The sequence below is a fragment of the Pocillopora damicornis genome, chromosome 8 (assembly GCF_964200805.1).
Source record: "Pocillopora damicornis chromosome 8, jaPocDami1.2, whole genome shotgun sequence".
In the NCBI taxonomy this organism is placed as follows: Eukaryota; Metazoa; Cnidaria; class Anthozoa; order Scleractinia; family Pocilloporidae; genus Pocillopora; species Pocillopora damicornis.
Genome location: NC_142677.1, coordinates 1,887,927 through 1,955,750, shown reverse-complemented (window position 1 = coordinate 1,955,750; position 67,824 = coordinate 1,887,927). Strand labels below are relative to the sequence as shown.

Below are 67,824 nucleotides of genomic sequence, written 5' to 3'. Positions count from 1 at the left end.
GACTTCTTTAGGGGTCAAGACCTCACAGTCAAGAACAACCCCTGCGAACTCATTCTCTTCCATGACCGGAAAGCGAATATTTGCAACAACCCTTTCTCCAAGGATTTTCCTTTTCACAGACCCTTCTACTGCCAGGTTCTTCTTTTCACATTCTCTTCCGGCCCAGCAGTCCACAGCTTTAAATAACTCCACTTCTGTAACATTCAAAGACTCTCTCTCCACTAATTCCTCCAGTAGAGATTTTTCGATTGTTGTGAAAGCATCCGATTTTATAGCTTCGTCTCCATGTTCATCGATCACTTCCCAGCATTCGTCCACCAGATTTTTCTCTTCGTAAGTCTGTGCTGCTGGCAGGACATGAAACACATTTGATGCATCAAGATTCTTCCCTAAGAAATCTGTGCACTGATCAACAAGAGAGGGAAGCATATATTTCTTCGCTAAATACAACACTTGCATGACATTGTCGGCGTCCAAGTTCACTTCATCGCTGTAAATGAAGCGAAACAACTCCAGCAAGCTTGGATACTCGCAGTCAGAGGAGTTGATGGAATTCGTCGTCTCTACTAATTCACCGAAGAACATGGCGTAAAATACTGGGCTACTGATCGCCAACACGAACTTGTGAGCTGGAATCGTCTTCATACTTTCACCCCCGCCCTCAGGGTCTCGCACAATAAACTTCACATCGCTTAAGAGCTCGTTGTTAAACATAAACTTGCATCTTTCCCTGATCGTATACCTCTCTCTCTCGCTCCAATGATCTTTGCTGCCTGTACCGAGAGACATACTTTCTTGTATGCATTCAAACAGAGTCAGATATTGATGAGAACGTTTCGTTCTGTCTGCTGTATAAATTGCGACTAAACAAAAGAAAGTCGCGAGTGAGGCAAAGACATGCGCTCATGGTCACTCGAGTGTGAAATGTATTGCTTTTCATCGCGGGCTCAGACTAAACTCTGTTTCTCTCTGAAAGGGAACTCTGTGCTCTCTGCTTGTCGTCAATGATAAAGTCAAGGTTTTTAACTACAAACGTGCATATCTCTGAAGAATATACCCGAAGAAGTACTGTGGATCACAAACGTGTGAGCAGAAATAGGTTTTATACTTTAACTTCTGCCTTCAGCATCTCGCACGACAACATTGACACTGTCGAAGGGAAAGTTTTTGAATACATTTTTTCAATGAACTCAATCTGTCACACTCTAATGATTTTGCCCAATACATCGACTGACAAACTTACCTCATCGTTTTTTAAACTGAGTCAGTTGAAAAATACCGGTCCGCTTTGTTCATGTATGTTAAATTCAACGTGTATTTGGTAAGCATCTTCTGATTTACTCGTTGAACTTCATGACAAACCTTCGACACAATAGATCGAGTATGTTTATGAACCAAACCAAAACCAAAACATTTCAATAACTCAACGATGTTAGGGAGGGGTAGCTAAGTCACATGTCCAATCTCTTGGGGGCTCTCACGATTCGTCCCTTGCGGGCTCTGGCCCCAGCAAGGTGACGGCGAAAAGAAATTTCCTCACCATCACTTACCTACTCCTCAGAATCATTCATCCGTCATTTTTTTTTTTTAATTTTTTTTTTTTTTAAAGGGAAGGTTCATATTTTTAACGTACGGGATGAAAAGGGTTGACGTAAAAACTGCAGCCGCTAAACACTGAGAGACTTGCTTACATTTGACTCTGGCCCAAACTTCACAGATAAAACCAAGGCAGTTAGAGGAGGTGTGGTTTTCTTCCTATCTCTTTTGCTTGTACGGATTATAAAGTCACTGTTACGCACAATAAATACAGCAAATCGAAATCGTAATAATAGCATAACATGTTCACAAGTATAGTAGTTTATAATAGCAATCCTCGATCTGGCTGTAATCCTTAAAATTTAGTTTAGATTACTGAATATGATTAATAATAATACATTCATTCAATTCAAGAAAATTTTTCATAACCCCTGCCCTGCGAAACTTGTTCATTATTTTATTTGCACATTTCCCGCCTCGAGCTGCTGCTCATTAAGAGTTGTATAACAGAGGAAAATATCAATAGTGACATATTCTACGTCCTCAAAATTGTTGCTGAGATTGGTGCACAGAAATGAAATGAAAACTTTCGCAACCAAGGATAAATCTCATCTGAAGGAATATCCAGAATTTTTTTCTTTTTTTTTTTCATCTGAAAATCTCCATACTAAATACGATTACTGGAACGTTGGCCATTGTTATGAGACAAAACAAGAGCTGCGTCATAGAAGGTGGAGCTATAAATTTCAAGGAGGAACGGAGAAATCGAATGCATTTCTTTATTAAGTGAGGCAATCCGCTCTTTCCAGATTTCTCATAATACACTTTGTGATCCAAAATTTTCAGTTTATACAAGCCTGAGTCTTAATATTTATTGACACATACACGTCTAAGAGGATTTTAAACATCTAAAAAAGAGGCTTGGAAATTGTAAAATTTATGAATTGGCATCCAGAAAAGAATGAGCTGTATTTGAATGAATTAATATATTTCAAGAAAAGCTCTCTAATAATTAAACTGCTATTTATGTCAAAAATGAACCATCTAAATCCTCCGTCCGAGGGAAAAAGTAAGTAAATGAAATAATTCAGTGGGATCTTGTGATAATTGTGGATTGCATTCACACCTAAATTTCAGGGGATGCGCACTTTGTCCCGACTGAAAATGTGCTCCCATAACCAAATTGAATGTCATTTTATGGAGTAGCTTTCTGTAATTCGTTGTACCGATTGCAAGAAGTTTCCTGCAGTAGTCATGATCTCATGCAAAGCGTATTATCATCCTCCTATCCTAGCTCCTGAGGAACAAAGAATCTGAATCTCCCTTCCTAGTTTGTTGGAGGGAAGCTTGATTCTTTTCCTCATATTTCACTGACACCGTTCGCAATACCGGGGTGTCTAAACTTTCTGAAATATCAGAGTTCCACCAGTGCTCAATAATGAGTCAAAGAAAGCTCTCTTGTATAATTTCTTACTTAATCAAAACTATAACAAAATTCTCGAACGCGATTGGTTATCACCCGCCCGATTTGAGCAATAAAAGGACAGTGTACGCGTCATGCTTGTAATTGGACAACGTAATAGGATAGGGGACACGTCATGCCTGTGTAAATGGACAGTGCGCGTTCTGTACGCGCGTTGTTGTGGCCCATTTCGCCGAGTTAACATTGTTTTTTTATGAAAACGTGTAACCGATGTCTAGTTTCTTTCTTAAATTTTGTGATAGTTATGATTAATTGGTATCAGGAATTCGCGTCGTCTAGTTCTGTCTGTAATCATCCTAATGATTAACAAATCGAACTACCGCTTCGCGATCATCCGATTTTGTCAATCGCTAGTATGATTCAGACAGAATTGGACTCCACGCAGTCCTATTACCGCTGGCTATGTGAATGTTGGATGACGAGTCCTGAACAGGATGCAGTCGTTTAAATATTTAGTAGCTAAATCATGTAATGTGTCTCTCCTTGTGTCGGCTATCATTCCATTTTAAATCAAAAGTAGTATACATATACCAGCGTTCTGTTATAAATACTGCAATTTGATTAGCTTAGCCGCTCGCTATCTAATCCGTGATAGATAGCGGGTTAAGTGCGTGGCCTAACAGAGTACAGTTGTAAATAAAAATTTAAACATAAGCCATTTTTTGACAAGGTTTGAACGACTGGTAGATTTATAATGAAACAACTATGTTATTTGGTCTTGATTACTATGTGAGGATATTATTTCCGGCAATGTCTGCGCCAATTATCACGCGATTAAAACCCGGGCGCATAATCGAATTGTTGATCATAGGAATTTCTAAGTAAAGTTATAAGTTACTTAACTATACGCTCACGGCTGTGGCTAAATGAATATATACTTCTTTGCCCTTCTTGAGCTTTGTTTTTCAAACTCACAGGAGGGTTTTTTGGGGCCGAAAATTGCATCTTAATGTCCGGATGCCAAGACAACATCTGTTCATGTACTCTTTTCCAAGCCATGCTAACTCCTTTCGCCAATGACCTCCTTACGATTTGTCTTTTGTTGTTGTTGCACTAAGGGCGATGGCGTTGAAAATTTCCAAACGAAGCCGAGATTCTAAGTGCTACGTATCTGAACCACTAATTATGTCATGTTTAGATTGTGCACACAGCGCATGTCAACGCTTTCGGAATGTCCGTGTTCTGAGGACAGTAAGATTTATTGCACTTGTACGCAACAAACTGTATGAACGGGCCGTTTGTATCAGTGGTATTGGTACCAGGTATACCATCCGCGTCGTAATCGACACAGATGTGCTCCGATCTTGCAATTCCACCCTGTTTTGTCATTAAAACTCCGTGATACATTTTAGACCAGAGTGGGTAACACGTATTGCGTCCCGGAGTGACGAGTGTGGCTGAACGTTTTTCGCGCCTGCACACTGCGCAAGGGACCTGGAACATTTGGAGTTCTCTGAAGTAACTTGGATCGATTTCCCTGAACAACTTGCATTTACTTGGATACTGATTGCAATTTTCCTCATTAAACGGTCTGAAAACGCTCATATTCGTGCCGAATCGAACGGGTGATAAGTAAAGTCCACTTGTCATGTGTCTTGTATCAGTATATTCAAAGCTGTCAGGTAAACACATATATTCTGAACCAACGGCAGGATTGGTTTGTGAATGCAAGGTAGCCACTCTTCCTACACGATAAAACATTTCAATAAATGTTAATACTTTATCTCGGTACCTGGTCTTGAAGACGGACTGGGGCATAGGAAAAGACCATAACTAGAAAAAAAATCAGACGATACTTTTTTTTTTCAGAGTGGACAAGCCGAAGCCTGATGTGTGCGGTTACTATCTTGTACGCAAAAAAACAGACACAAAGGAATATAACCTGAACCTTGTTTTTAGATGTGGAATCCGGCACAAAGAAAACGTCTGCAAATCCAAATTCATGAAAAAACATCATAAAATCTGACATTGTCACAATTTTTTTTTTAATACTGACGTGTTGTAGATGGAGAATTTATGGATAGCATCTTTAACGAAAAATGGACAGAAAAAATGTTCTTTGACCACTCAGAGTGACCAGGATCTAATTTCTCCATACAGTAGGACTCCGAAACAAGAATAAAGGAGATGATTACCACCAGAAGAAGCTCTTAATTTCTTAGCAAATTCTCCTTGTTAGCACCTTAGGAAATGTATGTTGAACAGTATGGAGAATATGCATAATGATGTTTGGGTGTGAACTGTTCATGTCGGTCATTATCAATCAAATCAAGTGTTTGAGTAAGATGACCACAACTGATTATTTTTCGGTAAGAAAAAAAAAAACCTTAAGCTAATAAGCTATTCTGTTCTGATCTCCTGTTTTCCGGACAAAGCATTGATGTGTTAAAGAAAAGGTAGCCATCTATCATTTGTGGAAGTAAGAGGCTTGAAATTGGGGACGATGGGGATTTACATCTGGTTCGGTGAATAAAGCAAACAGAAGAGCCGTTAACTGACCTGAATACACAGTGTATATATCTGATTCGTCATCGCATTTTGACTTTCCCCAGTGAGTGTAGATGGTTGTCCGTTTTCGATTTGAGCCTTTTTGGCTCAACGTCATTTGAGCGTTGAGGTTTTCCACACCTTGGCTGGACTTTCTATAAAGTGTCGGTTTGGTGGAAGGCTTACTTGTTGAAGTAGTTCTATCTCCTTTTCGCTTATTCTTTAAAAGACCTGTTTTGCCTGTTTGAAAACAAAATAGGAGGAGCAATCTTTACTTACTGTCAATCACTTACGTGGCTTATGGTTGCCTCAAAGCGACCAGAGCAGTTTTAAATCGTGGATGGGATACTTGTTCCTCGTAAGGTTACCCCAAGCATTTTGGCGTGTCTTCCCACCAAGTTACTTAACGCAGCCCCCATTTATAGGCCTGATTTAAGGGCAGGGGGTGAGGGTGGGGGTGTAGAAGGGGGGGGAGGGGTCAGTGTGATTGTTGGGTGTGGTATCTTAAATTCAATAGTAAGTCCACACCGCGAAACCTTGATAACCATCCTCAATTTGGCGCAATTTATGCTTGGCTACCTCTCCTTGTCAAATTCCGAACTGCGAACAGTTTTCTTAGAGAGACGTTCGCAGAAAGGTGTGAGTATAACAAAATGTAATTTTCGTATTGGATTTAAGCCTATTAAATTGGTTTTGAGTGAAATTTTCTGAATGAAATTACTGTAATCAGTGAATGAAACATCTCTAAGACTTATCTTACCTCCTGTCCTTGAAGGACATGGCCTTCCTCTTTCGTCAGTATTGTTATCTGACGTAGCGCATTGTAGTCTAAAAAGAATTTCAGAAGAAAGTTATAAAGCGTCGTAAAAAAAAGTTTGTGTTAACTGGAGAATTGACATAGCTTAAAAAAAGAATACTTGGGTTGCTAGGCAATGATTGGAGGTTATCTGATATCCCTGAAACCTTTTTACCTCTGAAAGTGACTAGCAGCTAATTTCTCCTTACAATACCACCGCTGAGTCACACATTAAGTCAGGGGTCAGGAGAATAAAGGAAATGATCACCAACTATTGGAGCTCTTGACTGTGGAATAAATTCTCCTTGCTAGCACCTCAGGAAATGTATAGAGAACAGTATGGAGAATATGCACACTGGTGTTAGGTTGTAAAGGGATATGAGTCCGTTTTGCTATCCTAAAAAAGCTGAAAAGGAAGGCATCAAACTAGTTTGTGGTCAGAGATAGCTAGATCTTGAGCAATAAATTCCTTAAAGTAAAATCTAAGTAAAGAAATGTCTTTGTAGTTGAGCTGCAAGAAAAGTTAAAATACGAAGTTTTTTATTCAATTGTGACAGTTGGAAAGAGCACTGTAGAAAAACGCTTGAGATGACTATGACTGAACTGGATATTAGACATTTTATGAACTGAACAATCTCGGTCAATAGTTGACTCAATAATCAGTCAAAAATTCAGCCAGAGGCTTGATGTAAAAGTGAAAATACTCAGAATGCTCCTTTTGGTTTGCGAAAAACTACAATGAAACTAAAGTTGTGCATTCAAAAGTCACGGAAATTTGAGAAGGATAAAAATCGAATATATTTACTCCCTGCAGGCATTCACGTGTACTTTATGTGAATATATTTTCCTTCGTGGCCCTGTTCTGCACAAGGAGAGAATGATCAACTGTATTTACATATTTTGAAATTTGGAATGTTTTGTTGTAAATTTAGCTTTCAGCACATAGATTTTTCTTAACTTGTGGAAAACTGGTGTAATTGAATTGTCGTTACAATCTATTAAAGCATTTTTCTCTTGTATTGCCAGAAACATCTGGATACAATTTGATGTAGAGAATCTACGTGCATTAAGGCCCACGCAAGAAGACAACAACCCCAGGGTGTGAAATGAAGTTTTTCTCTGATAGCCACTTGGCTCCCAAATTTTTCAAAGTGGTAGCCAATTCGAAAAAAATTGGTCGCCATTTTTAAAGATAAACGAAACCTTTTTTTACGCTGACAGCTTTCTAGAAAGACCCTCCAAAATTAAGTTAGGAAAAAGATCTTTAACATGCTGCAAAGTGGACAGTAGGATGGATGATATACAACGTTCAAGGCGTGTAGTTATCGACCGAGATGCATGTGCAGCGTTTTTGAAACAAACTTAACCAGGAAGTTTGCCGCGGATGTATCTTTTAGTTCACTATATCTCTAGGGAAGGTCCTGATGAAGCATTTTAGTCGCCAATTTGGCGACTAATTTTCAGGATTTGGTCGCCAAAGTGAAAAATTTAGTCGTATTGGCGCCTGTATTAGGCGCAATTTCACGCCCTGCAACTGTGCGAAGAATTTGCAAGCAATATAGAAAATTTACGGGATTATTTGAAGGCGGTCGTTTAGGAGTCTTCCGCTTACAACAGTCTTTAATTCCTTTACAAAGAGCTTCAATTTTATTGAAAATGTTTTCCCTTTGCTCCGTTGTTTGTTCGCTAAACTGGATCATATCCTTGATAATAATTTGAAAAGCCGCAAGAGACTTGACTGAAAATGTTTACATAAAGAGCAACAATCAGACAGATTCATCGGAAAAGACTCCAGACAAAAACTCTCTATTATTTTGTCTTGCAAAAAAAAATAATATAGTAAAATTATATTAATATCCTGAAAAAAGTTTTCATGAAACTAAAGACTAAACAACGGAAATCTACTGAAAAGAAAAAAAACTCGTGGAAGGGTTGTTTTCAAAACCAAATTGACAAAATGGCAGCCAAATAATAAGAAATATACGTGACAAATACGAGTAAGCGATTAACACAGTGGATCTCTAAACCTGACGGTAATTTTTCTATGTAACACACGTTTTTAAGAATTCGATTTTCCTTGGAAAAAAAATTAGAAAAAAACGTTTTCTCGCAAATTACTGGCCTCTTTCCCTAGGGGAGATGTAATCCAAAATTCTAAAAGGAAACGATACACAAAAAAGTCCTATACAAGAACTACACCATTCTTACATTAAGAGCGAATAAGACGGTGGCTCGCTGCTCACGCAGTCGTTAAAATACCTCTAGGATAAAAAACAAATGCAAATTAATCTGTTCCCAAGCTGAGGTGGTCTTCAGATTATTACCACAACCGCTCCAATTTCACACCTAAGACCATTTGGTAGCATTTTAAACGATAAGAAATACTGCCCACTCGTTTTTCAAATTTCGGCTATCACAATATATTAGTTATTCATAAGCCTTAAAGGGATTTTGAAGTTACGGATTGTAAAACACCTGTCCGAGAACATTCTATTTGCTCGATGGACTAAGTGTTACAAATAATCTCCTAACACAATGGGACGTAGTAATTAATTGCTGCGCATTTCCATCAGGATTTCCATTTCTATTCTGACCGAATAAAAATGTCGGTCATTTTACGACCAGCTAAAAGGTTTAATTGAAAATAATAGGTTTTCGAATAATGAAAAAACTCATTAATAACCCTAAAGACTTTTGGTGTATTTTTCCCTTTCTTTCGAGAAAAATAAATCCGTTTTGTTATTTTTTTTCTTCGGAGAAGAATTAAGCAAAAATTCACGAAATCGCTATGGCGTCTTGTGAGCTAAAATACTGTCAACTTCGAATTTTAAAAGCTGTCACTTTACAATTAGACTTGTAAACAGAGTCACACAAAACCGCTGATGAAGTCATAAAAATTTCATTAATGAACAGGTAGCGAGGTGAAATAACAACCACATGGTACTCGGCTATCGCGCCTTACAAGAACGTGACTAAGCGCCCTGAATCTAAAACATGGTGGTTAATGGACATAACCTTCCGCTGTGTGTCGCTGGAACCCTGTTAACTCAGAAAATTGCTCTACCCCGCTGAGAATCAATCAAAACGACTGCTGAATGAAATGATTGCTTTGTGTTGGGGAAGATCGTATAGTTTTCAAACAACCACAAATTCTCGCCAGAAGAATTAAACTTCTTTACGCTCATTACTCAAGGTTCGTTCTGAAAAAAATTGCTCAAGTGAGTTGAAATGTGCGAGTAAGGTTGAACTACTGCCCTAGTCTAACCATTGCGCTGATAACAAAACAGAAGTAATATTGTAGTGGCAAAGTTTGACCGCAGTGCTATGTTAATGTCTAGAACACCCACTGCGAAGAAGAACATTCTTCGATAAACGCTTTTTATTGCAGTAAATTACATGCAAGAAATCCCATTTCTGCCTATTAAAACATGTAACCAAAATGATCAAACGCATCCATACACGGTAGGCTAGATATTGAGCTGTCATCTGCCACAAACACTGCGGAAGTCTTGAAACAGGAATTTTTACAAGCTCAAACATAATTTCAAAATTTCTATCTGTTTTCGAGTTCACAAACGCCACTGTCCTCCAAACAACTCAAGACAATTCTTACCTCATCTCCAGAATCAGAATATTTTCTCGTAGAGATTCGACCATGGATTCAAGCTTTTGGACTCTGGACTTTGCGTTTTCCAAATCAGTGCTAGTTTTTCCTTGCAGAGATGCGAATATTACAATGACGATGACCACAACAAACGCTACAGCACTCCTAACAATCCAGGGATTTTTCAGACTTGTACAACTGGATTGTTCGGCCTTTGGTTTAGGAACCTTAGGCTGATAAACATAAGATCTGTTCGGCGTATTTAGACCGCTGCTGTGAACAAGTAAAGGAACTTTTTTTACGGTGCAATTAGACGATGTTGTCCCTGAATTAGCAGATATATCCTTGGTAAAGGATGCTTTTAACTTCGACTCTTCAGTCTTCATCGTAAACTTCTCAACTCACTTAATCATATCGCGAATAGGTTCTGAACGCCTTCAGTAGTTTATCTCGCCCACATCTGTGTTTGGCGACAAACAACATGGGCTTGCTCTCGTGCACTGAGCGAGAGTGGACTTAAAAATGTCTGAGAAAGATCAATGCCGTCGATAAAAAATGTCCAATTGTGTACTTCATTATCTCAATGCTGAACAAATCAAGATGCAGTCACGCTTGAGATGTCAAATGCACCTGCTTCTAATAAACTTTCTGGCGAATCAAGTGATGTTTCGAGACATTCAAGCATAGAAATGTTGAAATAAGAGCCCGTAGCGCGGAGTCGGCCCTTTAACAACGCGTTTTTCATTCTTCAGTATTCATTTGAAATGTTGCTTGTGGTGCCTCTTTGTGCAAGGACGTCTCAACAATCGATAGAATTGGTAAATAAATGATACGAATTCATTAATGTTTATGTAACTCGTGCCAGCTCAGCGCATGCGTTTTCTCGCTTTTTTTTTTGAACGGGAAGTTATAAAAGATCAACGAAAGGAAGTAACAAGGAATAAATGGACGTATGAAATTGTCTCGGATAGTTTTAGTGAGGGAAGAACCACTGACATATCCATCAAAATTACCAAAATACTAACCATTTTAGGTATAACTCACAAACTGCACAATCGGAGATTTTACCTTAGTTTTCCTACTGTGAGGCCTTCTTACGGAGGTAGATTATTAATTTCCTACTGAAATTTGTAAATTCGATCGCACTGTATTAACATGACAAAAATTGACCTCAGAATGACGACTGACGAATTAATCATCAGGGATGAAGTGTTATTAAAGAAAATGCACGAGGAAAGACTTTGCCGATATCAGACAACAAAGACAGTTTGTGTGTTATCTGAGAAGTTATGTATCAACCTTCATAAAACAATTTCTCAGTTCCACCTTCGATATACCTTTAATACAGAGCAAATTTGTTAAAACGCTAAACCACTCCTCTCTAAATTAGGACGCCGGCTCGGCGGAAAAGTTTTGGATGTTTGCGGTTTTCAGCGTCATCTAAATGCAATAACTCGAGGTTGTAATCTAAAGATGCGGTTTCTCATTTATCTTATCTCTAGCGGGTGGTATTTCAAAAACACGCAATTAATCGTTTCTATGTAGCACGTCACCGAAAACTGGACATTTGCCTCGGTATGGAGAAGAGGCACTGATTGATATTCAGTGTACACTAAGATAATAAGTCACCACTGGCGTAAAGGTAATAACTGCACTGCTTTTAATACTTATAAAGTACGGAAACCGGAGTAATCAGGAATCATTATTTACTCTAAAGAACAGGCTTTCAAAAAAGGTGCCGCTAATTGTTAAAAAGATTCGGCTGGCGACATGAAGAGAAGATTTTAATTAATATCCGCCCCGTTATTTAAAGCCATTAAGGAAAACATAGTCTAACAACTGCAAGATCTCAAAGAGTTCCCCTTTCTTATTTATCCGCCTATTAAAGAGGGCACGCGTTTGAGAAAACATCCTTGTCTGTACTTGCAAAACAGTAAAAGAGATTTTTCAGTGCCAAAGATACATCCACCATTATTTTGATCTGATAAAAACATTCACTGAATCTTCAATTTATAAAACCCAATTAACCACTTGTCGTAAATAATACCGCCGCAAGTAATGGAGCAGAGATTGTCTCGTGGCGACATAGCTCTAAATTTCGTTAGTTACTATACGGCATTCCTATTTAGGAAACAATTAATTCTAAGTTCCTGACCATGCGGTTTTTTGGCATTATCACGCCTGTACCCTAAAATTTGCCTATTTTTCGGGTTCAAAAAAGTCTTACCAAAAAACTTTCCTTCCAAGCCAGATATTATTTCTTTGATTAAAAATTTTTCATTTACGTGTTGAAGGTTTTTTCCCTTTTTTTGCATCGCTTTGTGATGTCAAATCATATGGATTTAGTTGAGACACCAGAAATCTAACAAAAATCTAGAGTCTGTTTAACACAATGAAGTGCCTCTTTTAATTTCCAAACTCCTACCCTCCAAATTTATGTTTTGTATTATTTTATATAAAAATATTGTACAACATCTTTTGTCAAGGGTAGGCAAAAGTAACCTGTTCTTCGCTGATCAGTTTGTAGCGCAGGTTTGTGGCATAAGGCAATGGACATTTGTTTAGAAGAAAATGATGTTGACGAGCAGTCAATTAATGAACTCCCTCGGCCGGAAGCTATCCACTATTGTATACCTCAAGGGATTGAAACCAGTGAAGAAAACACACGTTAACACTTCATAACAGAAAAATTAAACAACCATTATAGATTCCTGAAGGTAAAGGAAACTGAACCTTCTTTCCTGGTTGTGTGTCGTAGATTGTTAGATTTCGCTAGAGTGCCTTCATAAGGACATGAGAGATGTTATGATAAGAGAGACAGTTTTTTAATTTATTATTATTATTATTATTATTATTATATTTTTATATTTTAGCCGGTTTCTTTGTTGAGTTGTTTGTTTTTCAAACGATCTTTCATATCTTCCTAAGCCAAACACTTGACATTCGACACGGAGAAAAAAAGAATTGCAAAAAGTTTTAGGCTTCATACCAGATCGATTTCGAGCCCAAAATACTTTTGGCTTCGTGTTTGCGTTCAAGAGGCCAGCTAACACACCGCTGAGAGTATCCGATATGGCTCCAGGCTCAAGATTGATATATACAATAGCCAACGGACAACGGCCAAACAGACTGGGAAGGAATTTCGGTAGCCATGGCCCGTAGTTGAAATACAAGATAAAATTTTTTTAGTTGAGCGGCTCCAAATCATGAAAAGTTCCTTGTTGTGTTGTAACGTGTAATCTTCGTGGACAGCATCTGGTGTGACATCATTGGAAGCGTTTAAAGATTCAAAAGAATGTTCCAAGAGATGTAGGAGAATAGTGAGAAAAATTCTTGATGAGTTCCGCAAATCACTTTAAGGCAAGCAGACTGAAAAGTCTGCTTTTTGGCCAAATATCTTTCAGAAACGGAAATGACTAACATGGAATATCACGATTTTTCACCCGAAAATCGTTAAGTTTCTAGGAACGAAAGCGGATCTTGTTTGATGAATACAACCTATAAATTTTCCCCGAGTCAAGATTCAAGGTAAGAGCTTTCTTTGAGTATCCGGCTTTCAAAGGTGGTTAAAAAGACGGAAATTTTAAACGATGTAACACAATGACATATATTAACATTTTTTTTTTTTTTACTATCTGTGTGCAAATCTGTCTTAAATTCAAATCTAATGGAATTTTCAGGTGTCACCATTTTTTTCTAATAAAAAATAATCAACTTGATCTCCGGCTAAATTTGATAACAGGCTTAGAAATGTGTTTCAGTTAAAGCATTTCAATTCCCTTTAAAATTAATTGATTTTGTGTGTTTTCTTGATCATCCTTTTAACAAGGTTAAGATTGATCCGTATCGTAACCAAATAATAAATCCCGCTAGCGCTCTTTTGGCACGCGAGAAAAAAACTAAAGCATTTAAAGAAAAAATCCAACTTTAAAAGTCCAACACACAAGGTGTTCTGATATGTATGGAAGACAGATGTTTAAATTAACCAGTACTGGAATGTTGTGATACCCAAAAACATGTTTCGAGCATATGAAATGTTGCAGAAGATCTACAGTTGCCAGACCTCATGCAAAGATTACAATTTTACAGAAACCAGCAACACAGTAAGCGAGATCATTTCCAATAATCTGCAGTAATCTAGTTTTATCTCAACCACAGAAACTAAAATGACACATCGAATATGTTCTGAAAAGGAAATTTCATCGCTTGAAATATATTGCAATCAAAATCGATTTTACATGTCAGCAGGAGCTCAGGTTAAATTTACTTTATTCTCGCACAAGAAGTGCGTTAGCTTTCAACAGCCCACCAGTTTAGCATTTGTCCAGATGATGGGCTCTATTTTCAATGGAAACATTAAACTACAAGTATCTCCAAACAGAGCATAATAAATATCAAACATTCGATTGTCATACCTGCGTTCTAAATGCCTCAATTGTCGTTTCAACCGCTGAATTTCGAGACAAGACGCAGAACGACTCTGTCTCTTCGTTCTGCTATGGACAGCAGACTTTTTACTCCAATCAGCGAGAACAAAATCCAATTTGCTCTCCACTTCGATTAATGACAACTCTACGTCTGTAATGCGTTCGTCAGCCAGTTGAATTTCGCGCAAAATATGCGCAACATTGTGGGAACCCGCTCTGTTAACAAGAATCTGAACTTGGCACATTGCATAGAGCATGAAGAGAACCAGTATTAAAAGTTTCGAGAGGCGGCAGTTACCACACGGCCTTTGTACCGGCCCTCCGTTGTTCCGAGTAGATTCCGAAGTCATTTCTGATCGTCTGAGAATGGTAAAGATCTCATCATAGGGCCGACGTCGTTTGATGTTTAAACCACTTAAGACAAGCCACACAGGTTTCAAACGCAGATCCAGGGTCAAATTGTCTAATTAATGAGGTAAACTAACTTTTCCCTCTTCCTGTTGGCGAGCATACCAGCGATATTTTGAAATGGAGTGTCGCAGTATTTCACCGAAGTTTACTTGTAGATGTTGTTTCACTATACAGATGTAGAGTTCCTTTATATACTGATCGTGAAAAAGTGTTTTAAGGTCAGAAATTTAATACGATGAAACCAGACCCTCCTATAATCTGACGCGAGAATACTAGACATCTGTCATCACTAATATGTTAACAGCTTTCCTCCTTCTAATCCCAGTTCTCTCGTTTTTCTTGCATAGCACTAATTTGCCTTTTCTTAGTATCACCATTAAAATTCGCATTAATACTATCCATACAAATACTGCAACTTGTTTCAGAGGACTTTATAACTACATATGGACAGTTCTCAAGTGATAAAACACTTTGTATTCCTAATTGTTAGTGGTTTACATGCTTGAGTTCGACAGCAATATATAGCTAGGAGAACTAAAATGCTTTGAAGATTTAAAGATTGGCTAACCGCGGAGAATAGGCTCAATTTCTTTCTTTTCAATAAAAAAAAACCGTGAATAAGTGTTATGCCAGATTCCAAGGTGTTTCATTGACGCCGGTAAAGCTATATAGGACAACAGAACAACCATTAAAGAAAGAAAAATCTGAAAGCGAGTGAGGGACGATTATCGACTTATACAAGTGACAGTTGCAGTTCTCAGTAACGGCTTCCCTCTGTCTCTCTGTCGGTTCTTTGTTCTGAATAAACACTTTTCAATTAGTCACTCGAGAAACTGAAGAAAGCGAATTTCAAACGTCTGTGTTTTAAGTTACTAGCCACCACTAATGGTATTGCTAGATTTTTGTTTGAACATCGGTATAATTGAGCCTCCAGAACGTAAGATTTTTGCTGATAAAATGAGATTCAAAGAATTCATTCCAAACTAACCACTACCTTTAATCGGAAATCAACTGTACTCTCTTCTGTCTCCTCGCTAAATATCTCTTATTCGCTACAGTCAAAGACCAGAAAAAGTAAACAATTGAAACAGTTTAAATTATCAAATACAGTGAAGCCTCTTATCATTGTAAAATTCTTGACCCCTATCAATGGAACTTGAGTTATGGTAACGCATTTAGCTTGGCCAAATTTTTTTTCCTGTTCTGTAAACGTTTAAGTTGTCGTACAGAAGTATGTTGATTAAATGGACGATTCGATTAAAGCCTAGAGTTACTGCTCAACCGAATCGTCTATTTTTTTTCTTTCTTGCTTCGATTCATACTTCTTTACTTGTTCCGTGTTTAATTTCGTTCGGCATTACTTTTTTTTTCGAGGGGGAACCGTGATGTTCATAGATATTTCAGAACCTTTTAGACTAATTCCAAGAAGATTTCTTTACTAAAAAGTAAGCACTGTTGTTATCTGTTAATCAAAAGGTCATTTTTTTTCTTATTTTCGATTCAATTTCTAGTGGATTCTAGACAAAACCGATTGATTGGCAAAACCACGGACGATGCATCGCGCTCGGGGTAGAATATTTTAGTTCAAAGTGGATTCTTTTAGTTCAACATGGATTCTTTCAATCTACTAATCTATTTTTGTGTTTGTCAGTAACTGTGCACGTAATTTAGTCTAATTTGGGAAAGGAGGTGTTTCGTAGCCTAGAGCGTTGATAAAACAGATATGGTCGGTATACTTTATGTTATTAATCTGGCGAGTTCAATTAGGTCATGGCATAAACAACACCAAAAAAAGAACAAATAGAACAAAAGAAACAAAGAAAACAAGACTCCAAAACAGATAAACAACAAATCGACTAATAAAATCGAAAGGTTATATTTCATATTTACTTATTTCGTTGATATTACATGTAATGTCTTGACGTTGTTGTCGTTGTCGTTGTTTTTGTTTTTGTTTTTTTTTTCCTTCGTAGTTTATCGTTTTGAGCGATTTTATTACAGGGTATTTTACTTGTGTGTTTGTTAGCGAGATAAGCTTCTCTATTTTTCCTTTCTACCAAATAAATATACTTGTTTGAACTTAGTAAACGTGCTTTCCTGTCCATTAACCAAAAGTGTCATGTTCGATGTTCGTTCCAGCAGTAACCTGAGATATTTGCACTTTTATCGGCCTGGTGTAACAGTGTACATTCCAAGTGATCTCCCAGTCTTACTGAAGACTAATCCAACTAGTCAAAGCCCTAAATTTCGTGCGGGAAAGCGATTTCATAAATCATCCGTACCTACACTAGTGACAAGTAGCATTAAATTGCTTCTGGTTCAGCTTGACTCGCTGACAGCAATCGTTTGGCGGTTTGGCGAGGTTGCCGTTTAAGGGTGGCTCACGCCAATTACATCATTAACTTCCGCCAAAAGTTTCAGTTTTTCTTTTTTTTTTTTTTTTTGCTTAATCGGATTATGGTTCTCGCAAGGTAACGGGACATGAAAGGCAAACACCGGTTTGTTTACACCTTTTACTCTTTTTGGCCAAATTTCTTCTTCTTTTTTTTTTCTTTGACAAGAAGATTAAATTACTTGGCCATGGATCTACTGTTAAAGGGCATAGAAACTGCGTCACGAATACAAGATTTTTTGCATTTTAAAACAGCAGGAGAACAATCAAACCACTACAAAGTAACGAGGGTTGAGGACAAATTACAGATCAGACACAGATTATAGTAATCAGTACTGTGTTAAAAACGTGGGGATATTTGTCACAAGTGCAAAAATGCTTCCTGATAATGAAGAGGTCAAGTGGTTATCGGTTTGTTTTAACAGCTGTGATCCACTCTAGTACACTTGTGATAAGCACTCGAACAGATCTGTTATCAATGCTTGGAAAGGACTTGTGGCGCAATAAGAGGTGAGTTTGGGATGAACAATGATACGAAGGCTCTCCGACTCCAGTCTTTTAACAAATGAAAAATGGTAAATGCTACCAAATAGGGTTATATGCCCTGTTTTCTCCTCTTTTCAGAGCTATATATCATTTCTTGATAACTGCAGTCGGGTTTTTGAGACTGTTGTGTATACTAACGGAATATTACGTGCAGTGCATAGAAGGCGTCATTACTTAAAGCGTTTCTCAAATTTTGCTCCTTTATTACATTAAAAAAAAAGGTTCCGTGTTTCGTGCCTCTTTTCAATAAGAGATCACAGAAGATGTCAAAATGTGGTCGGAAAAATCAGTGACACACAAGATTGCGCCTCGTGTGCAAATTTTTTACCCATACCACGTTTTAAGTCATCATTGATTTATTACTGATAAGACCCGCGGCAACAACATGGAATCTGTTCTTTAAGTAGATTAAGGGATTAAGGTACTCTACTGGATGTTTTCCTCTAAAGGAGCCACGTCAAAGAAGAGTTAGAAGGCCTCAGAAGACGCAAGGTTTCCCGCTAAAAGAGGTATTTTTCTCAGTCTTTTGAAACCGTTTACAATCATTTTTTCCTTTCTTTTTTAACATTTAGTTGCAGCTTTTTTTAAAAAAAAGGGAGGTTTCATATTTGTGGTGGACAAATACGACACTTTGGAGAGGAAATCTGATCCATCCGATGTTCCAAAACTGAATCTTCTCGAGTCAATTTGTTTTAGCAATAAGGCTAACAAAACTACACTTTCCCAAAAGCGAAAAGAAAAGAAGGACAACTTTGTACATTTTCTTGTTACCTATTCATATTGCATGCCTTGTGATTTTCTTTCCCTCTACTTGCTCTTCTTGGGTATTTTGTTCGTCCGCTTTTTCTGTCAATTCTTACCCAGAGTTTCCAAGCTAGCTGCTCTCTTTTCCTTGACAAGAGAGTTTAAAGAAGAAAAAAAGCCTAACAGTTTGAACTTTTGAAAGTATATATTCCTGTAAAGTAACCTCTGGTGTTCCCACCAGCTGTAAACTATAAGGAATCATAAGTATTGCGAAGTACAGGTAATTGAAACTAAGGCAAACCCCAATTTCTTTGCCTTTTCCTCGGCCCCTGTTGAAATCATGAACGCATTTTTGAGGATCAAAAAAGAAAGCAGTGTTTCCTAAGCGAGATACAAGGTAGACTAGAAATGAAAATTTTAGGAATAAATCTAAAGAATCTTCCACCCCCTTGGATGTTCCACTTAATCAAGGAAGACAATTTAATTCATAAATCATTCATACTCTTTTTAGTGACACATGGTATTCTAAGCTAGACTTGCTGACAGTTATTGTTTGGCGGTTTGTATAGACCGCTATTTAAGGGTGTCTGACGCAAAAAAACTTCCTTAATTCCCGAAAACATTTTTTTCTTTGGTCGCGTAATCGCATTACAGTTTTTTGAAAGTATCAAGAATTGAAAGAGAAACAGTTTTTTAAACATTCCATGTCTTTTACCTTCTTTTTTTTTAAAGACCGGAATATTAAATTTACCGGCCTATCTGATCTTTTCGCGAATGCAAGTAGTAATTACCTCACGCATGCAAGATTTTTGGAATTTAAATAAGCAGAAAATCAGCCAAACCAGTACAAAGTAACAAGGACTAAGGATTATTCATAGATAATTGCAATCAGCAATCTCTGCTTAAAACACCACTAGTGCGTCTATCAGTTCCCAATGTTGAAGAGGTCAAGTGATTATCATTTTGTTTCAACAGCTGCGATCAGCTATAATACAGTTAAGACAAGTGCTCGAACACACCAGGTGTCAATGCTCAATATAGAATCGTAGAGCAAAGGGGGCGATGGTGGCATGCAAACTGCCACAGACTCTACGACTTCTTTGTCTAGGGAGGGATGGGTTCTTCTTAAAGGTGAACGCCACAAAAAGAGTATAATTACGTGCATTTCTTCTTTTCAAGTTAAATTTCATTTAGTAATTCAGTGATTGGGCTTGTGCAGAGAGGAGAGGCTCGAGTTATCAATAAATGGTGGGTTTACGGGTACTTTACTTGATGTTTCCCTCTGCAAAACCCTCGTTATAGAAGATTTTGAAGGCTTCTGAGGACACACGGTTCTATTTCGAATGAATGCTTTATGAATTCATTATTACATCATTGTTATAAAAGAGGTACCGATTACGTTCGGTTGAAACCTGATTTACCATCAGGTAAGTTTTTCTTTCAGTATTTAGTAAGACCATCTCTTTTAATGGGGTTCAATACAGAATCTTATCAAGCCAATTTTTAAGCGAGAAGTATACAGTGCGATAACGCGATGAATTCAGTCAAAAAACGCGAAAGCTGAAGGAAAGGAAAAACAAAAATTCGACGGATTTATATTTCCTATTGCACGTCTAAAACGAGAGGAATTGTTTCGTTTTCCCATGTGCGGTGATGGAAAGAACGTGAGCGAAGATAATTCTATGTATGTCATATTGTGTACGTCTTATTTTTGGTGACTATCGGTCGATCGAATCTTGAACAGTTGTGAGAACTTATAGTCGTGCATCATCTCAGGCGCCGTGAGGCCAATCTTAGCGTTGCAATCTCCGCTGTAGCCTCGGTATGCGTGGATAGGGGTAGCATCCAGGAGTTTTGATAGGAGGTCCAAACTTTGAACCAGCCTGGAAAAGCAAGAAACATTTGAAGATGGTAAATTTTAAATACCTCAAGTTGGGTAGCAATGTGCGATCCTTCTGAGGTAAGAAGTTTGATTTAAAACAAGAAGCAAAAATTACTCCTGGTTCTGACGAGATAAGGGGGTTTCCGGGGCCCCGGCCCTTTCCACGGATCTGTTACTTATGACGGATAGTCGTCGTGGATCTGTGTGGAATTCTGGGTAGTCTATGAGGCGTTTTATTGTTTTTTTTTAAATTGATGGTGGGCAAGCAATACCATTCCACATTCTTAAGGATCGACTGTCTCAACTATTGTGAAAAAAGGCTTCATACACCAGCCTGCCTGATGATAATATAAATGATAATTCTTCCTCTTTAACAGATATGCATCGAAAGAAGAATTCATTTAAATGATACAAGGTAAATCGCACATCTTGCGCTACGCAATAAAGAACGTGCACTCACATTGTCAGAAATAGAGGATATGTCGTGTCGTGTTTTGCAAACAAAATGTATACATCTGTCCGTGAATTTGTGCGATAAATGTCACATACCTCAAGAAGAATTTTTCATTAATTGATAAATTCAAATTTTGGAATGAGCATAAATGGCAAGGAAATGGTGTAATCATCGCATTTTTATCTATCAAAACACCACACGACGGCCATTCCTGTGGGCTGCATAGAATGTGTAAGGTCTAAAGTCCTCAAATATACCGCCTCTGATCTACAGAGGTTGAAGATAGCATAACAATTTGACCGTTAAAATTATGCTACACACTTAACAAATACAACATTCATAGCCTTGTAACACGCATTTGATCTAAAAACAAAAAATAAGGGTTCAAGGTCTGAATTATCAACAACATCGGCCTTAGAAAATAAATGTTCAAGGACATTACAATGAACTTTTTCTTAATAAGATGCTCAATTCAGTCTAGACAAGAGACCCCACAACTAAACTTTGTTTCTATAGAGGCTTGTATTTTCGGTGGCATAAGCATCAAAACGAAGTCAGTCAGACGATCGATGAATAAAAATGAGTTAAAATGAATGTGTTCGTTTAAATTTTGTCATGGAAATGTGGGTGAACAAAAACTGATGGCAGACCAATCATCTGATACGGAAATAATTTTTAAGCAGGACCAAGAGATTAAAATCATTTCATAATCTCTTGGCAGGGCCTAAGAGCAATAATTCTGCTCTCTTCAAGAAATTATCGTCAAAAATATGTTCCAAGCACAATTTTAAATCTGGGTCAATAACTACGTGATGCCGATTCGAACCCAGGCCATATTTATCCCACAGCGCCTTCGCCACAGTGTTATTGGATACTAGCGTAAGTTCACCTAATATCAGCCTGATGAGATTCATCTGTCGTGACCGTTGCACCACTTATTTTCCTAATGGTAATTTCTGGCAAAAAATTTCAAACCTATTTATAGTTTCATTAAGCAGACGAGACAGTTCACATGATAAGCGAAGATCTTAATAGGATTGCAGTTTAAGTGAATGGCTATTAAAATTGAGATACAACAGTTAGAGAAAAGCCCCTCCTGCTTAGGGCTAGTGTTAACCCAAGGTCAAGTTAAAATGGTTCCATCTCGCTGTTTAAAAATCCTTCTTCTCTTATCAAAGTCACGCACATGTCAAACCAGTACCATCCAATGACCTTGGATAAACATGGAAACTGACTTGTGGATAACAGGAAGCCGGCTCTTAGAACAAATTACCCAATTAGCAAGTCTGTCGATAAGTAAGCTTTTCTAGTTTAAGAACAAACCGAAAGAAGAAGAAAAAGTGTCCATCGTCGTGCATTTAGTCGATCTGAAAAATAATTCCATTGGGAACAATGGTAAATTAAAGTAGTTTTAATTGATACGTCATCGTGTTAAAATTTTTGGACCACTTGTAAGGGTAGACATCATTTCAAGATGAACATAACCCGATGTTCTCACTTGAGACAAATCGCGGTCGAAGACCCTTTATCATAAAGAGAACAGACAAAAAATTGGAATCGATCCATAAAGGCCAAAACCTTTTTATTACTATTGAGAGTCCTTTCAATCCTTGCTGTCATTCGACGTAGAGAAACTCAAGGAATCGAAGGAAAAACAGCTGCAATCTAGAGTTGCCAGTCTCCGGTTGAACGTCAGAAATGCCAAGTTTGTTGACCCAAAGAATTCAAATCACTTTGGACATGTGATGCATGGACTTTAGCGCTTGCACGGGTGTTTTTGTGGTAATTTTATCGCAACGGAAAAGGCAAAAACAGACGGTGAGCACACCTTCCAAAAATACATACGTGGTAAGGGATAAAAAGTTACATGTTGAAATTTCTGGTTTACGCGCTATTAAAAGGCTAAACAGTTTGGACAAGTCAATCAAGATTAATAGCGAGGGTAAGAGGCTTTAAATGTTAATGTTTTTAAATTCGCTGGCAATGTGACAGTACACGTTGGGCAGATCAGTTAAGAATGTTCTCCTCCGCTGTTACACCAGGTGCGATTTATATTACCAAACAAAAGATAAAAGCCTGTACGAAGGACTACTTTAGGCATGAACGGGCTTTAACAATAGCAGGGCGTATTTGTATTCTATTACCACTACACTACGACTATTGACTGTTGTTTTGTAATTGAAATTTCAGCAGGGGCTATGGTTCCGCTTCGGTTGTCGTGTCATTTGCATGACTGAATGTAAATTCTCGGTCTTCGGAGTTTATCGACGTGACGTTTATGCGGAATGCATACTTCGCACACAAAGAAGTAAACAGTTTACAAAGGAACTCGAGACAAAACTCAAACATGGTCGCCTTGTTTTTACTCTTCTTTAACGAGTTCTATCCTTCCTTTCCGCAGCGTCAGTTTATTGAAGTAAAGTGTTAGCCAAAAACGAGGTGAGGATGACGGCGCGTGGAATTTTGCGGTGGATCGTTTCTCGTTATCTTTCGCTGTCACTCTGGCAGTCACTTCAGATCGTGGTGATCGTAAGCTACATTTGGGCCCAATATGCCCTTCATGTACAGCTAAGCAATCGTTTAACGAATATCATTGAAAGGCTAGACAAGCTTGAAGATTACATGAACGGCAAAGACTACAGAAAGGTACAGTTGAGGACTCATGATATGAAGCAAAAGAATGCTCCCTCTCGTGGAAAGCGACATGCGGACCTAGCAGAAAGGAACAACCTCTTACGGCGACTGGAGAGTTTGGAAAATCGGTAAGTAGAGGATGTTATCGTCAATAGAGCTGTAATCTTTCAACAGGCTCAACTAATCAACGTGTTTCGCCTAACCCTCGCTGACAATTAGCAAGAACGATCGTAAAAAATCGAATAGATAGATACAACCAGACGAATTCTAAAAGTGCTGAAATGCCAATCAATTATGCAACTGACTGAGTTATAATGACTTGAACTTGTTATGATATATACAAACGACCCTCTCACAAATACACAACCGATCACCACCGGTAAGCTTTTTGTTTTAATTTCGTGTGCGTGTCCAACTTTAAGTCTGCATGACTATAGTATTTTTGTATATAATGATGGATCCAAATTAAAAAAAGAGCCTTAATCGTTAAATCAATATCACGGGAAAGTTAATTGCATTAATCGATGACAGATATTAGCTCATAAATTCCCCAGGGGATTAAGATCGAAATGTATTACATTCACAATCTCGACGGTTAGAACAAGGCAATAACGAGAGACGGGTGTTTAAGGTAAGGACCTCCACCTGGGACATTGTCTTCATGTTATATCACAGAGGACCAAACGATCCACGTGTTAATCCAAACGGAGGTAGAATTCACACTAGGATACTTTTTAAAAACCTAATACGTAATCCTGAAAGTAAAAAGGTTCAAACTCTGCAAGATGGATTAATGCACACGTAGCCAAGTCTACCAACCGCCATCTCCAACGTTCCCGAATTTTCCGGCTACAAAGCGAAGAGGTAATTAATTAAGGCAAAGCCGTAATCTCCATAAACGAACTAACGGGATTGTATTTTTATCAAAGAGAGAAAGCAATTAGCGGTATTAATCAAAGTGTGTTCGTGCACTAAAACTGTCATTTGATGAAGAATTATTCTGGGCATATAGGTTTAGTCAAGGTCACATATTCAAACTTGAAGTCAACAGCATAACAATAACAGTGGTAAAATTGAAACTACTTCCCACACAAATATTTACGATTATCTTTTTTACATAGTTCACATAAGTTTATTTGATTCTTAGCCAAATGCTTCACTGAATTTTCCAAAAAAAAGTTGAGCTTGTTCCTTTGAAACTATTCCTTCGCAATTTTACTACTTTCTTCATTTATCTTAAGATTGCTTTGATACACATTGACAAACAATGTTGATTAAAATGTATCGTAATAGTACATTGTTTTTTTTTTGTTTTGTTTTTTATGATTCAGTTGGCCACACAAAGAGCCAAATATTTCCATCTCCGACTCTCTGCACTACTGTTCAAAATAACAGCTGCCCACTTGACATCCAACCTGAACTTAAATTGACACACTGACTGCGGGGCCGCCAATGTGCATTTTTGCACGAAGCTCATAGTTTTCGGATGAATGACGAATCGAAAATTACAGAGACGAAAGAGAAATCCTACATTATATCACATAATAACACATAGAATATGCATAAAAAATTGTTATTTTAAGAGATGTACATTAGATCCTAAAAACGCCTGGTGAATATCTAAAAAATATCACCACCTTAAGAGCTATCAACCAGTGTTGTGTTTTGACCGTAAGTTGAAAAATTTTACAGACATAAGAAGAAGGCATGTATTGATGAATCAGATCAGTAACAAGTCTTCGTAAAACAAGAAAAATTGCTAGTAACCACTATAATTACAATGAACCTAGTAGAAAATGGTTCAATGACTTTATTTTATGTTACTCGGAAAGCGGAGCGACACCAAGCACATGGTGCACATGCCCCTAGTAACGTCACTTTTCCTGATCACCGGCTAGTTAAGCGAGACTGTTGTCCACTGTAGCTTTGAACAGTGATATACATAAAGTCCATTCATCAGTCCACGCGTTATTTCCATGTGCAACAACATCGGTCAACACTGCCTAAACTAACCTGGTTGGTTGATTTCTTCAAAATTTAAGGATGTCACTTAACACGTGGTGCAACGTTGAATATATCAGAATGGCTTGTACCATTTACCAAAGAAAGTGTAAACGATCTTGTTCATAACCTCATTTTTTCGTCTCCTTGTTCTTAATTTCAGCTTTTCAGCTTCAAAAAATTTCAGTGCGCATGACGGTGGAGCGTTTTGTGTTCAGGGACCACAAGGAAGACATGGAATTCCGGGAAAAAATGGGATACCGGGACATGATGGGAAGGATGGAACGACTGGAAGAGACGGTGAGTAGTAAGCTGATTCGGTTGCCTTACTTTACTTTAACCATTTTTTCTTTACATAATGAGGCAGAATGTTCCTTTCGTAACTGTATGTTAAGACATGAATAGGTTCTAAATCTGCTGACAGTCCCATTAGAACAAACAGGCTTATCAAAATTGTCTTACAACTTGAGAACATGATTATAAAATAATAAGAAAGATGGTAACATGATTATACTTAGCCAAGTAAACCAATTAATCTATATAAAAAAATGAACAAAAGAAGAAAAACAGCTGCAGTTACGTGAAAAAGAAGCGAGGAAGGAATAACCAAACAAATCGTTGAGGAAAACGAAGGCCGGACTTGAACAAAGAAAGACTAAAGAATTCTCTCTTCTGAGCGAAAAATTGTTAAGAAAACTTGTAGTTGTTGTGACGCAGTGTTCGTGTTCATTAGTGTAGGAAGAGACGGCATCGATGGACGCGATGGAGTACCGGGGATAAATGGAATCCCAGGAAAGCAAGGATCGCCGGGTAAGTTGGCTTCATTTGCATCCAAGAGAGGAGCGCCTTTTTTAACCTAAACTTTGATTTCTTTCGGAATTTGGTGCAAAACAATATCAATTTACTATTTCCTGTTTTAACTTCTCGTTGAGGACAACCGAAACAACTCTGGGCACTTCCAAACTGGGCTGCATTGTTGAAACTTCGCACTGATTTCCATTACTTCTGGGCGAGCTTGACTCATAGACAGATCTTTTTCATGGCACGTAATTCGGATTAGTGTCCCACGGCCTGCAAAATATCGCAAATCAGCTTAGCGTGCGGGGTAAGGTAAAGGGCGGCCTCGATCAGATAAACTCTACAGCCTGGTTGTTAGCTGATTACTGGCTAAGAAATTTAGGGAACCCTTTTTAAGATCCAAACATGTCCGCGGTAAATCCACATAACACCGACAAGAAGCTACTAACTAATCAAAATATTAGTACGTTACTTCATCTTATTAACTTGAAAGGATTAGAGAATGGCATGTTTAGCCTCATAGCTCCAGGAAATCACAGCCAACGAAGAGAAGTCCACAAACTTAGTCGGAAATTACAATTACAATAAGGAGTTACGCCATTGCATGGGCAACTTGAAAAAAAAAAAGCCTCGTCATACGATACCCTTTGATCTTCTTTATCCTCGGCCATTCTTGTACCTCCTTGGTTTGCTGTTGCCCGTTTTTGAGCTCTCATATCTTTCTAACCTCTTACGTCTTAATTCCTCACAGAAGATAGTCTTAAAATGCGCGAGAATTGTTAGAAATGTCGGAAATGCTGTAATTAATACTTAACCCTTTAACCAATAAAAGTGACTAGCATCTAATTTCTCCTTATAGTATCACCCCTAGATCAAACATTAAAGTCATGAGAATGATGGAAATGATCAAAAAATACAGGAGCTCTTAACTGTTAAGCAAAACTTCTTTGTCAGCAGCTTAAGAAATGTATAGAAAACAGTATGGAAAACATGCGTACTGACCTTTGGGTGTCAAGGATTACTAGAGAGGAACACCAAGCAGATCGTTTTGACACTCAAGGGATGTCCAGTAGCTACTACAGCTGGGTTTGTTTTGTTTAAGGCAGAGATGGTGCTACAGGACCAAAAGGGGACCAAGGCCAAAAGGGACACAGAGGAAAACAAGGCCCTCAGGGGCCCCCAGGCAACCCTGTGACGGGTTCCCAAAAAACAGCCTCAGGAAGTTCCATGTTTATTCGATGGGGACGTAGTGTATGTCCATCTCGCACAGGCGCTGAACTAGTTTATGAAGGTATGTTTAAACTTTCGAAGAAGTATTGCCACTAAAGAAGATGTAAAACTTAATATAGTTGTGATTGTGTTGAACATCTCAGTACAGCCGAAATACAAAGAACAGTGAAGAAATACCAAAGTACGATGCGGTTTGGGCAAAACTGTGTAAAGCTGTGAATTTGCACTTTGAACTTACATCACCTAATTAGGAGGCCCAATTTAAAAAAGTCAGAATATTCACTCAGCAATCAAATGTTTGTTACAGCTCCAATAAGGCCTAGTTTTTCATACTAGGCACTTTTCCAGAATCCACACGATTCCCAGAACCCATATACTCCTGTCTAACTTTATAATTTATCCGCTATTTTGTTGGCATCTATTGGATTCTTACTTCATGATTGAGGCTTTTTTCATCGATTGTGTCTCAGGCCGAGTAGCTGGGTGGCGCCCAACAGGAGAGGGCGGAGGAGCCGACTATTTGTGCATGCCTCTCAATCCTCTTTACCTCAAGAGCCCTTCGTCGGATTCCAACTCGAGGGCGCCCCTCTTTGGTGTAAAGTATGGTCACGTGGAGGATCTTTTTATGAGGAGAGGCCGCAGGGGACCTCATATTAGTTACCTTGGTGTCCCATGCGCTATGTGTCGCGTGCGACAAAGAGGATCCTCAATGATGTATCCCGGAACCAATGTGTGCCCGACTGGATTTTGGACCCGCGAGTACCACGGGTATCTTATGACGGACACCAACAACAACACGAGACCTGAGTACATTTGTGTTGACGCTGATGCTACTGGAGTAAAAGTGCCCTCCAACAAAAGACAAGCCGGGAAAGCTTTACTAACGTCAGTACAAGGACAGTGTGGAGTGTTGCCTTGCCCGGATTACAAGCAGGACTGGGAACTGACATGCGCAGTATGCACAATGTAGTAAAATGGCAATTATGATAAAACAAGCCGCGCTGAGTAGTTACCTGTTTTAAGAGGTTTTTTTTTATGTTCCGTCCGTTGCAACGCTAAAAAATTGCAACAAACCACCCACAGACAATCCAGAAATGTGCAAATTATTTTAATTACCACCTTTAAACAAGCGAGACCTTTGAAAACCGGTCGTGTAATCGTAACAAAAAAACACATCAAGTATATACTGTGAGATATAATCGTAAAGGAAGCAGTCGTTATTGTAACCAAATATTATCGAAGTTAAAGGATAAAATTGTATTCAGATTTAATAACTTGTTAATCGACGAAGGTCCGTTGACCAAGGTCATCCAAATATCTAATGCCACAACAAGGAAGCATGAACAGTGTAAATATGTCGTGGCAGGTCACGATTGATCGAATTCGCGAGAGTAATAAACGTGTCACCGGTTGTAAATCGTTGAAAACTATGACAAAAATTTCGCTTGGTTTTCTTTCTTTTATTTTTCGTTTAAAAATATCATTACCTACTGGTCATGCTCTTGTGACACGATGTTGGCACATCATACACGACAGAATATTAAACGCTATGCAAACGAAGTTGTAAAAGCCACTTCACTTTATTGATACAAGAACATGGCCAAAAAAACGCCAATTTGAAAGTTGATCTAACATAAGATATTCTTCCGCAGTCTATAGGAGGGAAAATCTAAACCGTCTTTTCCTTCTACAAGGCCGTCTTACAGAAATATTCACCTTATGATCTTCAAGAGTGATCAACGTATGTGTCCTAGTTTCAAATTTCATCATAGGTCAGACAAAGAAATGATACAAAAGTTAATCACATTTTCAGAGCTAACACACGCCGGACCAAATCTGTGGTTGGTACTCACGTAGCAAAGACCCTTTTGTGTCTCTGAAGTTTAAAGCTTTTTAAATCTGTGCATTCGAGCCACATTCCTGGTTAAGAGTAGACTGATAAGCAGATGACGTATCACTCCTCAGAACTTCACGCAAGGCCATTGTAGCGTAAGTTGAGGTAGGTAGTGTAAATTCCAATTGCAGCGCCCAGTACTTTCCGTCTGGAACTGACTCAGGCTCCAGGGCACCAGAAAGAGCTTCCTTGTCGGTTACAACCAACGGTTGTTTGACGTCATTGTAACGCAACCAGCGCCAGCTCATTAGGCTCGGCTTGACGAGTAATTTCCTGTACGGCACAAATAATTAAAATTGAAATGGGTGATGCGAAAGTACTTTTTATGCTTGAAGTTCACAACTTGAAAATTAGACTAACTGTCAACTTACTGCAGGTAACCGAACAACAAAACTACGTAGTTTGATGCGTGCGCTGCCAAAAATTGTAAAAAATTATGAAATGTTAAATAAAATGTTACATAATCCCTCAGTCACAGCTCAAACGTTTTAATGTCAAGGTCTGGGTAACAAAAACTAACGCTCTAACAACTGAGCGGAAGAAAACATCAGCGTTACAAACTGTTTTCCATTTAAATGTTTAAGAGCGATTCATGACACTAACGATCCCAAAATAACTCGGCTTTGACAGTCGCTGCCACGAACAAGAGTCCTTCATGGGATAGCCAAGAGCCATTACAGACTTTGAAATACAGGCCCGATCGACCGATAAACTCTCCAGAAAATCTTTAAAAAATAAATAAGGTAACGCAGAGGAGAAAAAATCTTTTGAAAGACACTCACCGATAAGCGCCTGACAGAGCGTAATCCTTCACTTTATGCCTCATGTTGTCAATGTCCAGTCCATCGTTGGCCATTATTTTCTTGTACTCATCTTTCAAGCTGTTGTCAGGGTAAACAACGTCGTATCCAGGAAGTGGAAGAACAACGTCATGGATTGTGAACTGACCTGTTTCCAGCAAATCCCTGGTAAGAACGGTAACCGATGTCCTGCTTGGCTCGGAAATAAATTCAACGGTGTCTTGCGGCCCTGAAGTGCCTTTAATGTTAAAGGAAAAAAGTCAAGCTAACTAACCTACGTCCTCGCGTCCAAACCTCCTTACCTGCGCACCTGCGCACCTGCACACTGACGCCCTTGCAGACTGACGAACTGACGCAACTACGTGAGGAAGCATCGACGCAACGTCTGACACATCGACGCACGTCTGTAATTGAGTGCGAACGCGTATTCACGTACGTATGAGCACACACGCACGTACGCGAGACAAACAACGTATTATCAGCTTAGAGCATACACGTGATACGTACATGATTGTGAACATATGCGTATGCATATATGCGTATTACACGACGTGCATACTTAATACTCATATAGAGCATACGTATGTGACTTCTAACGGCATTTATTTTCTTTCGAATACTATGAGCAAAAACAGCAGTTTTTTACGCCAAAGTTGATTGGAAGTTTGAGATTTCATTTCAGTCCCTGAGTTGCTTGAACGCTACTGAGTAACACCTACATGACGAGCACGTCAGCGAAGAGGTAAGTTTGTTGTGCAGGGAATTGCTTGCAGAAAAAAAGAAAATGTGCATGAATGGTTCATGGTGGCATTCACAATTCACCTGTGTCTAAAGAACATGATGCCGTTGATTTTGAAGCCACAACCAGGTCGCCAATGATTGGCTTCATTCCGTGTTCCTGAAAATTCAATCAAAACAAGACATCTAATCGCGTATACATGTAAAAAAGAATTCTCTTTGCCCACATATCACGCATAGCTTTTAAACCTCGCTAGGGAAAAAGAACCTCGCAGGAAAGAGAACCAGCAACAAATTTGACTTAGTAAGGAAAACGACGAATGGTTTGACATTCATTTTCGGCTATCGACAGAGAGGTTGGAGGTAAGGAGCCAATCGCCAGATTAAAACTGATTATCAGATTCGTAGTGGACCCAGTTCATGGAAATCACATCCAGCTCCTGTAAGTGGAAAAAAGTGGGGTAGGACTCTCAGTAATGTTTCAAGTTTTCGATGTTTCCTCGTGATATTTCCCCAATTCGGAATAATTACCCGGTAATGGGGTAGTGAGTATGAGATTGAGTTTGAATGAAGAATTGCGAAAGTTGCATACAGTGTTAATAACAAATATGAATACCTTAATGCGCTTTGATGCTACGTAGTTCCATACATAGCTTTGATATGCATGGACATACATGAGTCTAGTGTTCCTGGAGATAGACTGCAAGGCTTTCACCAAACCTGAAGGTCCATGCCTCACAAGGCCAAGTAAAAGATCACTCTCAATACCCTTTCTTTTGGGAAGTTTTTTCAGAGTCTCCTTAGCATCATGGGTGTCTTTCCAGTGTTGTCGAGCAGCTGTGAGGTCATCGGACTCACCAGAACGTGGATTAAGAAGAAGATCAATGGCCTCAGACCAGTTACTGAGAAGCAATGCACAGCCTGTGACAATTAGACAGTCAAAATAGGCATACTAAAGAACTGATCAAACATTTGGATTGCATAAATGTTGGACAAGTTACTTTTTTCCTTCCTTGGCAGAGCAGTTTTCAACTGTGTTGAAAAACCAATACAAATTGCCAATTGCCAATATTAACAAAGGTTAGCATCATCAGAAGCCATTAACAACTCAAATCAAAATCAGGCACACTACTGAGATGCAGGAAAATGAAAACACAAGTAACAAAGAAGTGATTAGTTTGGTTTTGCACCTGATGGGTTGTGAGAATGGCAAAAGATGTTTCAACCAATCACAGAACAAAGTTGTCCAAACCAATAAAATACCCTCTCAATTCAAAAATTGCTCCCTACAGGTAGAGTGGGGTAGAGTGGCTAACTGCACCACCACAAAAAAAGGTTCTCCCATGTCATGAATGCATTTAACCAATGTGGAAAACAAAATAAAACTTTAAATAAATAGCATATTGTATACATACCTATTTTATGTGTTGGGACTGAGGTTGTTCCAAATCTTTGCAATCCAAAGTAATTTATAAAACCATTTATTTTAAGTGATTTTAGACTTTCTTCTATCTCTCTGTGATCCCCAACAACATTCCTGAGAGTGATAATAAAATGATTCCCTGATAAAGAGCCAAGTTTAAGGGGCTCTTTGCAATACTGGAAGTTGCCAAGACACAAGTTGCGAAGACTTGAGTTTAATTCCTGCAACTGTTCAGCCCTGACTCTGTACACAGACACCTGCTGGGTGGTAACTGCCCTACGATCTTTGGTTCCAGCGTAACCAAAAATTCCTGCCTTGATTCTGAGAAGTTTGCTCAACAAATTGATTGCATCCATGGTGTCTTTGTTTTCTTTGTAAAGAACAAACCAGCAATAATTCTCAATTTCTGATGGCCATCGGCTGTTTCTTTGCCTGCCACTAGAATCACGCTTATGAAATACTCTGACCGCCTTTTGGTTTCCCACATCAACTGTGTCACTATCTAAAAGTAATTAAGAGCAGTGAGTTTTGATTTTGAAGGTTGCATTGAATAATACTGACAGTTCATTCTAGGGTTGGCTGACAAAAATCCACTACACCTCCCCCCATAAGTCACCCACCTAAGGCTTATGAATGACCCCCATTCATAAGCCTTTTGTCACATTACCTAAAAAACACCACATGGAAGACGAAATTAAAATCTGGTGAGTGCCCTCTGTTTGACAAAGTGTCACCTCCAGGAAAAATCCTGGTTATGCCCCTACACCCATTAACATTTCTGAATGAAATGACACATGATGAAAATGATTTATATTTCCCAGCTACAACAATCAATCACCTAACCTAAAAAAGCAAAGTTTTCTCTAATGGTTCTGTGAACCAATCTTCTATGGTCTTTGTCGTCATCAGGGGATAAAGTCGTAAGGGTTTTCTTCTCCTTATCATCAATAACTTGCTGAATTTTCTCTTTCTCTTCTTCATTTAAAACATCAAGTCCAAAGTCTTTGTTCTTTTCTTTCTGAGGTAAAGATGTATCTGATAGTCGCACAAGATTTCCCAGAAGGTCCCTCTCTCTGACGATGAAATCCGTGTATCTCTGTTTCAGGACTCCGTGAAATCCGGGTAAGTTGGACACGAATTCTAAAATTCCTACGTCCTTTTCCGAAGCACAAGTATTTCTTAAGATATCAGGGTCATCTTCAGATGCTTCCTCAATCGATGAATCTTTCCCTTGCCCTATATTTGCCTTCATTTCGTCAGTCTCTTCTGGGTTTTCATGAAGCACGTGCTTTACGCCAGTAACAATTTCACTTCGAAGTTTTCCATCGGTCTCGTTTCTTTGATCGCAGTTTCCTTGTTTTTCAACTTCACCTTTATCTAACTGGCCAGCATCTCTAGTTTCCCCCGTTTTCAGTGATTCTGAATTAATTCTGGGGCGTTTAAATTTAGGTTCATCTAGGTTACAATCATCGATTTCGTCCGCCATTTTGAAATCTGAGCCTGCATGCAAAAGCAACACTAACACTTGCGAGTTTTTCGTTCAAGTAAAACCATCGTCATTTATCTCTAATCGATTGCCCGCTTTCGTAAGTCAAAGGAGCCCAGAGAAGGAAGAATTTGAGCTGCCTTCTACATCGAGCTGTTTTGAAGTTTCTATAAAAAGAAGGGAAAGAAAAAAAATTATATAAAAATATGTAATAACTGCACTCACAGGTCCTTGACTGGCGGTTTATAGTCGAATGGGCAGCCATGGCCTGTTTTTAACGAGCGTAAGAGTAGCTCAGCTTCCCAGCTGTTGTACTGATTTTAAAGTAGAAATGCAGTTATCTGTTGCGATCCTTACACTAAATAATTCCTTCGAGGGGAAGAGAGGAGGGGATCAGGTAGACTTCGTCACCACCTCAACCGAAAAACTTTGACGGAAAGTTCTCTCGTCGTACGCTGAACGAGAGTATAGTGTTATTATAATGATCACCCGCACATATTTCTCTTTCTCTCTCTCTGAATAATCTCTATAATCGGTAGGTTTTTATCCTTAGACTCCAGGCCTTTGTTTATTAATTTTGTCTTTTATTTGTTTGTTTATTTGCGCAATAAGTATTTTTCAACCCTGTACAGAGTACACGCACAACAAGGCATATGCGACGGTTTTTATTTATTGTGTTTTTGTCATGATTCGAATCCACTTCAACACTTTCCAGCTAAAATGATTTTGATCCGTTTCCAATCTAAGATGTCAAATCGTGCTGAATCTTTAATCCAAACACCTGCAATTCTGAATACAGTTTAGCCTCTTGAAAGTTACAACAAAACTTTCCGGAGAAGATTGGGCACGACCCTTTTGAACCAATCACAGAGCTCGTACCATCATTGCATGTTTTTGTATACCGAGTGTTGATTTTTACGGTAAGAGCAGCTTTGGAAAAGCTTGGCACATTAGACATAGCAAGGTAAGCGATCGAGGATCTTTTTTGTGTGGAACATTTGCTTCGACATATCCAGATAATCGGAGTGCTTTAAAGCGCTTTAATTTACAACTAGCTTCTCTGAAGGCACCGTAATTTTATGCAATCTAATCTGCGGCCTTTCAAATTTCGATGACTGAAGTTTCAGCTCAAAAATCTTGGTCAAACTTTAAACCCTTTTTTACAGCGATTACAAGGGATAAAAACTTGATCGGATCTAAAAATGAAATCGACCTTCGCAGCAATCAACACTGCTTAAGCTGTGGTGAAAATAAGCCCTGAAAAAATTCAGGCCTATAGGGGATTTGAACCCATGGCCTCTGCGATACCGGTGCAGCGCTTTACTAGTGAGCTGACATGCCAACTGGGAGCTGATTATTGTACTGGTTTGCAATAAACCCGTGAAGTGACGAATCAATGACTGTGAGTATACGAAAATCATTTATGTGAACTGCAAATAAAGAAGTGAATGTAGAAGCCAATATGGAAGCCATCTTCGCAGCAATGATCACTACTTCAGCAGTAGTAAAAATACGGCCTGAAGAAATTCAGGCCTGCACGGGTTTTGAAACTAGGCGCCATTTTCTCTATAAGTACGTTTCCTTCATTTGATATTCAAAATACAGATCAAAAGTAAATCGTAAGGGAAAATCAATACTTTTCGCTCTGTGCCGAGGCAAGGGTTGCAGAGAACCGCGTCCATTCTCATTTACATCTTGGATGTATTTTTGAATAACAATGAATGGCACATTTTTTGTCATGCATCGGTCAATTTGAAAATATGATCCCACGCTGTTAATATCTGTGGCCGAATTATTCACCTTGCAGACATGCCTTAGTTACTTTTGTAACATTTGATCAGTCATGATGAAAGAAAGCTTGAAAGTATAGTGAAAGCAGAGCTTCTCTGCTGTCACTTAGAAAAACATCTTTGTTTTGATTATTAGAAACGTCGAACGAGTTACCCAACCGAGCGAGATAGTTAAATTAATCTTCATGGTTCCGTGTCTAATTTAATTCTGACCCTTTCTTGACAATTATTAAGATCAGCCTAAGTCACGCGATTGACCGAAATATCTTGAGCAAAACCAGAGATGGAAGGACCCTATCGAGGAAGAATAAAAGGATTGGTCCTAGGGAGTTTAGTTGGAAGCAGGCCAAAATTATCAAATTCACTCTTTCCTTAACTTGTTTCAGGTAGAAATGCAGTCAACATCACTATTTATTTTATTCAACATGCAGCCAAAAATTATTGGACTTAGCTGAGAAAGTTTGTTTTTCTCCTCTTTAGGTATCACATCCGTATACGAACGTTCACAGGCATGAAAGCAGTTCTCTATAAAACCGGTGGCGTTGAGAACCTTTATCTCGGTACAGCCCCGAAGCCGACGGCCGGAAAAACTCAAGTGCTAATCCGCGTGGAATACACGGCGCTGAATCGAGCGGACACTCTGCAAAGACGAGGACTCTATCCCTCTCCTTCTCTACCTCCTGGGCAACCCGACATTCTGGGGCTTGAGGTATCTGGTGTGATCGAGGAGGTCGGTGGCGAATGTGCTGGGACATGGAAGTAAGTTGCTTGTGGTTTAGTATGTGATAACCGTCAAGTAACTGATTTCAAATAAATAACAAAAATGACTGTACAAAATGAATTTCCCTCACTTCTACGGAGAAGTGTCAAGAGGTATCATTTTTTCTGAATTGCAAGGCGTATCATTTAAGCTTGCATTCCTTCAACAGCAACGATAAAAAAGCTCGCTTAAATGATGAAGTGATGTGGTTGCCCTACAACCACTTAGAAAGAATTATTGAAAGATCTTAAAAAAAAAAAAACAGTTGGCGTTGCACACAAGACATCGTGCGAATCGATGGAGGACAATGGACGAATTTTTCCAACGAAGTATGTTTGCATTCTCTTTGCGTAGCATTGTACTGTAAACTTTGAAAGATGGAGTCAAGAAACTATAACTAACTTGATTCGGTGTTAGTTCGGTTGCATCTAAATACACGAATGAGGCAATCAAAATGTAAAAAGGGACAAAAACAGTTTAGGATGAAAAAGCTCACAACGGATAGACAGATGCATGATGATCTTGAAAATAAGGGGCTAACTTTTTCTTAAACGAATACAAACTATAGCTCCTTTAATACTTGAACTCATAACACAGTAGCCCTATACTGTGTTCAGGAGGGTAATGTGCCTGTAAATACGGTTTTGACGATGTATTATGATATTCCTGTACAAAGTTGACACGATAACTTACCAACTAAATTCTTTTGAGAATAACCTCGAAGTCACGATTTGGACTACAGACAACCGCAAAAAGAGACTACCTGATAAAAACAACATTAAAATAATAGACCTTGTGATAATTTTTTAGGGTGCTGATGCTTTTATTTTCCTTTTACAGGAAAGGTGACAAGGTTATGGCTTTGTTACCAGGTGATGAACGTGTTTTCCTAGTCAAATTCTGCTCATAACCAAGTTATATTAAAGCCAACAAAATATTTGCTTTTATGCTCCCATGATGCCCCCCTAGCTGATCTCAAGAAACGCTCTAATTCGGTCAGTCTTCGCACAAGTGCGCTGACTAAGACTCATCTGCAGGTTTATTTAACTCTTCACAAACCCCTGTCCTTTTCACTGCTAAACAGAGATAAACATATTATGAATTCCTGTTATCTCAAGCCTAGGTTAGGCCATTTACAACGTTAAACGTTTTGTGTTGTATTTACCAGGAGGGGGGTATGCAGAATATGTTGCTGTTGAAGAGGTCCTTGTCATGCCTGCACCTGATTCTCTTGAACTTTCTGATGCGGCAGCCATTCCTGAAGCATGGCTAACAGCATATCAGCTCCTGCACTTTCTCGGGCGAGTTGAGAGTGGTGATGTAGTGCTTATTCATGCTGGTGGCAGTGGTGTTGGAACAGCACTGGTGCAGCTGTCACTAGTGGCTGGAGCACAGCCATATGTGACTGCAGGCTCAGAGGAAAAGATCAAAATGGCAGAGTCACTTGGAGCCAAGGGAGGCTTCAACTATAAGACAGGAGATTTTTCCAACTGGATAGAAAGTGTTACTGGAGGTAACATATCATCTGTATGAAAAGGAAAATGATTTACTGACACTCTTGCATTGGAAATCTGGTCCAATTTGGTGTTGGCAAAAGAGCGAAAGCTATATTTCATTTTTGTAAAAATCCAATTCTAAAGCCCCAGCTCGGAAAAATCATGATGGGTCAGAATAATCATCTGCATCATAACAGTAGAGCTGGACTGTAATAAAGCGTTTTTTGCATTCTAATTTTCCTACTCCTTCGAAGAAATATGAAGCAAAAGATGTCCTATTGATTTATTTACATTTATTTTATTACAGGAGTATGCAATATTGAATTTAGGCCACTACGCAGTCCTTGCATTAATGACGGAAGTAAAACAAGATGCGTAGTGTAACAATTCAGAATTCCCTTGTTTTGAAATCAGTTATACTCAATGGCTCGCGAAAATCCGGGAGCCAGCCAGTATTTTCTAGTTATTACACTTGACAGAAAAAATTCTACATCATCATTACATTTTCAGGAAAAGGAGTGAATGTGATTCTAGACTGCGTTGGAAGCTCTTTCTGGGAAAAGAATATCAAAGTCCTTGCTGTTGATGGTCGTTGGGTGTTGTATGGTACACTGGGCGGAGGAAACGTAGAGGGTAATCTTCTTGGAGGTCTACTCAAAAAGAGAGGTTCTCTGATAGCCACAACCCTAAAGCATAGACCTCTTGAGGTAAATTATTCTTAATAACAAAAAACTTCTCGCGTTACATTGCGCTCATTGACAGGAGAACATAGTCTAATTCTGGGATTCTTGCGCATTTAAACAGTGATCTTTTACGTTGTTCGTTATCTTTTCGGCGTCATCTTAAGTTACATCATATGCTTTCACTTTCGATTTCTCTCTTTTTTTACTGAAGGAAGTATGTCAAAATCTCACTTACAATATAACGAACTTTGTGAGAAAAAAAACATATTTTTTCTGCTACATTCGTGCCGCCTTTTTGTGCCTCTTTATCTGTGATTCAGAAAGCTCTTCCCCCCGCCCCGTACAACCTCCAGTCCGAAAGTGTCCTTACACTTTTGAACCATATATCTCATACACATTGCCTGCATATTAGGGTAACGCTTAGAATCAGGAGTATATAAACAAATTATGCTCCAAATTTTGTGTGCTATTTGTGTTTCTTGTGCAAGTTCAACATCTGTTGCCTAGCCCCAGGTGATCTCCCTGCAACTCACAGATCTATAACGACACGCCCTTTCCATTTATTTTTTGTTTTGTTTATTTTGCTGTTGTTGTTATTTTTGTTCTCGTTGTTCTTCCCATGCTGGTATATTCCAAGTTTCCAAGAGCTAGTAAGACAGCAGTGAAATTACTTGTTCCCGAAGTATGTATTTTCTTCTTATTTCATAGTACAAAGCTAAATTGATACGAGCGTTTACGGAAAACAGTGTTCCTTTATTCGCCGCTGGAAAGCTGAAGACCATCGTGGACTCAGTCCTTCCCATGGATCAGATACAGCTTGCTCACGAGAAGATGGAGTCCAACAAAAATATTGGAAAAATAGTTGTTCAAATAGCAGCACCTTGAAGGGGACACGACACAACCACTCATAGAATTTTTATCTTCACAGAAATTTGACTTGAAGTTGAATTATACTATGGTAGTCAACTGAAAACAACAAATAGCAACGTAGGTAAAAGTATATCTAAACTGATAGCAGACAGAGAATTTCACAAGGATTTCAAACACGTAAGCTAAATTTTCAAGACGTACTGACCTGTTCCAAGCATTCAGACAGTTCATACAGTTCAGATGAGCGAAAAAGCAAACCCTTACTGTGTTTGCACGCCCGCTCTTTTGCAAAAGATATGAATCCTTTTAACTGGGTGCGAATAAACCTCAAACCAGTATACATTATTTATGAATAAATTGTATTCACTCAGCTCGTCCTAGTATGTAACCCGATTTTTAAATATCTATTTACGATTAAAATATCGCAGTAGTCACCTTGCAGTTTTTTCGGGGGGAAGTCATGGGCAACGCCCCCAAACTGCACCTTTTCCGGGTTACATTTAATCAATTAGACACCAATCACGAGAGAAGCATAAAAATTGTGAGTCCAACTGCAAGATCTAAGCGCTTTCTAATTGTTTTTTGGGTAACCTAACTATTTATTTCGCCCTTTATTTTTTTCACATCTCCGGTTTAGTTTGTGAGCGATTTCCTTCGTCAGCTATACCTTTTCGCACGTTTCTCATATTGCGAGTCATTTCGCAGTCCTCTTGTATTTAAAGCCAGTTTCTTTTACGCATTATCACTTTTCAAGTCAGTTTACCTAAAGTCGCACTCAGCGCAGTTCTCTGTTTTGAAGTCTTCAAGTCATTCGATTTTCCAGCCATATATTAGGCGTTATTAAGGTGATTACTTTTTCCGTTTCGCTTCGGTTGTAATCGTTTTTTGTTTACTGATTGTTTATCCTAATTTGTTAACTTAACTCTTATTTATGTTTTTAGTCCCAACCTCCCATAACTTCTGAATAAAGGGGATAAGTTTCTGAAGAAACTGTGGTGCTGCGTCGGTGGGAGAGTATAACGGGGTAATTTAGTATTATCACGTGAGTTGATAATAAGGGAATAACATGACTTTTTTCGGGAATATTGTTTATTTGCGCCCTTGTAGTGTCATTTGCGGCCCGAGCGCGAAGGTCGAGTGCCGCAAATGACACTACAAGGGCGCAAATAAACAATATTCCCGAAAAAAGTCATGTCATTATCATTATTATCAATAAACAAGGCCAAATGATATCAAGAATGCGAGTTTTAATAATACCAGTTAGAGTACTTGGTGTTAGCGGTTGGTCTTTTTCCGATTTAACTTCAGCGTAGAATCTCCGCAGTAATTCATTTAGCTCAACCGGTGTTACACAATTGAAGTCAACTTTCAGCTTTCGTTTGTCGCACCATTTCTCGAATTTTTTTATCCCCCACGAAGTGGCTCTCTTTGTATTTTCCGCCTGACCTTTTGCTTCTAATTTGTCCAAATCTTCTAGCCCCAAATCTGAGTTTTGACTGCTAATTTCTTCCATTACTTCAGTTTTCGCTCGAAGACGATTCGACGACTGAAAAAACTGCAGTTCAAAACCGGAGTTTCGCAAATGAATGGTTTTCCCGCGTCAACACTAGGCTTACTCTAATTGGTTAAAATCCATCGGATGATGAAGCAAGAACCAATCAGCTGTAGGGCTGATAATGTCAGTCTTTTGCGGCCCGCTGAGCGCGTGTTTTGAAGAGGCCGATTTTCTATTTGGCCGCGTATATTGATAATAATACTAAATTACCCTATTACCGCTACTGCTGCTATCTAAATAAAAAGTATTTCGAGTCGAAAAGATAACGTGTTTACTGTTACACCAACCATATTATTCTAGTCTAAGAAAAAGCACGTTATTTGCATGACCATCCTACAACCAACTTCGACTTTTTCAGTGGTAGATTTTGCGCAGAAACGAGAAGAAGATTATGGACCAAGTCAGTTCAATTTAGTCAAGATATTATAAACTGTTTATAACCTCTTGCTTTAGTTCAATATATGACAACAACACGACCCTTGTAATATTGTTAACTAAAATGCTTTGGGAAGTTGAGCCCACTCCACTCTTACCAGCAGTATTTCGAGTAATCCAGTAAATACTTCAAATAAAAACATCCTTACTGACTTATTACCGTAGAGTGTCCAACAAAGGTATGTTATGTAGACAAACTATATACTTAGGTCCTATTTAACCCTTCACTCCCAGATGGGATTATGTTGTACATTAAGTTTTCTTAGCAATTTCAATACAGTGTTGGTGGACATGCTTGTAGCTATCATTCAGAGGTTAATTTCTATAAATATAACACAGGAAAATTGATGCCATCTAGAAGGTGAATATCCCATCAGATCGCTGTAGTTTAAGTTCTGTTGTAACCACAAGGCAGCTACCGTGTGTTCATGTAGGAAGTTTTTTTTATAGTTGCAGAGGATGTCTCCTTAACTGGTGGAGCTGCCACTCAAAGAATACGGCTTATAGATGAAGAAGAACAAGTGAATTGCATGCAGAATATGTTTTACTGCCCACTTAGAAACAGTTCTTGTTTATGGTTGATTTGGTTTTGTATTTGTGTGGGGAAGAGTTGTTGGCAATGAACAAAGTGGCTCAAATAAGTGATTCTTAGAGAAAGACGTTTTTTGCCTTGTCACAAGTGTGGGTCAGAGGAAAAATTCTGAGTCCCCATGAGGAATCAAACCTCAGACCTTTGGATTCCACGCTCCAATGCTCTACCACTGAGCCACAGAGACTCTATGGTTAGTTCAAGATCTATTACAAAGTTCATATGACACACATCCTGCATCATGCTAGGATCAACAAAGTCAATAGTGATTTTTAGTTGCTATGTTTCACTCCCTCATGATGACAGGAAAACTAGGACAATGACAGACTGAGACAAATCCCTAAAACACTGAGGTAACTCACTCAACTTGTATTTATGTTCTAAGGGTGGAAGCAGCTCAGTGCTAGATGAAGACCTCATTCAGTATTACCAGTTTCTTGCTGATAAAGGGGATGTACAGGCTCAGGTATGTTTCACATGGACTCTCCTGCCAGAAAGCAGGTTTTTCATAAAGAATTATATTAGAAAGAGTACAGTGTAATGTTTAAGAGGAAAATTCCTAATCTTTTAAGCAAAATAGCACAGGTTGCCCAAGGTTAGGTATATTTCTAATCAGCATTAATGTAACAATTCATTGTATGTATTCAAAGCTTTGTTCTATTTCTGCCCTTTGAGACAAATCAATGTCTCTATTGGCTGATTTTCACCACACACAAACATTGCCTTATGGTGATACATGCAGTTGTGTTGGCATGCTGATAAGAAGGCTCTAAATATCTGCAAGTCTGGTATTCCACATTTCAGTAGCTATTGCACCTTGGTGCATGAAGGCCAGGCATTTGTTCTGATTCAATAATTATTTCAGGAACAATAGAGTAGTAAAGATGTTTTTGACATATTTACATTTTCTGTATTTAAAACATTTCTGTAGGTTGGCCTTGGTCAGTTACATTACCAAGGAGGGCGCAGAGTTGAAATGGATCATGCAGTAAGACTCTTCTTTATTATTTTTCTCTGAAATGTGGCATTTCGTTTTGAACTTAAAGTTACTTATTATGAAACGCTTTTGGTGAATTAACCAAAAAATGTGTTTTACCTTCAGAGAGCCTTCAGATACCTCCAGCAAGCTGCTGATGCAGGAAATTCAAATGCCATGGCCTACTTGGGAAAGGTATACAGTCATGCAGTTAATATCAGATATTGTGATCTCAATGTACACGATGTTATAACCTCATCTTTGTTTTTATGCACCTACGATACACTCTCCATGAGAATTAAGGAGGCAAGTTCATGTAGGCAAATTTTTACTGGAATAGGATACACCATCTATTGTACTGTAATAAGGTAAGTTGTGGAAGTTAAGCAGGAGTGTGAATCAATCTAAGTCCCTCATGCCTTGTGAAACTCAAACCAGTTCTAAGTTTTTAGTTGCATGGTTTATTGCTGAGGGAACCTGATTTTTCATATGTGATTATCACTGTGCACACTGCTAGTATTAACATTGGTCAAAATAACCTGTGTGGAGATGATTACCATAGTGGACAATATACCCATAACTGGTTAGCATCTTATCTAAGGAGAGCTCAATGCTAATGGAAGTTTCATTTTCTACTTGCAGCAAATGTAGATGTAAATCACCAAATCACTTGTATTTTTCAGAAGTACTCAGAAGGAAGTACTGCTGTCAAGCAAGACAATGAGACAGCTTTCCAGTGGTTCAAAAAAGCTGCAGATGCTGTAAGTGAATAATAATACCTGAAAGGTGATGTGTTTGTGAGGCTTCCAGATCTCTACAAATGAGAACTTTCTTATTCTTGTTTCCTTTTGTTATGGCTGCAGGGTAATGCTATTGGCCAAAGTGGCTTGGGTTTGATGTACATGTTTGGGAAAGGGGTGAAGAAGGTGAGTTAACTAAGATTGTCACTTTTTTGTTGAGTCCATAGAGCAAGAAGTAGGAGTGTGTCTGAATAAAAGTTTCTGTCAACACACATCAGCCAATTTTGAGATTAGTGACTGGAAGCTTGCCTTTGCGTTAAATTTAACAGGACTATGAGAAAGCGTTCCAATACTTCAAACTGGCTGCTGAGCAAGGTTGGGTTGATGGACATCTCCAGATGGGAACACTGTATTACCGTAAGTTCTTTCCTAAAGTTGGTTTCTTTCTTTGTGTTGCTGAAATCTAATTGTGTTATCCTTAAAAAATTTGTCGGGAATACTGGTACTCATCGCTGGCTTCCCTAAAAGCTTGCCACCCCAATGTAATGAGTCAAACCATCTGTTTCTTACTCCAACCGGGTTGTTGTTCATTGCAGATGGACTTGGTGTGAGGCGCGACTATAAGATGGCCATCAAGTTCTTTAATTTAGCATCACAGACTGGTAAGGGATGCTATTGACTATCCCCAACAACTTAAGCACATTATTGCAATTACAGTTATCTGGTATGATAATCTAGCTGACAATAGTCCTGAATAGTACCAATCACAACCAACAAATGCTACTCGAGTCTTACAGCCAATCGCATTGTAATAAAAGTGACCAATCAGTTTTCACAAAACAGAGTTACTTCATTCAACTGTGCAGTAATCTTCACTTGAATCTGATGATGACTTCCAACTAGATTAGCAAAGATTTATAAATAGAAATGGATGTTAGTCTTTTTTTGACTACCTCTGTGCCCTCTCAAGGACTAGCACACTACACAAGTGAATTTCACTCCTTGGTCTAAAATCTACTGAATTTAAAAAAAAAAAGTCTATGAAAAGATTGATTTAAGGTGCTTGTTACATGATTAATAAGGCCAATTGCCCTGTTATAACATTTAATAAAAATCAATCCTTTAATTGACTAGAATGATATTTAAGCTAATGCTGAAGTATGCTTTGCTCGCAGAACTGGGATATGAAGTTGCACAAAGCAATGTAGCCTACATTCTTGATCATGGTAAGTTTTTTGTTTTGTAATCCACCATGTTGTGTAGAGTATGGAAGTCAGTACTGTGGATATTATTATGAAAAGACATACATTTAAGCTCTGAAACAGCCACGGCAGTCTACTATATCAGACTGGCTTCTCTATAATAACAAAATTCATAGCCAGTGTTAAATCTTGGCTACATACACTGTACATGACTGAGGGTCCTACTTCCATTTGTGGTTTCTGAGTAGTGCTTAATGGTAGAGGTAGGGTATCAAATTTAATGCCCTATTTTCTTTAATACTCAAGGCTCTAAGAAAAAGTCTGGAAGAGGAAAGAATTAAGGGAATTGATATTCAAAGGAAGGATAGTCTAAATAGAGTTAGTCCTTATGAGATCCCTCTACCATTTTGAACACATGGTTCTGTGTAAAGTTTGGTATTCCCTATCATGGCAGTATCATCATAAACACTTTTGTGAAAATCTGTAAATATGGTGTGTCTAAACACTGGAGAATTGACTCGGGAAACCTCATGTGGTGAAAAGATAGTAATTGCTTGTATTTGTGACAGGTTTGACTTCAGTGATACTTGAGAATGAAACATTTCCCCGAGCCCTGCTGTACTGGACAAGAGCAGCCTCTCAAGGTAATTAGATTAACTTGGAAGGAAACATTATAATTTTAATTGTAAAGCGTCAACATGCTTGATCAAAAGCTCATTTTGCAGCAGTATTCACAGTACATGGAAGCAATTGAGATTGAGATATAATATCCCTTTGTGTGATGGAAATTATATTTTTGTCAAATTATTTCTCAAGTTGATATTTTGACAACTGATTGCCAAAATGACTGCAAAACAGGCCTTGTATTTGTACATTTGTTGTTTATACTTATGTATGCAAAGTGCACACTTTGGAACAACCTTTGAGGCTGTTAATTTGACAAAACGTTCCTTATAGTGTTTTGTAGTATTGTTCAACAGTACATTTGAAAACTTCATTTTATAGTGACCACTGAATAAAAAAAAAATGAGTTTACTTCTTTCAATGTTAGTCTTTACTTATTAGGAAGTGATTGAGTAGAAGTAAAACCTTGAAGTGAAGCCTTAGAAGTGATTGACATGTGAATTTTTCTCACAATATCAAAACATTAGTAAGGAGTTACTGAGAGTAAATAAACCTGTCTGCTGATGGGTGATGTCTTGATGTAACAACAAATTCTCTTAAATGATTAAGGAGAAAATTAATAGAAGTTTAAAAAGAGAACTACAAATTAGATCTTAGCTCTGTAATTACAGGTAGTTGACTGGTTTTTTTCCTTCATTGTCACTGAAAGGAAACACTGCAGTAAGAGTGAAAGTTGGTGATTATCATTACTATGGATATGGAACAGATATTGACTATGAAACAGCAGCATTCCATTACAGATTGGCTTCCGAGCAGCAGCACAACGCACAGGCCATGTTTAATTTGGGCTACATGCACGAGAGGGGACTGGGTATGAGACAGGTAAAGCAACGTTATTTCTGATGGAACACACAAAAGTGACATGAAATTTGAATGTTGATCGTGGAAGGTTGTAGAGAAGGATTCTTCTCAGAGCAGAAGAGCAAGAAATATCCTGATTTAATGACGGTTACATTATTTTGAAACCCATCTCTTAAGCATACAGCTGAAGTTCATGAGAAGCATCCAAAATTCTTGTAACTTTGCAAGTTTGGGATTGAACCCAAAATCTTCAAAACTTGAGACAAACAAGCTTCCAGTTTGTTGAAAGTTATGCTCTCCCTGAAGTTAATTAAACCCACCGTACAATGAAATTCAGACAACTTTATGTTACTCACTACTTGAAATTTAAAGGTTGAAAAGGTATGTAACTAAAGGGTCTAAATTATTTGTTAAATATCAATGACTTGTGTCATTTTTTTCTGTCAGGACATTCATCTTGCCAAAAGGTTTTATGACATGGCAGCTCAGACCAGCCCTGATGCCCAGGCTCCTGTCTCTCTTGCTCTGCTGAAGCTAGGCGTGTTTTTTACTTGGGAGTGGATTCAAGAGGTATTAGAGGAAATTGCCTCTTAAAGCTTTAAATTCCCTCCCGCATCTGTTTTCAGAATTTCGCCTTTTCACGTAGAGAAATTTTTTCTACAAAGTTACCGGCATTAATAGCTTTCACTAAGCTTCTCCCAGATACTTTGAAAAATAGATTAAACAGAATTGAGAGATGTAAAATGTACATACATCGTTCAAAAGATCACAGAATAGCCCTAGAACGGGTAGAAAATGGACGGAATGTCGAGAGGAAAATGGGATAATTAAAGTGGACTCAAATTTCCGCTTTTGTTTCCCATGACAACCGTCAAGCGTTGTTCGCCTGCTACATTGCTTGTCTCCTCTGACCGAGAGAGCCTGGCACAGCCAACCATTATTACGAAGAGGTTGTGATTGACTGGGCCAGACTAATCTTTGAGTTATTCAAATGAACGTCTCTCTTAATAGTTTTCCCTTTTTATTGTTTGTTTTTCAGAATTACGGATCATTGAACTTGTCAAAGTTTACCAACTTTGTTGGCGATGACTGGGATATTTATGCAATGACAGGACTTGCCCTCCTGTTTGGAATTCTTCTACTTCGAAGGAGACAATAAACATCTTTTGTAGAATTTGTACAGTAACCGTAGCTTGTATGACTTTGCAAACAATTTTTGATTTTAAGCATAATAAAATATTCCGGTTTCTTGTGGTTGGGTGAGTTTTACATTTGGGGTTTCTATTTGCTGTAAAGGGCTAAGCTAAGGATGGAAAAGATTTACATCGACGAAAAACTGAGATTTCAGACACTCAAGGCAGGATTTACAAGCTGGATCATCTCTCGTTTAATTCCTTTTTAACCAAGAGATCCTTTGAATTTTATGCCATCGCAATTCAATTGTTTCAGTTATCCTTCAATTTTTAACAGTTTCCGGGAACTAGTTCTTAATTTTCTTTTACAGAAACACTGCATGACCATTTGAAATTTTTAGCTGAGAGTTTCCCATCAGAACAACTTAATTGGAGTTTTTTCTTTTACAAAATTGTTTATTTTCCTTTGTTTCAAACTCATTATCGTACATTCATGCAAACTCGAACTACGAGGGAACTTAATTATGATGTGCAAGAAACATTTGACCAAAATATTTTTATCCTCATTTACAACAAGAAAAAGGTAGCGAAAGGTTTACTTCTGAGCGCCGTTTTGTCGTCTGTTATTCATTAAATCAGTCACAATAGCTTCAAAGTCGTGTATGAAGCTACATCAACTAGTTGTATCATTGTTCACCTTTTTGCTACGTTATCACTGGTGTTCAACTCGAAAAATTAAAATGTGCAGGTACTAAAAGCTCATCTTACTACCAGGGATTTTCATGACATACTTGTTTGAAAAAATCACAGAATAAAATTGTACAAGGATCGCGAATTGCGCTCTAAATCAGCGCCTTGTACTTGTCTACATAGAAAAGTCAATCCATATGTAAATGATCAAGTGACGGAACACTGTTCTCATTTCTTTAGCATTGTTCGATGTCTTCCTCAAATTCAAGCGTAACGTCATCACCAATGATCACAAATGGAGCCCAGTTCTTTGGAGCACTAAACTCCTCGGATTCTCTCAGGCATTTCATAGCTTTATGGAGAGCCGCACTAGCATTGTTGCCATCCCTGAGATGTTTATAGAATATTTTCATGAACTCCATTGTGGCCTCGTCACCAATTGCCCAGAGTGACGCCAGAACAGAGCGGGCACCAGAAGCCAAGAGAGCCCATGCCAAACCAACCACGCCTTCGGCAGAAACTTTCCCTCGACCACTGTGACTAAAGCTAAGCACGACAAGTCTTGCTCGAAGCTTCAGAGCTTTGATATCTGACATTTTCAGCAGGTAGTCTTCCTTCTCCGGTTTCCGGTACTTCCTTGAAGGATTTGGGGCCAAAAAAATGTCACCTGTCTCCGCGCTTCCATGCGTGGCGATGTGGACCAAAGCGACAGAAGCAATACGTTTCAGTACTTCGTCTTTAGTCGCTTCCTTTCCGACGAGTGGTGTGGCGTTGATGATTTCTCCAATCATTTGCACTTCCTTTTCAGCGTGAGGCAATGGCTGAAACCAAGGTTTTCCAAAGAGATCTGTTATCTCCTCGAAACATGGATTACCCACAAGCAGCGCACCACTCTTACAATGGTAGTTTTCAGGACAATCTTTGATTAGTTTCAAAGTGGTCAGCGACGGAGCGATGCGAATCTTAAACGTTTCACTGAGGTACTTGGAATCTTTATCGACGAAGGCAGCAAAGGGAACCAGACCTAGTAGACCATCGGGAACAATGAGTAATTCATCGCCTTTCAACTCGTTTGCGATGGGACCAATAACAGTATCATACAACAGTCGCCAGGAATTCCTCTGACTTTGTGGTGACTTCAACATTTCGTGACAAGTTTCTTTGTCCAGTGGCGATTCCTCTCTGGGTACATCCAGACGAAAGCGGTCCTCTGACAGTAACGCCGACGTTTCATGACAAGAGTCTTCGTCTTGCTCCAACAGATCCGGCCTCAATGCATCCATAGAACGATCCTCGCAGAAAACTCGAGCGGCAAACTCATTCTCTTTGAAAGCTGCTTTTTTCAAACATTTTAAACAGCAGGGACAGGGATCATTCCCGAACTTGTAATCGTGTTTTGCTTCCTTTCGTCGAAATTGAACATCGTTCCCGTTACTGACCAGCCATACATTAATCGTCTCTTTTACAAGTGAAATGAAAATTGTTTGTGTGGAAACCAAAGGTGCTACTTTAGGTTCTGATGTCCTGGGCGGAGGAAATTCCATCTGATATTTTTGCTTCATGTAATCTAGTAAGATCTGTGCTCTTCCTTGATCAACAACACACAAAGCCTCGCCAAAGTTTGAAAGTTTCAGCAAAGTTCTGCTCAGGGCATCGTACTCAATCTGACGAGCATTTCGTATGCATATTTTGTGAACATCTTCAGCCTTGATAATGTCCCTCGCATCATTTACGAGCTTTAAAGCGGACCGATAATGATCCAAGGCTTCATGTGGGAGATTGAAGCTTTCCATAGTACGGCCAAGGATATAATTCGCCACTCTCTCGCCACATTTGTTTCCTTTTTCTTTTGCAAAGGCAAGACTTTTCATACCGTAGTTAACAGCTTCCTTGAAATTATTGAGTCCAAGATAGGCCTCACCCAAATTGTGGTAGGTACATCCTTCTGGCTCTTCTACCTCCTCTTCTTCAGCAATGCTAAGAAATTGGCCGAATAATTCGATGGCTTTCATAAAATCTCTTCGCAGCAGATGAGCCCGGGCAAGACCGAAATAGGAGCTTGCTTCTGCTTTCCTATTCTTGATTTCTTTAGCAATGGAAAGTTGAATGTCAAAGTACCCTTTGGCTGTGCTGAACTTACCAAGGATGTTATGAACCAACCCAAGGTTGCTGTAAGCGTCTTGTTCACCATCGCGGTCCCCTACGTCTTTGGCGATGTCGAGTTGTTGCATGAAGTTCTCTGTTGCTTTTTCATAATCGTTGACATAAAATCGATAAGTTTTGCCCAAGAAGTTTTTAGCTTTTCCTTCCGCAACTTTATCCCCAGTATTTACGGCAATGATCACACTTTGCTCCGCGCACCATATGGCTTGATTATAATCACTGAGGACGCGATAACAATGTCCAAGGTGAAGGTTTGCCTTTCCCTCTCCCACTCTGTCCCCAAGTTCTTTTGAGATAACAAGGTACTTGTTGTAGTGTTCGATGGCTTGTTTATAATCACTGAATTTATCATAGAAATGGCCAAGGTGGTGGTTTGCATGTCCCTCTCCATCTCGGTCTCCTAGTTCTTTAGAGATAGCAAGGTACTTGTTGTGGTGTTCAACGGCTTGTTTATAATCACAGAGTGCATCATAGCATTTGCCAAGGTGGTGGTTTGCACGTGCCTCTCCACCTCGGTCTCCTAGTTCTTTGGAGATAACAAGGTACTTATTGTGGTGTTCTACGGCTTGTTTATAATCACTGAGTGCATAGTAAGCATCTCCAAGATCCCACGAGACTTCGCCTTCGTAAGCTCTGTCGCGTTCTTGTTGGGCAATCCTTAAACTGTGTATAAAGTTTTCTATCGCTTTTTTAGTATCATCAACCTCGTTGTACGCTTCGCCAAGATTTTTGTAAGCGAACATTTCTTCCCTTGCGTCGCCATCGAGTTTCGCATTGACGAGATCTTGCTTTCGTTGCTCTAGTAGGTCAGACTTTTTTTCTGCCATGTTTCAATGTGCTTCTTATCCACTGTAAAACTAAGAGTAAAAATATGACAAAGTAAAGTGAGTACGTTTTTGGAACAGATATCAACTTTTCCATAAAATTGGCCTACAGCAAGGCTAGCGTTAGTCTGAGATGACTCAAGATAATACCATGGGGGTAGAAACTGCTGTTGAAATTTTGAAAACTCCGCTTACTGCAAAGAGAGGCAGCATACTGAAATAAAGCGGAACTGACAAAAATCATAAGGATGGAGGGATAAAAAAATAAAACTATTAATTATAATGTTATCACGTGTGGTGTGAATAATTAATTCGGTTCTGTCAAATTTTACTCGTATACATATGATCGGTACCCTCATATAGAAACGTAATGTGAAATGATATGGTATATAAGTATCCAGTGGAGCCTTGAGCTTCCTGATCATGTCGTGGATCATCGAAAGCTCGAAGCCTTTTTTTAATATTTTGTGATCATTTTTTTATTTTTACAGTAGCTCAAAACCTCACTGGAAACTCCTATTACCACCATTTTAAAATTCTTCTGAAGGACAACATGAAACGATCAATACTGAATGTCATAAATTATGTAATTATGACGCCACAATGTGCGCGATATTCTTCTGAGCTTCACAAATAAAGAAAACAGGTTTCTTGACCATCGTGATACTACGTCGTTATTACAACAATAGTTGTAACATTGGTGCCGTGACTAGGATGACAGAAGACATAAACAAAATTAAATCGATCTGAGCAGCCTACAAAGGACACTGTACACAAGATTTTAACGAGGCAGAAAAACTCATATCTTCAAAAAGTTCAGATCACCGGAATTGGAGGCACTCGTGGACAGACTCACACGAAGAGCTGGGGAAATAGTGCAGATGGATGCTAAAATTGTGATGTCTTTGGAGACAGAGGAAGACATTCTAAAAGAAACAGAATCAGCCCTATTGTTTCAATACAATATAACGGACTGGCAATTCAAAATTAAACAATTTTTCAAGAGTAAACAAGAAACACCGGTGAGTCAGTACCATCATAGTAGTTTCAAACAAGCATCAACGCCTCGAATGCATATCAATTTACCCAAGATAAACATCAAATCCTCTGGAGGAGATCCACTTGAATGGCTCACATTCTGGGATAACTTTAGTGCAGCTATCGATAAAAATCTTGAACTAAGAGATGTTGGAAAAATAAATTATCTAAATGGAATGCTTAAAGGAGAAGCAGCGCGCGCTATCTCCGGGCTGCGATTGACTGAAGAAAATTATAGAAAGGCAACTGAGCTATTAAAAGAGCGCTTTGACAAAACCCAAAATTTGACCAACTCTTACATGGAATCATTAGCCAAGATCCACGCGCCATCAAGTGACACAAAAAATCTAAGGAAATTTGACGATCTAGGCGAAGCCAATATTCGTGGCTCAGAAACACTTGGAGTAATGACCGAATCATATGGAAGTTTGCTAATTCCCATACTCCTAAAGAAAATACCCGAAGACATACGCCGCTTAATATTCAAAGGGGATCCTTTGGCAGATAGCTCTCTGGACAGATAGAGGGTAGCCATACGACAAGAAATTGAAACACGAGAGAATGGCCACATATCCTCTCTAGAATTCTCTCTAGAATTCCTTGGACGAAGAATTATTTGTACAAACTGCTGGCGCTATACTAACCAATGCTCAGCAAAAACAAAGATTTCTCAACGGAAAACCGAAAGTATCACGACCATGCACTTACGGCGCGGAAACACACCGCCCAGAGAAATGTGACAAAATTACATCAGTAGAGTAACGGCGATCTATCCTTCAACGCCAACAAAGATGTCTCAACAGACTCAAACACACGAAAATTCAATGCTACTCAAAAGGTCGATGTGTGAAATGTAAGAAGAAACACCATACTTCAATTTGCAAAGAAAAATAAGAAAATCCAACACAAAGCTCATCATATTAAATGAAAGAAAACAAAAATTCAAATAGTAGTCAGTCACCTACAAATACCATAGCGAAGAACTCAACCCACATAGGAGCAACGCATTCCTTTCATCCTACAAATCATATCCTGATGCAATCCGCCATCACAAAGATAAGAGCCGGTAAACAATATCGTCAAGCTCACATCCTGTTCGATACGGGATCACAAAGAACCTTTATTAATCTGGCCTAGATTCTTGTGGCTAAAAGACATAAACAAATCCGTTAACAGTGCGGATAATTTGGAAGCTTGCAGATTTTGCCGCGTTCTATTTGGAGCAGCGCCCTCAACCCTCTCTACTAAACGCAACAATACGATATCACCTCAAAGAAAAAGAGAACTGGATAAAGCCTTAGAATATTATTCTTTGTCGCGAAGTTATCTACAAGAAGCAGGCGTGGATCTTCGACAGTGGACCTCTAATTCAACCGCTTTAAATCGCAGAGCACAAGAAAATAATGCATATGCAGCTCAAACGACACAAATCCTAGAACTGACGTGGAATTCAACAAATGACATGCCATCCCTTTCACTCGAAAAAATGATCAGAAAATCAGAAGCTATCACAAAACTTACTAAGAGATCCACGATCAGCTTTGCGTCCAAATTGTTTGACCCCCAGGGATATGTTGAACCCATTACAGTTAAAGCAAAGATCATGATCCAGGATCTATGGAAACAAAACTTAAGTTGGGATGAGGATGTTCCAAGCGAACATAAGGACCAATGGCTAAACTGGATCAGTGATGTCAGCAATTTGACATCGCTTGAAATACCCAGACCATACTTCCTCACAAGCATTTCTAAAAGACAACTTCATATATTCTGTGACAGCAGTCAACTAGCTTACGGAGCAGTAGCTTACCTAAGAGGAATGTCAGGAGCTGAAATATACACTGCGTTCACAATGGCTAAAACCAGAGTTGCACCCATTAAAACACAGACCGTTCTACAACGCAGGTCCTCTTTATGTTCGCGACCAAGGAAATCAAACTTCATCTAAAGTTTATATTTGTCTATTCACTTGTGCCGCTGTACGAGCCTTAGATCTCGAGTTAGTGGAAGATCAGACAACCCAGGCCTTTCTTAGGGCATTCAGAAGATTTATCAGTCGACGAGGAGTTCCCGAATGTATCATTTCTGACAATGCAAAAACCTTCAAAGTTGGAGCTTAAGAACTCCAAACGATAAAAAAAACCAAGTCCTCAAGGCCAATGCATCACAACAGTTCCTCGCCAACCATAACATCACATGGAAATTCATAACATAACGAGCCCCGTGGTGGGGAGGATTCTACGAAAGACTTATTGGACTAGTGAAAAGATGTCTAAAGAAAACTTTAGGCAAAGCCTATCTGAACATGATTAAACTAAACACAATACTCATTGAGGTAGAGGCAGTGTTAAACGGCCGTCCCTTGACATATCCTTACGTGGATATTAACGATGCCTCTCCTTTGATCCCATCACATTTCTTATGTGGACACCGTCTTCTGACATTACCAGACACAAGAGTTAGCGTCAAAGAATCAGATCCAGACTACATCCCAACTGATATTTCAACAAAAGAGCTAAAGAAGAGAGCAAAGTATCACGAGATAATGATACAGGCCTTCTGGACTCGATGGCAAAAAGAATATCTGACAAGTCTGCGTGAATATAACTCTTATCAAATGAAAACATCAAACAAGACAGCAGTTGCTATAGGAGACGTTGTTCTCATACATGATAATGTACCACTAATCAGTGGAAAATAGGAGTCGTTACTGATTTACATAACGGGAAAGACGGATTAGTCAGATGTGTATCTTTAAGAATAAGTTCTGGTAGTGGACTATTAAGACCTATAGAGAAGCTTTATCCATCGGAAGTGTCGAGAGAGAACAATGCACAAGGTATTGAAAAGGAAGACAAAGAAGCTATAGCCGATAAACAACGTCTTGCCGCTCAGAAGGCAATTCATAGAATCCGGGAACAATCAGAAATGAATACTTGACATGAACGATATCAGATTCATTACGATTCTATTATTAAACATTTATCCTTTGCTAATCATTCCATACTGTTTCTTATCTAATCGGCCCGGGAGAGTGTCATAAATTATGTAATTATGAAGTCACAATGTGCGCAATGTTCTAGATTTACAAATAAAGAAAACAGGTTTCTTGACCACCGTGATATTACGTCGTTACAATAGTTGTAACGCTGAATCAGTTCTCTAGTTATTACTTACCAAGAATTGAATACCTTAAAATAAAACTCCAGTCGGAGAGCTGCTTCCTCTGAATTTTAACTCGAACCAGTCAACAATAAATCCACCAGTCACAGATTCAATACAGCTTCTTCTCGCGTTATCACCATTTTATAATGTCGATGTCGGAAAATGAAAAACTTAGTTTTGACTAAAAATGAAATTTTTTCTTATTTGCATGGGTTTATTTACATTCTTTAAATTCAGTTTCTTACCGATAGCGTTTCCTGATACGATTGTAATGATTTTATTATAAAACGTGTTTTTTCATGTTTATTACTGGCTCCAGCTTTTGCATTGCACAAGTTGGAGTATTTTCAAGATCTTCAAGTTCAAGTTTAGGAATTTCGGCCTGACAATTCTCGCTCTCGTGCAACTACAACCAGAAAATGTTCATACGTATAATAGAAACTAGGAAAATGATAGAACTAGGAAACTTTACTGAACAAAAGAATCAAGTTTTACACCGGCGAGTCATATGTTTTCCATGTATAGAAATGAGATAGTTCCCTTCACTTTCAATTGTCGTGATGGAGCGAAATACAAATTTAATGGCACGTGGTTTGATCACTACGAAAACTGAATAACGCGGGCAAAATTTCCAGAAAATGGAAATTTAAATTTCTTGCTCGAAGGAGGTTAAAGGTTAAAACTTTTCGTAAGCTGTTACAGTATCCTCCACAACCCAACCCCAAATTTTTGTTTCTCATGTTTTGCCTTTCACAAAGTGATGACAAACAACTCCGATCCTCAGAAACGATTGCCAAGTAAATTCTCTTGGTAATACTTATACATTGACTAGCAAAAACGTGACGAGAAGAAACACTTTTATCAGCCTAACGATGTTCACTTGATCAGACACCAAATTCTTGATTCGTGATTTACAAGGATTTTGTGGTAGCTAGAAAGGAGAATTCAAATCAAATCAAGTAAAAGTGTTCAGAGAGCACTAATTCGACGACTTCATGAGCTGCATGTAAAACGCTTATAAATTGTGACGGACAAACTACGTCACAGAAATCTTTAAAATAGGGTTTGGATAAAACTTAAAATGAATACAATGGTGCTCTTATAAAATCGGATTGTTCAGGGAACTTATTTTCATTTTCAGTTGGATTCAAAACACAAAGCTTATTTTTTATCAGATCAAGATTGAACGCTTACTCGACCCTTGCTTTGATCAAGCAATTAATTACAGCTATACAGATTGACTGATATAGGTTAGAGAGACTTATAACAGTTTTACACTTCAGATTAGAGTGTAAATATAGCACGCCTCATGGTGATTCTGAATCATTGAAAATGTCAGTCACGCTCAAATTTGGACAGTTGATGAAACTGATCAGGAAAACCTTAGAAATCTACTGATGTCACGGACACCTAGTCACGAAAGTAATGGAGCTGTCACGCGATCGTCCTTCAACTGACCAGCACTTGCGCCCGCGAATTTGAATTTATAAATTTTGTTTGAAATCGAAACCTTCTAGACCATGCGAGGTAAAATTCATGCAGAAAATTCTGATTTATATGGATGAAGAAATAATGGGAAAGCTCTAACGTCTCTAAAGCGGCTAAGAGCTCGGCTATGCATAATATTTACCCAAGATGATGAACAAGATCGCGGTTTTAATTTTTCGTTTGGGGTTTCTGTTTTATCGCATGCAAGTTTATTTTATTGTTCGCGAAGAAAAAGCTGAATTGCATTCTTGGTTAGAGCAGCACGATCTTCTGGATTATGAGGCTAAATTGCACAAATTTGGTATGTGCGATAGTTAGTTCCTTACATTTAAGTATTGTGCAATGTAATTTGTAATTACTTCATGAGGCATAATCGAATTTCTCTAAATAACATCTCAAACATAATAATTAAGAGAACTCCCCACAGTTTACCATGATCCAGTACATGGCAAGGACTTACGATCATAATATTAAGTATTTACGGCTAAAAATATATCTTATAGAGTTATTTATAGGTGAGGCTTTCCCCCTCTTTGTTTTTGCCTTTATCACATTCAATTCTTCTGCAACATAAATAATGAATAACTTTTGTCAGTATATGATATTGTTTGATAATTTATAGCATATAACGTAGCCTATACGATTAAAAAAAACAAGCTATAATGATAGGGTGTTGGTTGGTTTCTTAGTGGGGACATACGTAATTTCAAACTTGAAATGAGTCGCCTATTAGCGACCAGAGTTAAAATTCTGGTGACAATCTGTAAGTTTTTAGCAGGCTGTACAGAAAGCCAGACTTGAACTACAACTTCTGTCTTGGCTACAACAAGTTCATTTGGATACCTATTACTCAAAACTGTTATCACAAGGGATAAACAGTGTAGACAGATTGATAAAAAACCACAAATCTGATTTGTTGAGAAAGATTATTACTGATGACAATTTTAAAAAGTTTCAAGAAGCAGTTGAAAAGCAACAAGGTCACTTTGTAGATTCTCCTCCTTTGAAGGGTGTATTAATGTTATTTTTTCCAAATTTTGTGTGCTATTTTGTGTTTCTTGTGCACGTTCAACATCTGTTGCCTAGCCCCAGGTGATCTCCCTGCAACTCACAGATCTATAACGACACGCCCTTTCAATTTATTTTTTGTTTTGTTTATTTTGCTGTTGTTGTTATTTTTGTTCTCGTTGTTCTTCCCATGCTGGTATATTCCAAGTTTCCAAGAGCTAGTAAGACAGCAGTGAAATTACTTGTTCCCAAAGTATGTATTTTCTTCTTATTTCACAGTACAAAGCTAAATTGATACGAGCGTTTACGGAAAACAGCGTTCCTTTATTCGCCGCTGGAAAGCTGAAGACCATCGTGGACTCAGTCCTTCCCATGGATCAGATACAGCTTGCTCACGAGAAGATGGAGTCCAACAAAAATATTGGAAAAATAGTTGTTCAAATAGCAGCACCTTGAAGGGGACACGACACAACCACTCATAGAATTTTTATCTTCACAGAAATTTGACTTGAAGTTGAATTATACTATGGTAGTCAACTGAAAACAACAAATAGCAACGTAGGTAAAAGTATATCTAAACTGATAGCAGACAGAGAAAGCTAAATTTTCAAGACGTACTGACCTGTTCCAAGCATTCAGACAGTTCATACAGTTCAGATGAGCGAAAAAGCAAACCCTTACTGTGTTTGCACGCCCGCTCTTTTGCAAAAGATATGAATCCTTTTAACTGGGTGCGAATAAACCTCAAACCAGTATACATTATTTATGAATAAATTGTATTCACTCAGCTCGTCCTAGTATGTAACCCGATTTTTAAATATCTATTTACGATTAAAATATCGCAGTAGTCACCTTGCAGTTTTTTTCGGGGGGAAGTCATAGGCAACGCCCCCAAACTGCCCCTTTCCCGGGTTACATTTAATCAAGTAGACACCAATCACGAGAGAAGCATTAAAATTGTGAGTTCAACTGCAAGATCTAAGGGCTTTCTAATTGTTTTTCGGGTAATCTGTTTATTTATTTCGCCCTTTATTTTTTTCACATCTCCGGTTTAGTTTGTGAGCGATTTCCTTCGTCAGCTATACCTTTTTGCACGTTTCTCATATTGCGCGTCATTTCGCAGTCCTCTTGTATTTAAAGCCAGTTTCTTTTACGCATTATTTCTTTTCAAGTCAGTTTACCTAAAGTCGCACTTAGCGCAGTTCTCTGTTTTGAAGTCTTCAAGTCATTCGATTTTCCAGCCATTTATTAGGCGTTATTAATGTGAGTACTTTTTCCGTTTCGCTTCGGTTGTATTCGTTTTTTGTTTACTGATTGTTTATCCTAATTTTTCAACTTAACTCTTATTTATGTTTTTAGTCCCAACCTCCCATAAATTCTGAATAAAGGGGATAAGTTTCTGAAGAAACTGTGGTGCTGCGTCGGTGGGAGAGTATAGCAGGGTAATTTAGTATTATCACGTGAGTTGATAATACTAAATTACCCTATTACCACTACTGCTGCTATCTAAATAAAAAGTATTTCGAGTCGAAAAGATAACGTGTTTCCTGTTACACCAACCATACTATTCTAGTCTAAGAAAAAGCACGTTATTTGCATGACCATCCTACAACCAACTTCGACTTTTTCAGCAGTAGATTTTGCGCAGAAACGAAAAGAAGATTATGGATCAAGTCGGTTCACTTTAGTCAAGATATTATAAACTGTTTATAACCTCTTGCTTTAGTTCAATATATGACTACAACACGACCCTTGTAATATTGTTATTAAAAGCAGAGGGGCATTTTGTTGCTCATGCGCCAAGAAAATTTGTTCGGCGCGTTCGGCGCCATTTTGATATTTTCAGCGCGCTTTTGCGGGTTTTCAACTGAGCGATCGACACCTTTCTGTGATATTTTTTGGAGAGGGATGGAAGAGTATGACAAGTTTACTACCATTTCTAACTCTGTGGATACTTGTGGAGTTTGCTGGCTCTTCGGATGAGGATATTTTAATGATCAAAGTGCGAACAAAACGCGAAAAAAAGTCGAAAACTTGAAGTTTGAGATTTGATTTGCTGACGATCAAGATGTGCACATGAGACTACAAACCTTGAAGGTTAGTCTTAAGATGTTGATGTCTTACTTCTATAAATCACGAAGTGATGTGTGGAGGCGATCGTGAGATATTCGTTACGATAATAGAAGGTAGTTTACAATTTGATCTTATTTTACTTCAACTTTGAAATAAAATTACGTTAAGTTCGAGGTGGCCCCCAAGCTTCAAATCACTTCAAATAACATCTTATCTTCTTTCTCTTTGTTATCCCATTGGACACAAGGCTTAAAAAAATATTCCAGCTTCAGGATTGAGTTGCTCTTTCTATAACCTTCGGCGAATTCATTTTTGGGAGGTTGAGGTGGATTTTCAAAGTCATGGCTCACAACTGTCTTTGGCCATTTTGCTCTCCAAGTCTGTTGTACTTGGTACGTAGGCATGCGTCTTAACAACGTTTATAGTCTTGCCTCGATCATCTGCGGTTTTATCTAATTTTTTTGCTGTGTTTTGGTGAGAATTTTTCTGATTGCCCTTTTGGGCTTGAAGGGCTAACTAGAGGATAAACTTCGGTAGAACTTGTTTTATCACATGGCCCCCAAATCTCTCACCACTGTCAGTTCATTGTTTATTTATTTAGCCTTCGGTCTAACCAGTTCATTTACCTCAAAAAAATCCGTGGGCTTTGTCTCATGAGTTTAAACTGGTGCCGTTTTCTTCATGTTCATGTGTTATTCGAAACGGATGGCGTCAGCTTCATTCTGTCTTGTTTATTTCAGTAGAATACTTCTGCCATACGAAATGAATTTTGAGTCGAAGTGTACTATAAAACTCGCAGATTAAAATTATCTAACTTTCTCTGGTTCTTAAAACATGAGGTGAGCGATACAATAAATGAATAATTACTCAAGGGGCTGGAACTCTCTTTCTTTAGAATGTGAACTACAGTATTTCTGTCATATTTGAAAACGAATTTCGGGTTAAAATGTCTTCAAACCAGTTTGACTTGTATTTCTCTTTGCCAGATAAGTCTTGATCCTTCAATTTTTATTTCTTAATTGAGACTGATGATTGGAATTAACTATTGTGTTCTCTGCTGTTTAGGGAGATGTGAAGTGACCCCACTACATATGGTCAGTACTATTGACAGAAAGGATAGGTGTGACATTTGCTGTGGCAAGCTGGCATTCAAGAGAATGTCATTAGTACCAGAAGCTTACTACTGGTATAAATTATCAATCTTTTGTTCTCTCCACACAACCTGCCTCAACTAGCTTATGCTATATGCAACTTGTGTCTATACCTTTTTTTGCAACTATAAAATTACCAATAAAGTTTTTTTGAAAGTTTTGTCCAAATTTCATGGGAAAACAATATGAGGAGTGATCAGGTGAAATATTGTCCTGTTCCATAACAGTGTTTGAGCTTCCAGGCAGAGCTAAAAATTTCTTAAGCGACTGATTTATGATTTTCTGCCTTAAAATTAGCACAGCCAAACCCCTGGCTTGAAAACTATTAATTTCTGCAAATAGGCATCCAAGCTGATGCCCATTACTGCAGAATATGCAATATCAAAGTTCCCTTTTGACTTAGGTCTCATTTCTCTAAAATCTGATAGATGTAAAGCATCAATTTTCATAAAGAGATCAACAAACCTCTTCACATTAGTTTAATCTGACCTCACTAAGTCTTATTCCTGAAAAGAAAAGGCTTTTTTTTTTTTACCCTCACTGTTAAATATCAGCCTTACTAGTTCTTTGTTGTTTAGCATGTGTAAGAGTCTTTTCAGACCATCAAATTGTCACACAACTCTTGTAATTTAATAGGTTGGAGAATAAGGTTGCAAAGAGTGTATATGATTTTTTTGTGCAGTTGAAATGATAAATGGTAGTGATTTTCACTGGGTAATAATTGATTTAACTATTCATCTTACAACTGGAAGCCCAAAGTAGTACTTGTTTTCTTTCACAATTTCCCCACATCATCGATCATATCTGATGATATTTCCGAGACTAATGATTGAAAAGACTTTATCTTACTCTGATAAAATCCATAATTATTCCTCCATTTCTAACCAGATGGAGCTACCATATCTCTAGCATTAGCATTGTCTTACTTTTCTTTACTCGAAATTGACCTTTTTTATTTTGGTAATCGGCCCTGCCGGTTGTGATTCATGTCAAAAAAAAACTTTTGAAACAAAACATAAACCTCTGTAAACTTTACATTTTTACCAAAATTGGAGGTACACTGCACTAGCAGTACAGTTGAAGCTCTAAAAAACGCTTACAGAAAGGCGAGTACTTCAAATGATCACCGATAACTTGAGATAGCAATGACACGATAAAAGTATACTATCCAATTCTTTTGTACTCTTCGACAGGCCACTTGCATCCTTCAAAAATAACACCATCTTCATCGATCGCCCAGACAATCACGAGACAAGACTCGAACAATCTTTTGCATTCTGAAAATAACTTCCTTCCACACATCACACAATAATTTCAAGGATTTGCCGCTTCCATCTACGTTACAGAAGAAAAAATGAGAAGAAAGGTTGTCTCAAATACTCGAACCATTGTTTTTTCCGACGTATTTTACTGCTTCTTTTCTTTCGTGATTCTCGAAAGGGAAACCGACGCAGGCGCATACCAGCGGTTTCTCGTATCAAACTAAAATTTACCGGACATGCGCAGCAAAATGCCCCTCTGCTGTTATTAAAATGCTTTGGGAAGCACTTTAATTGAGCTCTTAAAGTTGAGCCCACTCCACTCTTGCCAGCAGTATTTCGAGTAATCCACTAAGTAGCTCGTATAAAGATATCCTTCCACTCGTCCCAGGCTTCCATCGCCGCGAAGGAAACATGAGATCACTGAAATTTCTTGTAGTTGTACTGTGCGATTTATTTCTAGTCACCAAGATCGTTTATGGGAATCCTAAAATGAAAGCTGTTCTATTTACACCTGGTGGCGCAGAGAACCTACATATCGGCACAGCTCCGAAGCCAACAGCCGAAAAGACACGAGTGTTGATCCGCGTGGAATACACGGCATTGAATCGGGCAGACACTCTCCAAAGGCGAGGACTCTACCCTCCCCCTGCTGGGGAATCGGACATTCTTGGACTTGAGGTGTCTGGTGTGATAGAAGAAGTGGGAGAGGAATGTGTTAGGAAATGGAAGTAAGTTGTTATTTTAAGCTTTGTACCGTCCTGTATCGTCACACACGCTTCACAGGCGCTGATCGGATACTGCTTTAGAACCGTAAGGGTAGATGAAGGATGGATTACTGAAGTAGAATGACAGTTGCAGTGCAATTGTTTGGAATGTTTATTTTAGCTCCTTATTCCAGATGGATCTTTCTGTGCCAACCACAACAAAAAATTATGCTATGTAGATACAGGGGTGTAGCAAGGATATTTTAAGGATGGGAAGGTGTGTGGGTTATTAATTTAATTGTGCCTTACATATAGGGGACTTATACACATGCTCTACTTCTTTATATATATGATCTTGTATCATAATGTATGAAGGACAGGCACTAGAGAACATTCGTGCCGTGTACCATGCAGATTCTTTATATTCGCAGTTTTTCACAAACCATAGTATGAGATTTGTGTTAACCTAATCACTTAATGAAAATTATCTCTCAAAGGTAAGGGATGGGTGAGTGATGAGCACCTCAGGAACCCCCCCTCCCCCTTAGCCATGTCCCCTGTAATAACTGGCTTTTATGGGCATTGTAATATTCTGTAATTTACTAATTTGCTGTTTTCTGATAAGGAGGAGGGTATGCAGAATATGTTGCTGTTGAAGAGGTCCTTGTCATGCCCGCACCTGATTCTCTTGAATTTTCTGAAGCTGCAGCCATTCCAGAAGCATGGCTAACAGCATATCAACTTCTGCACTTTCTTGGGAGAGTTAGAAGTGGTGATGTGGTGCTTATCCATGCTGGTGGCAGTGGTGTTGGAACAGCACTGGTACAACTGTCATTAGTGGCTGGAGCACAGCCATATGTGACTGCAGGCTCAGAGGAAAAGATCAAAATGGCAGAGTCACTTGGAGCCAAGGGAGGCTTTAATTATAAGACAGGAGATTTTTCCTACTGGATAGAAAGTGTGACAGGAGGTGTTGTATTATTCAAAGATAGTTCATGAATTCTTGGTGCTGTTTTGATGACAATGAAAAGCTTATGTCTGTTTTTGAAAACAAGTTGGTGGTAGAAATCTCCCCCTGTCTTCCTTTTCCTAACTTAAAACTTCCTTCTTTGGCACCAACTGAGCCTTCACCTCCAAAGACCTAATTTAATATTTCCCTATAGACTGCTTCTATAATAAAATTTTAAATTTTAAAGGGAAATTAGGAGGTGTGTCAAGATAACACCTAATCTCCTACCCAGACCCTACCAGTTAGCTGTAACTGAAATGCATGGCTGTGGAAGGTCTGTGTACAAGATCTAGATTAGATAACACATTAGAAATTACTGGTTTGTCTCTTTTCATCACTTGTTCTTTAGACGGTGTAATGAAACTGCAACGTTTTAGAATGAAATACATTTTTAAAGGTTGCAATGGCAAACTGTAATTCTTAATCTACAACAGTATGTCTTGTGTCAAAGACAGCTCTTTCTAGCCCCCTTCCCCCCCCCCCCACCCCACCTCTCCTCCCTGATAATGTAAGAAAATTCTACCAAATGTTTCCTACAGCTTTCTGCTAAAGAAAATGCTGAGATTATAAACTGGATACCATAATGATACACTAATAGAAATGTTAGCTGTACTATCTACAATGGTGCAAGGCCTTTGCACTCTGGCAACATGCTACTTGTGTTAAGATTTTTAGGAATTTTTGTTATTTCCTCAGGAAAAGGGGCAGATGTAATCCTTGACTGTGTTGGTAGTTCCTTCTGGGAGCAAAACATTAGGAGCCTTGCTCTTGATGGTCGTTGGGTACTGTATGGTTTGTTAGGAGGAGGAAATGTCAGTGGGAACTTACTTAGAGATTTGTTAAAAAAGAGAGGATCACTCATAGCCACAACACTGAGAAGTAGATCTCTTGAGGTAAGTTTATTCATCTTGAAGAGTGGTGTCCTATAGGAAATCAGAAAAGGAAAGTCTTAAATCGCAATGCTCAGTTTCCATATTGATGAAATGCATCAATCCTCTGCACTCCCTCAACAACCCTGTGACAAGGTAAAGAAAGACCTTGGAAATGAGATTCAGCCACCCCCCTCTCCCCTCATTTTTTTCATGTCAAAGGACCCCCAGGATATTTTTTATTTTCTCTATTTTACTAATTTTTAAATTTATTCCACAGTACAAGGCAGAATTAGTGCAGGCATTTACAAAAACCATTGTTCCACTATTTGCTACTGGTAAACTAAAGACCATTGTGGACTCAGTGTTCACAATGGATCAGATTCAACTTGCCCACATGAAGATGGAGTCCAACCAAAACATTGGAAAAATAGTTATTAAGATAGCTACACCTCAAGTGGATGAAAACGTCACAAAAAACAAATCTGAACTCTGATCCGCATTTGGCTCTCATGGCCAGGTGTAGGTTAGCTTTTCAACCACTCACCCCTGGCAGGGGTAAATGGTTGAGAAGCTAACATGGTTGTTGAAGGGTTTTTTTGGCCCTCACTACGTACAGTTCTAGGGCATAACAATTAACTTACTGACCAATAGAAACTATCCAGTAATTTATTCGATCATAATATTTGTCTGCATAATGAAAGACTGTGCTCGGCTAGGAAGCTTCCCACAATCCTACAGCACCTTTGCTTTCATAGTCTATTTTTGAATGATTTTCAACCCTGTAATGTACTATGTCTCGGGAGGAAAGGCTATTGGCGTCGCACAAGTAAATGCCGAAGAACGAAGAACGTAGGTTCAGTTTGTTGACTGATTCATTGATAGGACAGCAAAGAATAGTAATTTGGTCAAGGGACCAAAAAACGGTCACGAATGATGCAGCGATGCATGAGTATCTCATTCTACGAGTAGATCGGTTTGAGTGTCCATTTTAGAGTAAGTTAGTGTATATTTTCCATCCTAAATACAATTTTATTACAACGGTAAAAAATGATATCAAATATTTAAAACAAATAAAAAAAGAAATGTTACGAACGTCTCAATAAATATTAAAGAAAACCATGTGTTTCGTATTCTACTTAAATGATTCCTGTCTTAATTAGAATTTCATTATAATCTCATTACGTTGCATAAACCTAACTGGAACACGGCAGTTATTAGACAGCTGCAATCGTGCGTAAAATACAAGTATTATTTATCTTAGTCGCTATTTTAATATTTACACCATTTACACACGAAAAAAAAAAGAGACCAGTTGTTGAGAGGCCAACGTCAGTAAGGATAACATCTTTTTCTGCTTCTTATTTACTGTCCTGTGGATGGATGTTCCGCAAAGCTGTCAGGACAACCACAAGAAAATCATGCAACGGCGTGGCCATTTGTATCCTAAATTTAACGGAAATGTATGGGGAAATCGAAAAGTTCCATAACATCCCACAAACACTCATTAAATTTCAAATTAAACATTTTACTACTAGGTATTACTATATAATTTGTTTTATCAATTGAGTTGATGATGTAAATTAGCCATTGTAAAGATTTTCTACAGCTGAAGTTTCGAGCGTTAGCGCTTAGTCAGAGCGAATAATGTACTAGGTATGTTGTATTGTGGTTTCTGTAACTGAAGATGCAAAATTTTACCGATTCGAAGGGTTCGGCAGCGGACAATCATCCGCGTGCATAGTAGAACGACTTACTCTAGAAGTTTCGACATTCCCATGTATTTCCTCCAAATTCAGTTAAACAAACCGACGCACCGTTTGTGTGGGTTCCTGTGGTCAAACATCACGGAGGATCGTCAATTAACGCATGCGTAAGGAAAGTTCAAGATTGATGAAGGTGCATTGCAGCTTTGTAGTTGTATCAAACTTTCTTGACAAGAAGGTGAAGAGTTGCATTGGGCACTAAACCACATTCTTGTAAAGTTGCGTTGGGATCATCGTAAACTCTGTTAGGAAAAGACGTTTTTATTTCGTAGGGTGGAGCATCTTTCGGCCTATAAAAAGAAAAAGAAAAATTCCGTTAAATGCTACGGACAATTTTCATTCTAATAAGACATTGTTTAAGGCATAAGTCCCACTTGAGAAAGGTAAAATTATACGATCGTCTGCAAAGTGCGGTAAAACGAGAGAAGAAGTCCAAGCTCATAAATTGCGAATTGGACGTCCACAGCAAGTGATTTAATAGCAACAACCATTGATGTTTCGAACATCTCTTCATTCATTTCGATATGAGCATAGCTCAATTTGATTATCTAGTGAACCGAAACATCGACATGAATAAGTTTTAGTTTTTCATCCGATAGTGTTCTATCGTTTCTTTGCATACCTTGCAGCATCAATGTGACTTCTAACATCTCGTACACAATCTGTAAACTTCATTTTCAAGATATATGTCTAAAGAGACGAAAAAGTCAAATGAAGGAGTTGAAGAGACTTGTACGACAAAAATAGATAAATACGTACATAAATAAATGAAATAGAAAATAAAATAAAACAAAACAAGATCCAACCATTTCTCCTGTCTCTGATTTGATCCTCAAAGTAGAAACCTGCGTTTTACCGGCTGATTGAGGTCTTGTAGTCTCAGCACCTCTAAAGGAATACAACGAAGACAATGAAAAGTCTTAAACAGGAGAAGCATGCGAAAACGTACAATTTTATTTCTGCCATTTAAAAAGTTTAAAAGAAAAGTTAACCATTTCCCGCGCGTAACCTATCCTCTCGAATATCGTCTTCAAATGAGCTCGAAATTCGGCCACGGATGCCGTAATTTTGAAACAGATTATTAACCTAGCCACAACTGTCCCAAAATGGCAGCAATCACTAAGCTCGATTCAC

The 67,824-nt window shown here is 38.5% G+C and overlaps 10 protein-coding genes and 1 long non-coding RNA gene across 22 annotated transcripts in view; 6 read left to right on the top strand and 5 right to left on the bottom strand.

Annotated features, from left to right (window-relative positions):
• Positions 1-1,390, bottom strand: part of LOC113678207 (BTB/POZ domain-containing protein 6) — a 2,168-nt gene extending 778 nt beyond the window's left edge. Inside the window, exon 1 of one of the 2 annotated variants that reach the window (XM_089180440.1) lies at positions 1-1,390. This exon is cut by the window's left edge and continues 778 nt beyond it. In XM_089180440.1, the coding sequence (XP_089036566.1) occupies positions 1-789 (789 nt within the window). In that variant the 5' untranslated portion in view covers positions 790-1,390. The other variant, XM_089180441.1, reaches the window with a different exon arrangement.
• A 910-nt stretch (positions 1,391-2,300) lies between these two features.
• LOC113678209 (uncharacterized) lies at positions 2,301-14,972 on the bottom strand. 2 transcript variants are annotated; one of them, XM_027195092.2, is made up of 4 exons: positions 14,322-14,972; positions 6,267-6,334; positions 5,519-5,746; positions 2,301-4,704 (listed from the first exon to the last, which is right to left on the bottom strand). In XM_027195092.2, the coding sequence occupies exons 1-4, from the start codon at positions 14,681-14,683 to the stop codon at positions 4,154-4,156; spliced, it is 1,209 nt and encodes a 402-aa protein (XP_027050893.2). In that variant the 5' UTR covers positions 14,684-14,972; the 3' UTR covers positions 2,301-4,153. The 2 variants fall into 2 exon arrangements, with proteins under 2 accessions (XP_027050893.2, XP_027050892.2); XM_027195091.2 differs by lacking the exon at positions 14,322-14,972 and adding an exon at positions 9,916-10,696.
• A 3,190-nt stretch (positions 14,973-18,162) lies between these two features.
• LOC113678191 (uncharacterized) lies at positions 18,163-28,985 on the top strand. Of its 4 annotated transcripts, none has more exons than XM_089180456.1 (6): positions 18,163-18,191; positions 23,164-23,524; positions 25,561-25,697; positions 26,136-26,207; positions 27,298-27,486; positions 27,896-28,985. In XM_089180456.1, exons 2-6 carry the CDS (start codon positions 23,208-23,210, stop codon positions 28,393-28,395), a joined length of 1,215 nt encoding a protein of 404 aa, XP_089036582.1. In that variant the 5' UTR covers positions 18,163-18,191; positions 23,164-23,207; the 3' UTR covers positions 28,396-28,985. The 4 variants fall into 4 exon arrangements, with proteins under 4 accessions (XP_089036582.1, XP_089036581.1, XP_089036580.1 ...); XM_089180455.1 differs by lacking the exon at positions 18,163-18,191 and adding an exon at positions 22,686-22,704; XM_089180454.1 differs by lacking the exon at positions 18,163-18,191 and adding an exon at positions 22,739-22,804.
• Positions 28,865-33,787, bottom strand: LOC113678189 (pseudouridylate synthase 7 homolog). 2 transcript variants are annotated; one of them, XR_016179148.1, is made up of 6 exons: positions 33,124-33,776; positions 32,273-32,782; positions 31,474-31,778; positions 30,942-31,017; positions 30,102-30,523; positions 28,865-29,592 (listed from the first exon to the last, which is right to left on the bottom strand). XR_016179148.1 is itself a non-coding variant. In XM_027195059.2 (6 exons), the coding sequence occupies exons 1-6, from the start codon at positions 33,764-33,766 to the stop codon at positions 29,319-29,321; spliced, it is 2,064 nt and encodes a 687-aa protein (XP_027050860.2). In that variant the 5' UTR covers positions 33,767-33,787; the 3' UTR covers positions 28,865-29,318. The 2 variants fall into 2 exon arrangements, 1 of the variants encoding a protein (XP_027050860.2); XM_027195059.2 differs by having other exon boundaries at positions 30,102-30,357; positions 33,124-33,787.
• An 865-nt stretch (positions 33,788-34,652) lies between these two features.
• LOC113678216 (quinone oxidoreductase PIG3) lies at positions 34,653-40,355 on the top strand. Of its 2 annotated transcripts, none has more exons than XM_089180466.1 (6): positions 34,653-34,730; positions 36,037-36,315; positions 37,157-37,188; positions 37,485-37,829; positions 38,323-38,519; positions 39,204-40,355. In XM_089180466.1, exons 2-6 carry the CDS (start codon positions 36,068-36,070, stop codon positions 39,378-39,380), a joined length of 999 nt encoding a protein of 332 aa, XP_089036592.1. In that variant the 5' UTR covers positions 34,653-34,730; positions 36,037-36,067; the 3' UTR covers positions 39,381-40,355. The 2 variants fall into 2 exon arrangements, with proteins under 2 accessions (XP_089036592.1, XP_089036593.1); XM_089180467.1 differs by lacking the exon at positions 34,653-34,730 and adding an exon at positions 34,933-35,168.
• Positions 40,356-41,505: 1,150 nt separating this feature from the next.
• On the top strand, positions 41,506-47,601 carry LOC113681433 (protein sel-1 homolog 1-like). The gene is made up of 14 exons (XM_089180475.1): positions 41,506-41,534; positions 41,806-41,876; positions 42,330-42,410; positions 42,876-42,932; positions 43,047-43,115; positions 43,604-43,681; positions 43,784-43,846; positions 43,990-44,077; positions 44,257-44,322; positions 44,836-44,886; positions 45,432-45,506; positions 46,196-46,368; positions 46,795-46,917; positions 47,387-47,601. The coding sequence occupies exons 4-14, from the start codon at positions 42,921-42,923 to the stop codon at positions 47,504-47,506; spliced, it is 918 nt and encodes a 305-aa protein (XP_089036601.1). The 5' UTR covers positions 41,506-41,534; positions 41,806-41,876; positions 42,330-42,410; positions 42,876-42,920; the 3' UTR covers positions 47,507-47,601.
• A 314-nt stretch (positions 47,602-47,915) lies between these two features.
• LOC113681422 (tetratricopeptide repeat protein 28) lies at positions 47,916-55,500 on the bottom strand. Its single transcript, XM_089180429.1, has 2 exons — positions 55,373-55,500; positions 47,916-51,190 (listed from the first exon to the last, which is right to left on the bottom strand). The coding sequence occupies exon 2, from the start codon at positions 51,158-51,160 to the stop codon at positions 48,407-48,409; it is 2,754 nt and encodes a 917-aa protein (XP_089036555.1). The 5' UTR covers positions 51,161-51,190; positions 55,373-55,500; the 3' UTR covers positions 47,916-48,406.
• LOC149040900 (uncharacterized) lies at positions 53,682-54,143 on the top strand. Its single transcript, XM_089214663.1, has one exon. The coding sequence runs from the start codon at positions 53,682-53,684 to the stop codon at positions 54,141-54,143; it is 462 nt and encodes a 153-aa protein (XP_089070789.1).
• Positions 55,501-59,633: 4,133 nt separating the features above from the next.
• LOC149040899 (uncharacterized) lies at positions 59,634-61,248 on the top strand. Of its 2 annotated transcripts, XR_016179154.1 has the most exons (3): positions 59,668-59,953; positions 60,249-60,321; positions 60,995-61,248. It is a non-coding gene; the product is annotated as an uncharacterized LOC149040899 (long non-coding RNA). The 2 variants fall into 2 exon arrangements; XR_016179155.1 differs by lacking the exon at positions 60,249-60,321 and having other exon boundaries at positions 59,634-59,953.
• Positions 61,249-62,745: 1,497 nt separating this feature from the next.
• On the top strand, positions 62,746-66,043 carry LOC113664514 (quinone oxidoreductase PIG3). The gene is made up of 5 exons (XM_089214662.1): positions 62,746-63,072; positions 63,549-63,554; positions 63,672-64,016; positions 64,752-64,948; positions 65,205-66,043. Exons 1-5 carry the CDS (start codon positions 62,754-62,756, stop codon positions 65,418-65,420), a joined length of 1,083 nt encoding a protein of 360 aa, XP_089070788.1. The 5' UTR covers positions 62,746-62,753; the 3' UTR covers positions 65,421-66,043.
• LOC113664515 (UBX domain-containing protein 11) overlaps positions 64,938-67,824 on the bottom strand; it is a 10,446-nt gene continuing 7,559 nt past the window's right edge. Inside the window, exons 14-17 of one of the 4 annotated variants that reach the window (XR_016179151.1) lie at positions 67,497-67,578; positions 67,313-67,380; positions 66,742-66,980; positions 64,938-64,978 (exon numbers count right to left, since the gene is read on the bottom strand). Coding sequence is in view for 1 of the 4 variants with exons in the window: in XM_027180120.2 (XP_027035921.2) it covers positions 66,848-66,980; positions 67,313-67,380; positions 67,497-67,578 (283 nt within the window). In the remaining 3 variants the exon portion in view is untranslated. Of the gene's footprint in view, positions 64,979-65,935; positions 66,981-67,312; positions 67,381-67,496; positions 67,579-67,824 lie in introns of those variants that run through there. The other 3 variants (XR_016179149.1, XR_016179150.1, XM_027180120.2) reach the window with 3 other exon arrangements.

What these genes read in the sequence shown, in the direction of transcription:
- LOC113678209 (XM_027195091.2), bottom strand. Translation starts at nt 10,292, where the DNA reads ATGAAGACTGAAGAGTCGAAGTTAAAAGCATCCTTTACCAAGGATATA. An exon ending in ATGTCCTTCAAGGACAGGAG is followed by an intron (nt 5,747 to 6,266) that starts GTAAGATAAGTC and finishes GTTTTCAAACAG; the next exon opens with GCAAAACAGGTCTTTTAAAG. An exon ending in TATATACACTGTGTATTCAG is followed by an intron (nt 4,705 to 5,518) that starts GTCAGTTAACGG and finishes TTTATCGTGTAG; the next exon opens with GAAGAGTGGCTACCTTGCAT.
- LOC113678191 (XM_089180456.1), top strand. Translation starts at nt 23,208, where the DNA reads ATGACGGCGCGTGGAATTTTGCGGTGGATCGTTTCTCGTTATCTTTCG. An exon ending in CTGGAGAGTTTGGAAAATCG is followed by an intron (nt 23,525 to 25,560) that starts GTAAGTAGAGGA and finishes TCTTAATTTCAG; the next exon opens with CTTTTCAGCTTCAAAAAATT. An exon ending in AGGAAAGCAAGGATCGCCGG is followed by an intron (nt 26,208 to 27,297) that starts GTAAGTTGGCTT and finishes GTTTTGTTTAAG; the next exon opens with GCAGAGATGGTGCTACAGGA.
- LOC113678189 (XM_027195059.2), bottom strand. Translation starts at nt 33,766, where the DNA reads ATGGCGGACGAAATCGATGATTGTAACCTAGATGAACCTAAATTTAAA. An exon ending in ATCATGTTCTTTAGACACAG is followed by an intron (nt 30,358 to 30,941) that starts GTGAATTGTGAA and finishes TTAACATTAAAG; the next exon opens with GCACTTCAGGGCCGCAAGAC. An exon ending in GCTCTGTCAGGCGCTTATCG is followed by an intron (nt 29,593 to 30,101) that starts GTGAGTGTCTTT and finishes TGTGCCGTACAG; the next exon opens with GAAATTACTCGTCAAGCCGA.
- LOC113678216 (XM_089180466.1), top strand. Translation starts at nt 36,068, where the DNA reads ATGAAAGCAGTTCTCTATAAAACCGGTGGCGTTGAGAACCTTTATCTC. An exon ending in GAATGTGCTGGGACATGGAA is followed by an intron (nt 36,316 to 37,156) that starts GTAAGTTGCTTG and finishes TTCCTTTTACAG; the next exon opens with GAAAGGTGACAAGGTTATGG. An exon ending in GATAGAAAGTGTTACTGGAG is followed by an intron (nt 37,830 to 38,322) that starts GTAACATATCAT and finishes TTACATTTTCAG; the next exon opens with GAAAAGGAGTGAATGTGATT.
- LOC113681433 (XM_089180475.1), top strand. An exon ending in GATGGGAACACTGTATTACC is followed by an intron (nt 44,078 to 44,256) that starts GTAAGTTCTTTC and finishes TGTTCATTGCAG; the next exon opens with ATGGACTTGGTGTGAGGCGC. An exon ending in GGGGACTGGGTATGAGACAG is followed by an intron (nt 46,369 to 46,794) that starts GTAAAGCAACGT and finishes TTTTTCTGTCAG; the next exon opens with GACATTCATCTTGCCAAAAG.
- LOC113681422 (XM_089180429.1), bottom strand. Translation starts at nt 51,160, where the DNA reads ATGGCAGAAAAAAAGTCTGACCTACTAGAGCAACGAAAGCAAGATCTC.
- LOC149040900 (XM_089214663.1), top strand. Translation starts at nt 53,682, where the DNA reads ATGATCAGAAAATCAGAAGCTATCACAAAACTTACTAAGAGATCCACG.
- LOC113664514 (XM_089214662.1), top strand. Translation starts at nt 62,754, where the DNA reads ATGAGATCACTGAAATTTCTTGTAGTTGTACTGTGCGATTTATTTCTA. An exon ending in GATAGAAAGTGTGACAGGAG is followed by an intron (nt 64,017 to 64,751) that starts GTGTTGTATTAT and finishes TTATTTCCTCAG; the next exon opens with GAAAAGGGGCAGATGTAATC. An exon ending in TGAGAAGTAGATCTCTTGAG is followed by an intron (nt 64,949 to 65,204) that starts GTAAGTTTATTC and finishes TTTATTCCACAG; the next exon opens with TACAAGGCAGAATTAGTGCA.